The 72,089-nt window shown below is 36.4% G+C and overlaps 4 protein-coding genes across 10 annotated transcripts in view; 2 read left to right on the forward strand and 2 right to left on the reverse strand.

Moving 5' to 3' along the window:
• The first annotated feature begins 439 nt into the window (after positions 1-439).
• Positions 440-25,906, forward strand: LOC141497363 (acyl-coenzyme A synthetase ACSM4, mitochondrial-like). The gene is made up of 13 exons (XM_074200007.1): positions 440-640; positions 2,447-2,657; positions 5,104-5,311; positions 8,487-8,630; positions 8,780-8,936; positions 13,347-13,426; positions 15,776-15,899; positions 17,257-17,337; positions 18,089-18,190; positions 18,340-18,467; positions 20,224-20,323; positions 22,634-22,753; positions 25,784-25,906. The coding sequence occupies exons 1-13, from the start codon at positions 440-442 to the stop codon at positions 25,868-25,870; spliced, it is 1,743 nt and encodes a 580-aa protein (XP_074056108.1). The 3' UTR covers positions 25,871-25,906.
• THUMPD1 (THUMP domain 1 NAT10 acetyltransferase adaptor) lies at positions 16,414-34,018 on the reverse strand. 2 transcript variants are annotated; one of them, XM_074200008.1, is made up of 5 exons: positions 33,679-34,018; positions 30,499-30,676; positions 29,734-29,982; positions 28,606-28,904; positions 16,414-17,201 (listed from the first exon to the last, which is right to left on the reverse strand). In XM_074200008.1, the coding sequence occupies exons 1-5, from the start codon at positions 33,904-33,906 to the stop codon at positions 17,037-17,039; spliced, it is 1,119 nt and encodes a 372-aa protein (XP_074056109.1). In that variant the 5' UTR covers positions 33,907-34,018; the 3' UTR covers positions 16,414-17,036. The 2 variants fall into 2 exon arrangements, with proteins under 2 accessions (XP_074056109.1, XP_074056110.1); XM_074200009.1 differs by lacking the exon at positions 16,414-17,201 and having other exon boundaries at positions 27,254-28,904; positions 33,679-34,016.
• Positions 34,019-38,715: 4,697 nt separating this feature from the next.
• On the forward strand, positions 38,716-67,267 carry ACSM3 (acyl-CoA synthetase medium chain family member 3). Of its 6 annotated transcripts, none has more exons than XM_074208658.1 (15): positions 38,716-38,803; positions 39,235-39,352; positions 46,984-47,292; positions 50,742-50,952; positions 53,936-54,143; positions 58,821-58,964; positions 59,082-59,238; positions 59,925-60,004; positions 60,560-60,683; positions 61,428-61,508; positions 62,730-62,831; positions 65,722-65,849; positions 65,966-66,065; positions 66,293-66,412; positions 67,004-67,267. In XM_074208658.1, exons 3-15 carry the CDS (start codon positions 47,089-47,091, stop codon positions 67,088-67,090), a joined length of 1,746 nt encoding a protein of 581 aa, XP_074064759.1. In that variant the 5' UTR covers positions 38,716-38,803; positions 39,235-39,352; positions 46,984-47,088; the 3' UTR covers positions 67,091-67,267. The 6 variants fall into 6 exon arrangements, with proteins under 6 accessions (XP_074064759.1, XP_074064760.1, XP_074064765.1 ...); XM_074208659.1 differs by having other exon boundaries at positions 47,020-47,292; XM_074208661.1 differs by having other exon boundaries at positions 38,767-38,803; positions 39,215-39,352.
• Positions 67,268-68,295: 1,028 nt separating this feature from the next.
• The window catches only part of ERI2 (ERI1 exoribonuclease family member 2), an 18,294-nt gene continuing 14,500 nt past the window's right edge, over positions 68,296-72,089 (reverse strand). The window contains exons 7-9 of the mRNA XM_074201342.1: positions 71,090-71,171; positions 70,483-70,571; positions 68,296-70,271 (exon numbers count right to left, since the gene is read on the reverse strand). Of these exons, the coding sequence (XP_074057443.1) occupies positions 68,922-70,271; positions 70,483-70,571; positions 71,090-71,171 (1,521 nt within the window). The 3' untranslated portion in view covers positions 68,296-68,921. The remainder of the gene's footprint in view (positions 70,272-70,482; positions 70,572-71,089; positions 71,172-72,089) is intronic.

Consider the following 72,089-nt stretch of genomic DNA (forward strand, 5'->3'; position numbering starts at 1 on the left):
GTTATTTATTGCCTATTCATCCTGAATGTAGCTATGTAGCTTGACATAGATATATAGATATAGATATATCTGTTTGCATGCTGTTACATACACCCTCATTAAGACTATAAGCTCCTTGAGACCAGGTACTGGTTTTTGAATCTTTTTGTATCCCCAGAGCTAGCGCATACTTAAGTACTTAATAAATGTTGATTGATTAATTGATTGATCCTTATACAACATAGTCTCAATGTCCATCATTAATTTGCTGGACAAATTCCAAGTCCTCCAAACTCAGATAAGAAAAGGTTACACTTGGTATTCAACACTTGTAGGAACCAAAAGACACCTCTGAACACATTGCATGAGATAAAAAGAGGACCTGATATTCTTCCCATTCTTGTTCTTGCAGGATAGTCTACTGCTAAGGTTCAATTGTCAAAAATTCCATCTTGCCATCATGAAGATTTTATTCCGGTTACAGATGCCCAGGTTCATCTGGAGTCCTAAGTTTCCTGGGAGGTATTTTCATCAAGGCTATCAGGTTTTGGCTCCTCTAAGTCTTTCTGATTTTGAAGCTATAAATCGCTGTGAACAGGACTTGCCAGAGAATTTTAATTTTGCTGGAGATATATTGGATAAATGGGCTCAGTTGGAAAAGGTACGAGGTGCTGTACTTTATAAAAACATAACCCTGTGTCCGCTTCAGCATTGACTTCAAGGGGAAGAGCCCTGACTCAGGAGTCCAAGAATCCAGGTTAAAATTTCACCTCTAAAATAGATTATGTATTATCCTGGGGAAGTCATTTAACTTCAATTGGACTCATTGTCCTCATAAATAAAATAAGTAGATTGAACTAGATGGCTCCTGAGGGCCCTTCCAACTCAAGATCTGTCATTCTATGAATTCATTCTTCACAACTGGAAATATTTTAATTTAAAGGAGCAAAAAGTCAATGGAAATGGAAAAGAGAAGAGGGCAGTATGATCATTGGTGTAGTCTATTCTGGAAGAGGAGGCAATCTGAAGCTTGGGAGGAAGATGGATTGTAAGAAAGAAATGGATTGTAAGAAAGAAATGCCATGGAGACAGAACCCTAGGGGTCATCTAAAGGGATTGTTCCACATGGTGACCAAGGACTACAAAGTGAGATAAAGATGGCAGTCACCAAGGGAGAAAGCAAAGCTCCTACTTGTCCCATACTAGTTACAGCTCTGTTCATCTGTTCTCTATCTTTCCAAGTCTTTCACACTTCAGCTTTCTTTTCTCCACTAAGGAAAGAAATTTGCTTCTCAAATAAAAGCAGCTTCCTTCCACCTATCTCTGTCTAGGGTCTTCTCTTTTCTCACATTAATTAGGACTTCATTTGTTATGTTTGACTAATTCTAATTTTTGAAGGATCTCCTTGTCACAGGTTTTTCCAAAAAGTACTATTGGTAGTACTGCTTAAAATAATAAAAAATAAAGCCAATGAACAGTCATTGTTATTCTTTTATGAATATTATTAGCTCAACTTCATCTTATTCCTTCCAGTTTTAAATTCTTTTTTTTAAGGTTTTTGTAAGGTAATGGGGTGTTAAGTGACTTGCCCAAGGTCACACAGTTAAGTAATTATTAAGTGTCTGAGTGCAGATTTGAACTCAGGACCTCCTGATTCCAGAGCCAGTGCTCTAGTCACTGTGCCACCTAGCTGCCCCCTATTCCTTCCAGTTTTGGAGATGGACTTAGGAGCATGTGGAAAAAGGGAGGGAGTGGCAGGTAATACATGTGAGCACTGAATCATAATTCAGAAGTATTCCTTGGTATTTTAGTGTCTTCATAAATCTCAACTCTTCCAAAACCATAATAACTTAATAAATGTAAATATGATTTTTAAAAATTATCGTAGGATGAGCCCTTCAGAGGTTGATTGAAGGTAAATACAATGCTGTCAGTTTAAACCAAGCCTCTCCTTTCAAGTTCTGTGGATGAGCATTCACCTCAAGAAAGAACTGAGCGGCAACCTATCAAAGATATTATAAAAGGTTTTATTGTATCTTGTGTAGTACATGGGTCCAGAGAGTCTAGGATCCTTTTCATCTAAAAGATTCTAAGGTTCTTTTTGATATTAGAGCTTTAGATTGGTCATTTCATAGATTCACAGTTACCTCTACTCCCAGGGTTCATTAAACCCCCCTCCCTACTTCTCTACAAGACTAAGCTGCTTCAGCACAGATGGCTGTCCCCTTCATTCAGGAGGTTGCTGGTAAATATTTACCATTTACATTCTCTAGAAGAAGGGGAAAAAAGCATTCATGAAACATTTTAAATTTAATCTGTGTTATTAAAATCTCCATCATTTTCTTAAGTCTAGACAATCAACAAAATAATAAACCAATTCCTGATTTGCTATTCCTACTATTAAAGATTCCATCATGGATCCCAAACATTTAGTCTTCACGTTCCTTTCTTTTGTTTCGCTTGTCAGAAAGGAGAGCGTTCCGCGAATCCAGCACTATGGTGGATTAATGGCAAAGGAGCTGAAGTGAAATGGAATTTCAGGGACCTGGGCCTCTTATCCCGCAAAGTGGCTAATGTCCTCTCCAAGTCATGTGGCCTCAAGAGAGGAGAGAGAATTGCTGTGATTCTACCCCGAGTCCCAGAGTGGTGGTTGGTCAATGTGGCTTGTATGCGAACAGGTCAGTGATATTAACCTTCTTAAGTCAAGGGGTCAACCAGAAAGATAGGAACAAAGGGAAGGTGATGTTTCAAATAACCAAATAGCTTATTATTTTTTTAAAAAAGTATTCCAGGTAAGGAAATATAAAAAAAATTAACTGAATAAATTGCCAACATTCTTTTTATATAACTGAGAAATTATCCATGAATACCCTTTTATAAAATCTATAAACTTAAGTCTCAATTCTGCTATTAGGTGTGTGATCTTGAATAAACCACTCAACTCCTATGAACCTTAGTTTCTCTCTCAATAAAATGTGGAGATAGAATTTGCATGACTTATAATATTGTTGTGAGAAAAGTGCTTCATAAAATATTATTACTTTTATATATTTGAAGTATATAAATATCATTTATTCTTAGTAAATAGAGTTTCAAGCTAAAATAAAAAAATCTAATAATATTTTCAATTGAAAGTTTTAGAAGGGTGGCTAGGTGGCACAGTGGATAGAGCACCGGCCTTGGAGTCAGGAGTACCTGGGTTCAAATCCGACCTCAGACACTTAATAAGTACCTAGCCATGTGACCTTGGGCAAGCCACTTAACCCATTGCCTTGCAAAATCTAAAAAAAAAAAGTTTTAGAGTTGGGAGGATAGGTGGCATAATGGATAGAGGGTCTAATCTGGAGTCAGGAAGATCTGAGTTCAAATTTGATTTTGGACACTTATTAGCTGTGTGAACTTGAGCAAGTCACTTAATTCAGTTTGCCCTCATTTCTTTATCTGTAAAATAAGTTAGAGAAGAAAATGGCAAACCACTCCAGTGTCTGCCAAGAAAATAGGGTCACAAAGAGTCAGACATGACTGAAATGACTGAAAAACAGAGTTGGAAGGAACTAGGAACAGACCTAGGTTTGGATCCTAGCTTGACAAATTACCACCTTGGGCAAGTAACTTAGGCTCTTTAAGCCTTGGTTTTCTCATCTGTAAAGTGAAGAACCTTAAAATTGTCTTCTAACACTAAATATATAATACTCTTCCAGTTTAACTCTCATGTTTTACAATGATGAAAGTAAAGTTTAAGTGACTTGTTCACTGTCTCAGAGGTTGATAAACATTTATTAAACTAGGTTCTGTATTACATGCTGGGAATACAAAGATTCCAGAGAGTCTGCCTTCAAGGAGCTTACAGTCTAATGGAAGAGATAGCATGCAAACAAATATCTACACATAAGCTATATTCAAGATAAATAGGTCTTCAGATTGGAAATTTTATTCTTTTCACTCTATCACACCATTTCAGTTAGGGTTGCACTATCATAGTCACACACTGACCAATGTCACTGAAAAAGAGCATGTATATAGTTGGATGTGTGTTGTCTCTTGTATCATAGGCCTTCAATTACGATCTTGGCTCTTTCTCTTACTACCTACATGACCTTGGACAAGTCATTAGTCTCTTTGGGTCTCATTTTCTTCATCTGTAAATTGAAAGTCCTTTTTAGCTCTGTAATCTTATGGTCTTATAATAAGAATCATTTCTATAATAATTGATTATTGTCATTTTTGACTAATAAGGCTAGTTCTTTTATATACAAATCAGTTTGAGTAATAATTAATTTTATATTTTTCCAAACTGATGTTCCCTGAGGCATTTTTAAATTTATTTTGAGATCTATTTTTGTTTTTATATTGTCTATATTTGCCTCCTCCTACTCTTCCTCCTCACTTTCAAAAGAGCCAACCCTTATAATTAAAAAAAATTAATTTAAAAAAAAGAAAAAATTCAGAAAAGCCAATCAACACATTAAGAAAATCTGATATGTGCAATGCTCCACATCTATGGATCCCAACCTCTGCAAAACAAGGGAGATATATCTTCTCCAAGATGTTTTCTCACTCCATTTTCATGTTCAAGAATATATTGATTCTACAATAACTATTTGGTATTATAATTATTTTAATTCCATTCCAAGAAAATATAAGAATCTTCTGAGCAATTAAGTTCTCGTATCCAGTTCATTTCAAGGATCCTAGGGCAGCTAGATGGAAGTACCTAGCTGTGTGACCTTGGGCAAGTCACTTAACACCATTACCTTGCCCAAAAAACTCCAACATTTCAAGGATCCTAACTAGTAGTGTTTTGCCATTCAGTTTTTGATATTTTTGGTCCAGTTTAGTGGCTATTTCCTTTCCCAAAGCTCAACAATTCACTTCTAACATTTTTCATCTTGTCTTATAATGGTGCTCATAAGGACTACATAAGGACCACAAAAATCTGGTCTATCTTGAACTAGAGAGTAGAAAGATAAGGCACTGTTCTCCCCACTCAGAAAAAAAAGATGCAGAATACCCTTCTTAGAATGATATAATGCCCTCTGAAACTGTCCAAATTAGTCAAATGCTTAGGAGAAAGTTAAGATGATTCTGATTATGTATTTGCATGTGAATTCTCTGTTTTTCCAGGAATTGTATTCATGCCTGGGACAATCCAGCTGACAGCTAAAGACATTCTCTACAGGCTATCAGCATCCAAGGCCAGGTGCATTGTGGCTAGTGATGAGGTAGTTGCAGCTGTGGATTCTATTGTGTCCAACTGTCCTGCTTTGAAAACCAAGATCCTAGTATCAGAAAATAGCTGCAGCGGATGGCTAAACTTCAATGAGTTATTTAAGTGAGTACTCTCTGACTCTGGCTTATATCACCCACAAATATCCAAGCAAGAATGAATTTAAAAGATTTCCTTTTGTATAGAATGATATTTTGATTCTCTAAGTTGTGACTTACCTGAGTCATATAATTAAATCCATTGAACCACAAATAAAGGAGGAAGCTCAAAAAATCTTAACAAACCAAGTGAATATATAAACTATCCAGGACAGATAGTTTGGTTTATTTTCTTAATATAGTGCCTTCCACTTAGGATCTATTTTATTTTATTGAATTGAAAAGGAATGAAGTGACATATATAAGAACTGTAAATAGGATCAGGTTTGTAATGGTACTCTTTCAAAGGGTCATTGTGTGAGAGACCAATTAGACTTTCTCTAACCAAAGTTCCATAGCACAGAATCAGGAGCAAGGGTGAGAACTTGGAAAGAGGTAAATTTAGGTTTAAGGTAAAGAGAAATGGGGGCAGCTAGGTGGTGCAGTGGATAGAGCACAGGCCCTGGAATCAGTAGTACCTGAGTTCAAATCCCACCTCAGACACTTAATAATTACCTAGTTGTGTTGCCTTGGAGAAGCCACTTAACCCCATTGCCTTGTAAAAACTAAAAAAAAAAAAAGGTAAAGGGAAATGCCCTAGTTAGCTCTCTTCATATATAGAATGCACTGCTTTGGGAGGGAATGATTTTTTCCTTCATTGTATGTTTGGCCAATTGAATGCGATGTGGGGGGATTTCTTCATAATATATAGACTGGACTAGTTAACTGTTGAGATTCCAGCAGCTCTAAAATTCTATGATTCTTTGAACTCTAGGTTGGAGATTCCATTCCTTTCTAATCCAATCTAATCTACAAAGTATTTTTAGGGGCTTACAATTGATTAATCAAGAAATGAGCATATGGGGCAGCTAGGTGGTGCAAAAGATTGAGCACGGGCCCTGGAGTCAGTTGAACCTGAGTTCAAATCTGGACTTAGACACTTAATAATTGCCTAGCTGTGTGACCTTGGGCAAATCACTCTTAACCCCATTGCCTTTAAAAAACAAATTAAAAAAATTAAAATAAAATAAATGAGCATTTATCAAAATCTTACTATGTACTAGACACTATCTCAGGAGCTAGAAAAACAAAAACAAAATAAATTGTTGCTGACCCTAAAAAATTACATTGAAACAGGGGAGATAATATAAGTATATGCAAGCATGTATGCATATGACAATATACTTATACACAGTGAACATGTGTATATATATATGTGTAATCACATAATTATATTACAACTGTACATATGCATATATGTGACAAATACAAGATAATTTAGCTTGAAGGAAATCACTAACCACTATGAAGGAAACTAAGAGTTCCCAGTTTACTGTTTACAAGTAAATAGACAAGTATCCACCTGATAATTTGAGGAAAAATATTGCTAAAACTATTGGTAACAGAAAAGATTTTTAAATGAGTTGGCACAGGAGAAGAGGCTGAAGGATCAGAATTTAAGAATACCTTCAATGACCAAGTTATATTAATTAATGTAGTATTCCTTTTTATCCTAAGAAAGACAGTAGGATTTAAAAAATTGTATTTAAAAGTAAAGCTATAAAATCATGATATATAATTATTATGCATTTGCAGAGATAGGAAAAATTATGATAGCTCTGTAGTAAAGTGGAAAGAATACTGGGATTGGAGGCAGGAAGCCCTGAATTCAAAACCAACCACAAGATGTGTGACCCCGGGAAAGTCACTTAACCTGTTGACCTCAGTTTCTTCATCTGTAAGATGGGGATAATAACCCCTAGGGAAGCACTGTACCTTCATAAGAAACCCTTCACAATCTGGCAGTAGCTTACCTATCTAGATTTCTACTGACCTCATTCTCTGTTCTCATTTTAAACTGATATGCTTGCAATTCCTCAAATTTGGAATTCTGTGCTTTGCATAGGCTGGTTCCCATTCCTGGAAGGCACCCCTTCACCTCTGCTTCTTAAGTTCAGTTCTGCTATCACCTCCTTCAGAAAATTGTTCTCAACCTCCTGAATTATTAGTGATTTCTGGACAAGTCACTTACACCTGAGTTGTCTTATCTGCAAAAAAAAAGAGGATTCCTATATAAATTCCTTTTGTTTAAAAGAAACTTTTATAAATGTACACACTGAAAACAAGAGATGTTAAACAATAAGTTATTATTATTCAATTATTTTAATATATTGTAAACCCAAGTAGAATGTTAATTCCTTGAGGGCAAGGACTATTTTTTCATTTTTTTTTTTACTTTGTGTCCTCAAAGGCCATTACAGCCCTGTACTAAGAAGCAGAAAACCTAGGTCTAAGTGCTATTTCAATCAATCAATCAATATTTATTAAGTGCCAGGCACTTTGCTAAGCTCTGTGGAGGAACTTAGAATCTAATGTACCACTTCACTTATGACCTCTATGACCCTGGACAAGCCACTTAGACCTGAGTTGTCTTGTCTGCAAAAAAAAGAAACCCTATATAAATTCCTTTTGTTTAATAGAAACTTTTATAAGAAAACAATTGAAAAGGACATTAAGCAATGTTATTATTTTGTTGCAATTTTTATCATTGGGACTGTCAAATGGAAGAAGTCTGCAGCTGTTTTTTGATTTGTTTCATTTTTAGATGAAATTTCTCATTTTGTTTATTTGCTTAATTTTTATTAAATTTATAATATAAATTATTTTTGAGGAGAAAAAGAAATGACATGACTTTAACATTTCAAGTCTTTGACCACCTGGGTCCCCAACCTACTTCTTCAATAGGGTGACACAGCTAGTAAGTTCCTGAGGCAAGATTCAATTTCAGGTCTTTGTGAGTCCAAATCTAAACTATTTGTCATACCTTTCACACCAGCAATGCTAATGTTAATATAATTATTATTTCCTGAGCAAGAGACAGGAGGAAGGTGCACTAGAAGCAACAGGAGCTTTTTCCTGCCTAAGAATCAAAGGCTCCAATCAAACCCTCCAATAATCAGCCAAGTCAGCTCTGCCCCAGAGCCCCCTCCAACGTCAAGCAGGTGCCAGATTGTGAAAAATCAATTATGGGAAATTATGGGAAAATGTTTCATAAACTGTCCAATCTATCACAATTTATTGAGCAGAGTCTCAGCATTAAACAGATCCCTCTTCTTTGGCCAATGTCTGGCTACATTTTACAGGTCAGCTTCTGAAGAACATGATTGCGTGAAAACAGCAAGCCAGGAACCGATGGCCATCTACTTTACCAGCGGGACCACAGGCTCTCCTAAAATGGCCCAGCACTCCCAGAGTAGCCTCGGTATTGGATACACTCTTTGTGGAAGGTATAGTTTGAAATTATACCACAGTTTCTAACACAGATCTGGATTGATAATGTTAGAGCCACTCAGGAGACATTTTTTACTAACAGGGATGCTCTTTATGGTTATTGTTGGTTTTTTCCTCCTCCTTCTTCTTCTTTGATCTTGTTCAGGTACTGGCTGGACCTGAAACCTTCAGATATCATGTGGAACATGTCTGATACTGGATGGGTGAAGGCTGCCATTGGTAGTGTCTTTTCCACCTGGCTTCAAGGAGCCTGTGTCTTCGTGCATCGAATGAGCCAGTTTGACACCGATATCTTCTTAGATGTATGTTACAGTTTTATTCACCAGCTTCTTGGAACCAGTCCTTTGAGCCCTCCCATGTCACCCACATAATTACAAATAAGTGATCAGTCAGTAAACAAAGACTTTTGGATTTATAGAGTTTACTCTTGTTTGTGGCATGAAGTCTCTAGGGGATTCACTGTTGAATATATTTATTGAATATCCTAACAAGAGAACACCCACGGCTCTCTCAAGTATAAAGTCTGGCCTCCTTTAATTGTTTAGAATTTATTACTATCACTATAATCTATGGAAGCTTAAGGGCCTAATTTAAGCAATCAACCAAGGAGTCTTAAGAGTAAACAAATATTTTGAATATGCTCCAGAGCAGCCCTTTCTCCACCCCTTCTCTGTTTTCTCTGTGCTAATCCATGAATTTGATACTGCTTTGCAAACACCAGGCTTATTCCTCCTTCTCAGGCAAGTAGGGCTTGACTAAGGTATCAGATGGCTGAGATTTCAATAACCTTTAGAAAAATTTGATTAAGGGCAGTTATTTTCCCTTGTGGAACATTTTTTAAAAAACAGAATGCACCATATGTCATTAAATACATGAGAACTCTATGTGACCCAAAGGTCATTTTGCCCTATAATTGAGGTGGAGTGGTTTGGGAATCTGAATAGAAGCCTAAGCTCAGGAAAAGCAGGGACCTTTTCTCCTACTCCCCCAACCTTAATTATTATATGTCCTCAGGTAGACTCAGGTCTACTAATTTTATTTGCTATGGTTTATCACCAAGGGAAAGATCACTGGTGTTGGATGACCTTGATCCAAATTCTACCCCTTACTACCTTTATAACTTTGGGCTACATGCAAAGGGCAGCTAGATGGTACAGTACTGGACCTGATCAGGAAGACTCATCTCCTGGAGTTCAAATTCAAACTCAGATGCTTACTAGCTGTTGATCTGGGCAAGTCACTTAATCCAATCTGCCTCAGTTTTTCTCATCTGTAAAATGAATTGGAGAAAGAAAAGGCAAACCACTCCAATATCTCTGCCAAGAAAATCCCAAATAGGGTCACAAAGGTACTGTGGAGAAAAGACAAAAAAAGGCAAAAAACAGTCCCCATTCTCACAGAGTTCAAAGGCTATTGGCGAAGACAACTGCATCCAAACTAAGCTAACCACATACAAGCAAGATAAATACAGGGTACATTATCAACACATGAGGCACTAAATTAAGGGAGAAAAGGAAAGGTTTCTAATAAAAGATGGTGTTTTAACTGTAACTTCAGGAAAGCCAGGAGGTGGAAACAAGGAGGAAAAATATTCCAGGTATGGGGGGGACAACTGGAGATAATACCTGTTGTCTGTCTTTGGAAGGAACATCAGGAAGGTTAGCAACCACCTAATCTCTTTAAGCCTCAGGTCCTCACTGGAAAAATGAAGGATTTTGATAATGACCTCTTAGGTCCTTTTGCTGTTATCATGTATGACACCTGTGACTCCTTTTGAGGTTTTCTTGGCAAAGATACTGGAGTGGTTTGCCATTTCCTTCTCCAGCTCATTTTACAGAAGAGGAAACTGAGACAAATTGGGTTAAGTGATTTGTCCAGGGTTGTATAACTAGTAAATGTCTGGGGACACATTTGAATTGATGGAGATGATTGTAGATTGAGGAGTCTATTCACTGTGCCACCTAGTTGCCCCTGAGGTCTCTATCCATCCTAAATGGATGATATTATGACTCTCCTCACTAGGATGATATGTAGGATGATCTTAATGAGTACATACCTATTGAAAGAGACAGCAGCGGCAACAAATACTAAGCAATTAGAACTATCTATCTACAGGGTGAGATCTTACCTGTAAACCAAAGGAGATGAAACATAAACCTAAGGACAAATTAGGCGAGAAAAATAAAGGAAAGAGTTAAGTAAAACAAAGAAAAGAAGGGGAATTTAGGGTCAGGAAACCCGGGTTAGTGTGATATAGGTAAAGTGAAAAGAATACTGGATTTGGAATCAGGAACCTGGGCTCAAATCCCAGCTTTGCCACCTGTGTGAGTTTGAGTAAAGTATTTAATTTCCCTGGGTTCATTCCAGTTCTAAATCTATGAGGCTGTCATCCTATATTCTAGCTCTTCAAACAATAAATTGTGTGACCTTCAAAAAATTATTTTGCCCCTTCAAATCTGTTTTTATCATCTGCAAAATGAAAGTTTGTATTAGGTGAATCTAGGGATTCTACTCCTGATCTAATGCTCTATGAATCTATATTTCAGAAGTTGTTTTCTCTCTCTTGTGTTTTTACACAGGACAAAATATTACTGACATAGTAAGACCTCTTCAGAAAAAAAAAATTGCTTCAAATGTAAATATATTTCCTTAGATTTAAAACACAACTTTCAAGAAGATGAAAAAATAAAAGGTCTCATTCTTTTAATACCCCTTCAAAACAATAATAGGAATACCAAATGAAGCAAATCTACTACACACTCTCAAAAGAAAATTATTTTTAGGGGAAAATGTAAGCCAATAGATAATAGAAGAGTTCTAATACAATGAAAAAAATTATCGACTGAGAAAAATGAAAGAAGTGCCTGAATAAAACCACATTCAAATATGACCAAAAAAAAATGGAACAAGAATTTCCTCGAGACAAAAAGTAGGTAATGGATATAGTAAAAGAATTAGAGGAAGAAATATATATATGTTCACAAATTCTGAGTGTTCATTTGCACCAGAGTAGATACTTAACTGAACCATAGGGATATGAAGAAACAGGGACATTATTTCACTGCTGGAACAACCAGGAATGGTTGCAATCTTTTTGGAAAGCAATGTAGTATTATGCAATAATCTTTGACCCAGTGATCTTACTATCTGTATTATATCCTAAGGACAAAAAGACATCCTTTTATAAAAATATCCCAGGCAACATTGTATGTAATTGCATAAAACCAGATTCTGACAATCTGTCCAAAGATTAGTAAATAGGCTAAACAAAGTGTGGAATATGAATGCAATAAATTATTTTGTGCCATCAGAAACGACAAACATGAATGCTACAAAGTCTTAAAGTGATTCAGGATGAAGGAAAGCAAGGCCAAAATAACAAAATTTGAAAATTATGATAACCACATACATTTCAGGTGTATATGATAATAACAACAACAGCAACAAAGTCTAGAAAAATATGTAGCAGGAAAAAAATTTTGCAATAAATGGTCTAGTCGTTATTTTGTTAAAGTTAACACCTTTCCTGTACAGCTGCTATCTTAGGGACTGTTTGTACATTTGAATAATAATATGTATTGATAGTTTTTAAGTTTATAATAAAAATTTTAAATATATTTTTAAATATTTTAAATGTTTTATCCTTTAGTGAGCTAGAAATTCCTGGATTTCTTTGAGTCATGGCTTAACTTATCACCTAGCCTGCCATACTCTGTCAACATTAAATTTTTAATTAATTTTATCACTTTATTGGTTTTATCAGAATTGTTGGTATCAGAAGTGTTTGCAGTAGTATTAACAGATTAGATTCTGATCCAATAGAAGCAGATCTGAGAAACCTGAAGGTGCAATATTCTTACATTTTATAAATTCATTTAAAAGAATCCTACTTTGTAAAGGAATGAGAAGAGTTCCTATTATGTCAGTTCACATATACAAAATGATGATCTGTATATTTGCATAGAAATTATATATATATATATACATATATATATATATATATATATGAGGGGCTAATGAGGTCTCGCTAAGGAAGCTAGATTTCAAGCAAAATGTGCTAGATGATGTTATTTCTGTAGTAAAGTATAATTAGTTGGAACTTTATGTGTGGGGTATCTATAATATAAAATGTATCCTTTGAGGATATTAAAGTATATCAATGCACTGTCAATGAATAAGCTTCCTTAGTCTTGTGATGTTCAATAAATATACCTTTTTAAAAGAATTAGAAAAGATGAGGAAGCAGTACTTTTCACTGAAAAGAAACATCGAATTTAGAGTTGACAGATGACCTGAGTTTGAATGATTTAAGGATGATAAAGGAAGTAGACATTTAAGTGCCAGTTACTATGTGTTTTATAAACATGATCTTTTTTGATCCTCACAACCCTGGGAAGTAGGTGCTGTTATTATCCCCATTTTAATAGATGAGGAAACTGAGGCAAACAGAGATGTAGTGACTTGCCTAGGGTCAAACAGCTAGTGTCTGACTCCTGATCCAGCATCCTAGCCATTAAACCATTGCCACTTACATTGAGATAAGTCAGTTTTCGCCTCTGGGCCTAGGTTTCGTCATTTGTCAAAAGAGGAGTTTGGACTAAGAGGACCTCTGGGTATTTTCAATTTCTAAATCTATGATTGCATTTAGAAGCTTAAAACATCTTACTGATTTCTTGATCTTTAACTTCTGATGTCTCTTATAATTTCTCTAGACTCTCAGCAACTATCCCATAACTACTCTCTGCAGTGCTCCAACTGTTTACCGGATGCTTGTACAGAAAGATCTTAAGAGGTATCTCAGAAAAAAAAATCATTTCTTTTTATTTTCTATGGATGTTTTCCCTTGGATGCAGAAAACTGATAGCTTTTTGTTTGACAAAATTACTTTTTTTAACTTTATTTTCCAATTGCATGCAAAGTTAGTCTTCAGCATTCAATTCTTTTGCAAGCTTTTGATCTCCACATTTTTCTACCACCCTCCCTTCCTTCTCCCCTCCCCATAGGTTATACAGGTACAATCATGTTTAACATATTTCTACTTTAGTCATTTTGTGAAACAGGAATCGAACTATAGGAACTAAGGGAAAAAAACTGGGATAGAAAGAAAAAAATGTAAAAGACATTTTAAAAAATGAATATAAGAGGAGGCTAGGGACACAGTGGATAGAGCACCCTCCCTGGAGTCAGGAATAACAGAGTTCAAATCCAGCCTCAGACATTTAATAATTACCTAGTTGTGTGGCCTTGGGCAAGCCACTTAACCCCATTGCCTTGCAAAAAAAAAAAGTGAATATAGTATGCTGTGTTCTGCATTTAGACTCCATAGTAATTCTCTGGATGTAGATGGCATTGCCTATAGCAGGTATCTCAGGATTGTCTTTTATCTCTGAACTGCTGAGAAGAGCAGTATCCATCTGAGAGGAGCAATATCCATCATAGTTGATCAACTCAGTGCTGTTATTAATGTGTACAATGTTCTCTTGGTCTGCTCACTTCACTCAACATCAGCTCATTCAAGTTTTTCTAGGCTTTTCTGAAGTCTGCCAATGCATGATTTTTTACAGAACTATAGTGTTTCATAATACTCATATACCATACCTTGTTCAGTCATTCCTCAATTGATGAGCATCCCCTCAATTTCCAATTCTTTGCCACTACAAAAAGAGGTGCTAGAAATACTTTTTGTACATGTGGGCATTCCAGCTTTTTGTGATCTCTTTGGGATACAGACCTAATAGTAGTATTCCACAGTTCTATTGCCCTTTGGACATAGTTCCAAATTGTTCTTCAGAATGGTTGAATCAGTTCACAACTCCATCAACAGTGCATTAATATCCCAATTTTCCCACATCCCCTCCAACATTGATCATTTTCCTTTTTTTGTCATTTTAGTCAATCTGCAAAATCACTTATCTTGATGCTTAATAGTTATACTATTTCCTAAGGCAATGCTCTAAAACAAACTCTAGGATAGACATCCCTAGCTATACTCCAGTCATTTCTTCTCAGGTAGGAAATTTGTATTTTCTTCTTTCAAAAAAATTTTAAATGTTTTATTTTTTACATCAATGTCACTTCCTAATATTACCCTAACCCTAGCACAGACTCCACCCCACCCCCACTACTATATAAGAAAGAAAAACAGTTAAGCAAAACAGGACTTATAGGCTATAAAGAATTTCACTTCTATAGGCCATCATCTCTCTACTGAGAGGAGAGAGGCATGGTTCAACTTTGGACCTCAGGAGTCAAGATTGGGGATTACATTACTCTGAATTCTGATGTCTCTTGGAGCTGTTTTCCTTTGTATTTGAGAGGCATCATAGCTTAGTGGAAGGAGAGCTGGCCAGGTAGACCTGGGTTCTAGTCCTTCTGGAACATATTGGCCTTGTGAAGCTAAGCAACTCACTTAACCTCTGTGCTCAAGGCAACACTTGACACAGGAAGTACAAAGAAAGTGTTAACCTGCTTTGGCAGAAGTAGTCCCCTCATCTGAAAATTCTCTTTAACAGTGAAATCTCAGGGCTTATCCCCATCCTTTCTTTAAATTATGGTGGTCATTATTTACATCATTCTCTTATTCTCCTTTCTTTGTCCTACTTTAGTCCTTTAGTCTTAACAGGTTTTTCAATATTCATATTTTCTTACTGTGTGGCAATAATTTATTACATTTATTTACCATGATTTTTTCAAGTATTCTTCAATCATTAGGTCCTCACTTTGCCTCCACTTTTTTGAAACTATAAAAGATGCTGTTGCTAGTATTTTGATATATATTCCCTCTTTCTTTGTCCTTCCATGCCTGGTGGAGGTAATGCTGTATCACATATATAAATCTTTTAGCAATTTGCCTCACACAATCTCAAATCATTTTGGGAAATTTTCCCTAAACTCTCTCTTTCTCTCCAACTTTCTATGTCTCTCTTTCCTTCCCTTCCTTTCTTGCTCTCTCTTCATCATCCCATCTCTCCTTCCCTTCCTCCTCCCTTTCTCTTTCTCTCCCTTTATCTCTTCTTCCCTTCCTCTCTTCCTCTCTTTATCTTCTCTCCTCTCCTTCCTTCTCTTTGCTCCCTCTCTCTCAAAAGTCAACTAATTAAAATCATTTTCCAGATGAATCCATAAAATTTCTCTGTCTTTTAAGCTATAACTTCAAAACCTTGAGACATTGCTTGACTGGAGGGGAGCCACTGAACCCAGAGGTGAGGGAACAGTGGAAGAATCAGACAGGCCTGGAGCTGTATGAGGGGTATGGACAAACTGAAGTGGTAGGTACAAATGTCTAAGGTCACTTTAAGAGCTTCTCTATGTGCAGAAAAAAATGTTGCTAGTGCCCTTGAAATTTCACATGGTATGGGAGGTTCCAAGTCCACCTCTGACTCTGGGCAGATCTTGTAAATAATCATTTAAATTATCTGGTGCTCCCTCTGTGTACTCTTGGCAACTCTTTCTGACCATAAGTTTCAGAAAAAAGTAATAAATGGCAACAGAAGGGGGAGTTCACCTGGCTATTTTCTATGATGTACTGGTAAATGTTTAACAACCAGCTCTCACAAGTATGATGTATGCATGTATAAGACTTTTATGTCTAATCTGACTTTTCAACATTTCTCCATCATTTTCTCAAGTCTAGACAATAAAAAGTAATAATAATCCAAGTTTTTGCCAATTTCTGATTTATAAACGATCACCCTGAAAATTTAACAATCAATTATAACGAGCCCTTTAAGCTGGCTCCAGTTCAGCCCTGTCTATACCAGTCAAAACACAAATTCAGTGCCTACCCCTCCTCTCCAGGCCTTTTTTCCTCTAGTTATGAAACAGATGGCTTTAGCTTCCATGCAAAAAAAAAAAAAAAAATCTGGCCTTGTTTCTGTGGCTATATATGTGCGTGTTTATGTGTGTGTGTGTATAAAATCATTCCTGTAGTCGCCCTTTTCTAATCTAATATTGCCCTGATTGGAGGGAAGTCTACAAGGCTCCATTTGTTTTTTGACACTTAAGTATGATTTGGTCAGCCAGGTGGTTGCAGAGGATAGAGTGCCAGGCCTGAAGAAGACAGGAAAATGCATCTTCCTGAACTCAAGTCATTCTTATTAGCTGTGTAACCCTGGGCAATTCACATAAACCTGTTTGCCTCAGTTTCCTCATCTGTAAAATGAGCTGGAAAAGGAAACAGCAAACCACTCCAATATATTTGCCAAGAAATGAGATCTCAAAGAGTTAACCTTGACTGAAATGACTCAACAACAATGAAGTTTAATTTATTTAACTGTCCTAAGCTGCAAGCTTGATCATTAGGAGGGATCTCATAAAATGAGTTAGGAGATTGCTGAGAAAGTCTGTGGACACAATATCTGAAATTTGTTTCACTATGTAAGGATGCAAAAAGGAGTGGGGGAGCTCTACCAAGGCAAAGCAACAGCTGTTCTGCAATTTACAATCTTAGAGAGTTCCCTGGGATAAGTGATTTTTCCAGGGTCACACAGGTAATATATCTTTAATCCAGGTCTTCTTGGCTTTGAGGCCAATCTTCTAGCTTCCCCTTGAATCTCTTCCCCTGGAGAGGACTAAAAAAAGAAAAAATATCTTAGCATGCCACTGAAAAAGATGTCCTCTTGACAGGGAATAATCTGTGCCAATCAAAAAGGAAACGAAATTAAGCCTGGATCAATGGGAAAGGGAGTACCACCTTATGATGTCCAGGTAGGTCAAGGACATATAACTGGTTAGGTTCCTTCCATTTTTAACACTTCATAATTACCATACTTCAGAGAATTTAGTATCTCTTCTAGAAATGTAACCCATTTGTGCCTCTTCATCCTGTATGATTCTTGTTCAATTCCCCCAGAAATTTTCCCCAATGGGAAGTTGAAAATGCTTGGGCAGAGTGGCTAGGTGGTACAGTGGAAGAGCACCAGCCCTGGAGTCAGGAGTACCTGAGTTCAAATCCGGCCTCAAACACTTAATAATTCCCTAGCTGTGTGGCCTTGGGCAAGCCACTTAATCCCATTGCCTTACAAAAACCTTTTAAAAAAAAAGAAAAGAAAAATGCTTGGGTAACACAGCCTGCAGATCCTATGCTTTTACATGAAAAGCCTACATACTTTTCCTATCCTCTATTTCCTGAATAATATCCCTTAAACAGCATCCTATATGACAGTCTGAATAGAAATATTTTCTGAGGTCAAATAATGCTTAGCAAGTGCTTTTCTCTCTCTCCCCCCTCCCTCCCTTCCCCCCCCCCCCCATTTATCTCTCTCTCTCTCTTGCTGTTGGGTCATACACATGTTTTATTCTTCAGAGATTGGGATGTTTCATGATTTTAAATGATGTAATATCTCTGAGGAAAAACAGGTATTATAATGATGGGTTTGCCTCAAGGAGAATCTTTATCTTCATTCCAATGAGAATACAATCTTAATGGTCAGACAAAAAGTGTTTTTCTCATTTTCAGATCATAGATGAAAACTGTAATATTATGCCACCTGGTAAAGAAGGGGAAATTGCCCTTAGATTGAAGTCTACAAGACCATTCTGTTTCTTCTCAGAATATGTGGTAAGAAAATTTGGAATCTGATATGCTGCTTTTGAAAAGACATTTAAAGTGCTTTGAAATTTGGAACTTATCCCTATTTATCCCTAGTATCACCAGTATCCCTAATATCAAAATCATCTTAGAATTGCTTCCTTCTCCTCTCTTCCTAGGACAACCCAACGAAAACAGCTGCCACCATGAGGGGGAATTTTTATGTCACTGGAGATCGAGGGATAATGGATAGTGATGGCTATTTTTGGTTTGTTGGGAGAGCTGATGATGTCATCATATCATCTGGGTTAGCACTTTTCCTATACAGAACTCAATAACTTTGATTCAGAAGATAATCTATTAAGCTGCTAATAATAAGTATAAGTATTATAGAAAAAAAAAGGAAATCTCTAAAGACAGGGATAAGGACTGGATTTCATTACTGTAGGGAATTTTTGGAAGAGGAAGAGGAAGAGGAAGAGGAAAATTCCTCTACCAATGTAGGTCTGTACTTTCTCTGAAACTATAACCTTAGAGAATTTCTGAGTGCTTGGGCAACTTGTCCAGAGTTATACAAAGTTAGCATATATAAGCAGCAGGACAAAGGAGGAGATACAAATAGAAAAACAGACCCTGTCTCCAGGAGTTTTCATTCTACTAAATATATAAATACAAGCTTATTTTGAGGAGAAAGCACAAACATTGGGAGGCTCACAGGGTGGCATGTGAACTGAGCTTTAAAGAATGCTAGTGATACTAAAAAGGGAAAGGAAAAGAAATAGGCATGGGGGGAGGGAGTTGGGGGGGTTGTACAAAGACACAATAGCATAAGATGGAATACCAACTTTGGAGAATAGCTAAGTAGACCAGTTTGGCTAGAACAAAGAGTGTATAAAGGGGAATAATGTCAAATAAATATGAAAAAGTAGACTGGTGTCAGATTGTGAAGGATTTTAAATGCTGAGGGGAACAGTTTATATTTTATATTCAAGGCAACAGAAAGCCACTCCAGAATATTAAGCAAGGGAGAAAGTGATATGATCAGACTTATGCTTAGGAAGATTATTTTGGCAACTGAATGGAGAAGGTATTAGAGGTGAGAGGCTAATTTTGAAATAGTCCAGGTGAGAAATGTTAATCTAGGACGGTATAGGTGTGAGTCACAAGAAAGGGGGGGGGGGGGACGACAGGAGAGATATAGCCATGGTACAATTAACAAAACAGTGACTCATCAACTTCCACAGATTCCATGAGGGCATTTGGACATAGATTTGGACATCATATGCCATCATGGAATCCATGGAAGTTGATGAGATTGCCAAGAGAAGGATGGCAGGGTTCTTAGACTTTTTTTTTTTTGGTATGGACGATGTCTGGAAGTCTGATGAAGCCTATAATGCCTTCTCAGAATAATGAGAAGGCTCATTTTCCTGAGTTCAAATCTGGTCTCTTTTACTAGCTGAACGAACCTTGGGCATGTCACGTAATCTTGTCTGATTCAGTTTTCTCAACTGCAAAATGAGCTAGAGAAGGAAATGGTAAACCACTCCAAAATCTCTGCCAAGGAAAAACCTAGAAAGTCGAACACAACTGAAACAACTCAAGAACAACAATATTACAAAGGAAATCAAATATATTGCAATACAATTATCATTTTTTTAAGCTCACAGATCTTATGCTAAATAGACTTGATATAGAGAGAAGTGGAGGGTCCAGGGCAGAAGCTTGGAAGAGACACACTTTAAAGAATAAAACATAGATGTTGATCTAGCACCAGAAACTAAGAAGGAGTAATCAAAATAGGTAGAAGGAAAAAAATAGAAACTAACATTTTACAAAATAAAAATGAAGTTCCTAAAAGTTAATATGATATTAAAATGGCTCTTTGGATTGGGATTTCGAGTTAGAGGTATTGGGATCAATTCCTGACTCTGCTATATACTGTCTGCATAGCTTTGGGTGAGTTACTTAAGCTCTCTAGGCCTCAGTTTCCCCATGTGTAAAATGGAGGAATGGGATTAAATGATGCTATTTCTAAAGGGCTCTTTGATTTTTTTTTCCAGGTACCGAATTGGACCATTTGAAGTTGAAAGTGCCTTAATCGAACACCCAGCTGTTGTAGAATCTGCTGTTGTCAGCAGTCCAGATCCTATCAGAGGAGAGGTAGGTAAAATGGTTATAATTAGAATAACAACTTGATGAAAAATGCCTCAACATAATTATCTTTTAAAAGAGGGAATTGACAGAGCAGTCTCTTCTTTCAAGAAGCAAAACATGTGAATGAATATTAGATACTAATTTATAAATAGTTCACATTCCAAAGTTCATTGATAATTGGTGGTATAGAAGTCAGAATAAAAAGAATATTGTAAATTGTGATTTACTGATTATTGCAAAGTAAAAATACTAGACAAATATATAGATGAAGATATGGATAAAGTTGTCAATAGATCAATATTAGTGGTGTGATTTTGGGAAATACTTTTCATAGCTCATAACCTATACAACATTTTAAATATTATAAAGCTATCTCCAGATAAGAATGCATACTATTGTGCATAAACAGAATACATTAACATATACATTTCTATTATATGGGGTAGTGGACAGAGTTCTGGGCCTTGAATCAGGAAGTTCAGATGTGACCCCAGAAACTTCCTATCTGTATGACCCTAGGTAAGTCACTTAACCCTGTTTGCCTCAGTTTCTTCATCTGTAATATTAACTGGAGGGAAATGGCAAACCACCTCGATATCTCTGCCAAGAAAACCCTAAATGAATTCACAAAAATTGGATATGACTGAACAAATGTGTGTGTGTGTGTGTGTGTGTGTGTGTATACACACACATATATATAAAACATTAATGTATATGCATACATTCTTATATACATATACATTCATAGCACATTAAACATGGAACAGAATTGGATGCAATGTAAATAGTTTAACATTCACTAGGAATTATTTTTGGTTTATTTTACACATTGACTATGCTTATCATTTGATCTTTTATGTTTGTTCTCAAGTATATAATATTTCATATGTATATTACTTCAGTGTGCATATTATATATGAAGACATACATATATTCACACAAACATAAACATAATAAAAGGTGCTAAGGTTCTCAAGCAATCCCCCAAAAGCTTATCTAATATATAATGCAACTAAAATACTATTGATACTTCTAGCCTTAGTTCTTCCAACTGGGAGTCAATCACTAGGTATAAAAAAGATAAAGAGCAGATTACAAAAATTTCTCCTGGCTTAGTACAAAAGCACCTTAGAAGTAAGATGAACATAATAGTCTTTGGATAAAGCTGCTAGTGCGTTCCTTTAGCTACCAAGGACCCACATATTGATCATTGATCTAAGTTCCCCTATTACAGCATGCCTACTCTGATTTTTGCAATTTCCCAAAATGCCAGCCTTACCCCCATCTTAACTAAAATTCCTGGATCCTCCACTTCTCTCTACATCAAGCATTCTTAGTTTGTCTGTGAAATTAATATTTACGAAAAAATGAGAGTCCTTAACCTTCCTATAGGGATATACATCTTTTAAGGCATTAATTGTTGATTCAATTCAATCCTTAATTGGCAGATAGAATAGTGAGTGACCTTGGAGTCAAGAGATCTTGGACTGAATCTTAACTGTGTGAATGAAAAAGTAATTTTACTTTTTGAAGTTCACATCTATTTTGTTTTGTTCTTATTTCAGTCATGCCCAACTCTTGTGACCCCATTTGGGGTTTTCTTGGCAAAGATACTGGAGTGGATTGCCATTTCCCTTTGCAGTTCAATTTATACATGAGGAAATTGAAGCAGACAAGGTTAAGTGATTTGCCCAGGGTCATACAGCTAGGAAGTCAGGTTTTCCTGATTTAAGGCCCAGCACTCTATCTATCCACTGTGCCATCTAGTTGCCTTGACTTCAGAATAAAAATAATATATACAAAGTAGCTCAATTCAAGGTAGTTTGGAAGGGAAGGCACTAGCAGGTGAGGATGGGGCTGGAGGAAGAGGGGTTGTGGGGGGAGGAGAGTGATCAGGAAAGACTTCATGCTCAAGTTGCTTCTTGAAGGGAAAGATTGCCTCAAGGCAAAGATGAGGAGGGAGTGTATCCCACACCACCTTCCTCCACAGGACTGTTTATTAAAGAAATGCTTGGTAAAGCTTAAAGAACTATATAACTAGTAAGGAACCCAAGGCCTAAGGAGGCCAGTGTGGCCTAAGAATCTAACCTTGGGGTTTGCTTCCCTGATGGAGTCTGACTTTAGACAGGAGATTCTTTGAAAGCTTCAATCACAAAACAATTTGTGGCAGGTAAGCTGAAGCAGTCAAAGATGCTTGGCTGGGAACTCTACTCTAAAATTCTTCTAAATGAAGAGTCCTCTTTCCAAATTGGGGTTATTCTTTGTTGTAGTTTGAAAACCACTGTAACAGGGAAATGTGGATTTGAATTCCTACAGGTGGTGAAAGCTTTTATCGTCCTAGCTGCCCCCTTTAAATCTGCTAATACAGAAACATTGACTCAAGAGCTTCAGAATCACGTGAAAAAAGTAACTGCACCCTACAAATATCCCAGAAAGGCAAGTACCTAAAAATAAAAGGACTGTGTTAAATTTGGATTTTGAAAAAAAGGATAGTTTTTGTAACTGAAAGTTAATTTTCATTGATGTTTGTCACTTTCATAATTTTTTTTGGAGGGGGGGGTTGCAAGGCAGATGGGGTTAAGTGGCTTGCCCAAGGCCACACAGCTAGGTAATTATTAAGTGTCTGAGACTGGATTTGAACCCAGGTACTCCTGACTCCAGGGCCAGTGCTTTCTCCACTGCACCACCTAGCTGCCCCCACTTTCATAATTTTTTAAAAGGAAAATTTGAAAGAGCACCCTCATCTAATTAAAGTAGTCCAATCTTATTGATCTTTTTTTAAAAAAATTATTTCAGGGGGCAGCTAGATGGCACAGTGGACAGAGCACTGGGCCTAGAGTCAGGAGGACCTGAGTTCAAATGTGACCTCAGGCACTTAATAATTACCTAACTGTGTGACCTTGGGCAAGCCACTTAATCCCATTGCCTTGCAAAAACAAAAAACAAAAACAATTTATTTCCAAATATATCGCTCCTAACCATTCTCTATTTAAGAAACAGCTAGGTGATACACTGGATAAAGTGCAGGGCTTAGAACCTGGAAGACCTCAGCTCAGATCCAGCCTCAGACACTTACTAGTGCTATGACCCTGGACCTAGGCAAGTTACTTGACTACTTTTTTTCCTAACTATAAAAGGAGGATAATAACAGCCACTATTGCAAGGATCAAATTAGATAATATTTATAAACCACCTGGCCTGGCCTATGGTAGACATTATATAAATGCTTTTCTCACTGAGAAAGAGAAAGAGAGAGAGAGAGAGAGAGAGAGAGAGAGAGAGAGAGTCATTATTGGTAACAAAGTGAAGGAAAAGAAGCAATTTAGTAAAACTAACAAATATCTACCAAATCTGACAGCACATGCTATATTAAACATTCGTAGTCTCCTAACTCTACAAAGAAGGTATATTTTCTTAGGTCTTCTCCAGGGCTAAGATAGGTCAATAAAATTGAATAACATTCAGGTTTTGTTCTATTCATTTACAATGTTGTTGTCATTTATTTAATAAGGTGATGTCCTAGACATTTCAAAATCATAGCTAACTGATATTCTATTTTTTTTGTTTTAGTTTTAGCAAGGTAATGGGACTAAGTGACTTGCCCAAGGTCACATATCCACCTAGTTGTCCCTGGCTGATACTCTTTAAAAAGGTCCAGTGATAATGCAATTCTAAAAAGGTCTTAGTTGACAAGGTCCCTGGAAGGTCATGTATGTCCCAGTTTAACTTTTATCATTAGGAGAGACACCTTTTAAGAAATATATCTGAAGAGTCAGGAAAGTAATGCAGAAGCTGGAGTATTAGACTAGACACTAGAAGATCTGAGTTGAAATCCATCCTCAGATCCTTACCAGCTGTATGACACTCAATAAGTCACTTAAATATTTGCCTGAGTTTATCTGTAAAAGAGAAATAAATAAATAATAGTAACTACCTCTCAGGGTGGCTGTGAGTATAAAATGAGATTTATGTTAACTATTCTTATTATTGCTCCTTATTCAACTTATCAAGCCTCATATTGTATAAAACTTTCTAATAAGAGGTTCCTAATTGCTTCATGTATACAATGTTCCTTTTGAAAACTGTCTTGCAGAAATTACCTTCCCTCTAAGGATTTGCTGATTAGTAAAATATAGGTTTGGTATAGTTCTCAAGTATGAAATAGTACCTCATTTTGCAATGAGAATTTTTTCAAATGCAGACTGCCATTTTTACAAATGACCAAAACTGAAGCACAGAAGATAAAGGTAATTTGCTTTTGAGGACATATTGCCATAGAATCTCTTAGTTCCTAAACTCTCACTATAACAAATGTGTCAAGAAAATTTCCCAAATTTTAAGGGTTACAAGCAATAATATACAGTATTATAATACAAAGACTGGAATCTTTTTGTGGAGATGCTTATGACATAGAAGCTTTCCTCCATCAGTGCAACAATCAGGCACAATTTGGGGGTATCTGCGATGGAGAATACCATCTGTATCCAGAGAAATAATTATGGAGTTTGAACAAAGACCAAGGACTATTACCTTCAATTTAAAAAAATGTTATTGGGGCGGCTAGGTGATGCAGTGGATAGAGCAATGGCCCTGGAGTCAGGAGTACCCGAGTTCAAATCTGGTCTCAGACACTTAATAATTACCTAGCTGTGTGGCCTTGGGCAAGTCACTTAACCCCATTTGCCTTGAAAAAACCTAAAAAACAAAAGTTAATTACCTGGAACCTCACAGACCCTTCCAGGATTCAATATTCTATGATTAATATTCATTTACTATCTCTCCTAGTACATAAGATTTTCGTTGATAGGAAACAATTGGTCAATTCAATTCATCCACCAGCTTGGCATTTTTTTTTCCAATTACACTTGATCAGTCACTACTCTGGTGTCCGATAGATATTGCTTATAAAGACAATCCTCCAAGTCTAGGAAAAAGCTTTAGTCTAAATTCATTAGCACAACAGAACTCCTAGTCTCTAAGAAATGCAGGGGAACTTAACTGTGCCTTCTTTCTACGTGGATTGCCCATCCCACCACTCACCAATACTTAAATTTATCCTACTGTCCATAAATTTTGCTTCATTCTACGTGAATTAAGAAATCACTTCCTTCTATTAGGCTAGTTGCACAACTGAAAATGACAGGGCTGGACTAGATCAAAGCTTCTCACCCTTTTCTGTGAAAATTGGGGATGACAGCTGAAGCCTACTATGGGCTTCTTCTCAGGATATTTTAAGTGCATAAAATACAATGGATTATTATGGAAACATTATATTAAAAGTTATCAAAACATAAAAAGTTTATAGAACCAAGGTTAAGAACACCTAGTGTTGATAGACTCTCAAGTCTTAAATTCTATGAATCTAAAATAGAAACTGGTATATTTTAGAGTAATAGATATTACATATCACACAGGGTCAAGGAAAAGATTCTATTAATGGTTTTGTGGTATGCTTCTCTCTACTAGGTTGAATTTGTTCAAGAGCTACCAAAGACCATCACTGGGAAAATAAAACGAAATGTACTAAGGGACCAAGAGTGGGGACGAGCTTAACCTGACCAAAATACAGAAATGCTCCTTATGTACTCACATGGCATTCTTTTATCAGTTTTTACCTTTGCTAATCTTAATCATAATCTAGTCACTGGCTACTATCAAATCACAGTACTATACAATGTTGGGGGGGGGTTTCCGGTTGAAAAACTCAAATATTAAATTCTTGTTTTTCCTATCTTTTTTAAAGCTCTAAGACAGTCCAAAAATATTTGGGAAATGATCTTTTTGTCTTTAGAGATGAAAACATGAAACTGTACTTCAACGATCTTGTGCCTTATTAGCTAAAAATAAATGTTTCAGGGAGAAAAACCATGTCCTTCCATTCTTTTTATATTTTATTTGGTTAGGCTTATTTTTTTAAATTGGCAAAATAATACGTTTTAAAAGATCATTAGTTTCAAAGAATAGATTTTAGCAAGCTTTAAAAAATATGAACCCTTGATAGCTTTTATTTTACACCAATTAATCAAAACCAACAGATACAGCAACCATATGACCACAGTTCCCCTACCCATACTCCTCAGGAGAGAGGTCTGTTTTATTATCTATTCGCCATAAGCAATACTTGTCACTCTACCTAATCTGAATTCAGCTCCCTTTTAAGTACGATTTTCATCAAAATTATTTTAGCTTTGTTACATTGTTCTGTTAGTTTATTTTATGGTTTGTAAAAGAACTTCAAGAAAAGATATTTTGATTTAAAGAAAATTCACTATTAAAATATCCCTATTTACAAAATAGATTAGGGATGATTAACTTTGTTGAAGATTCATGGCTTTATAAAAGGAACACTACACTTAATTTTTATAGAGTGATTAAGTTTCCATACAATTTCATATCTATTTCAAGAATTTTTGATTTCCTTGGAGTAGGGAAAGACATTCCATTACATGGTACAGATGATTAACTACATCATCCTTGGAGGTTGTTATAGCTAAAAAAAACAAATTATTCTTCCAGTAACATGTCCACACATGGGGTAGGCTAGTCTGCCAATCCTAGATCACTGCTGGGTCTATTCACCCTGGTAAGACCTAACAACATTTATGATCTATGAGTATAGCCTTTAAGAATCAAAGATGACCATCACATTCAAATGAGGAAGGTCCCAGTTTTGTTGACAGTTATATTTATTCTAAGAGCCCATGCTCTTTGTTATTATCATTGAGTTGTTCAGTTGTGTCTGAACGTGATCTTCACAACCAGGTGTATTTTGTCCATGGGGTTTTCTTGGCAAAGATATGGAGTTTGCTGGATTTTAACTCAGATCTTTCCAACTCCAGGCCCAATGCTCTATACACTGCACCTATGCCCCTCTCTCATGTTCTAAATCTATCCCCTTCCCATAAGGAGCCACCCCCCCCAAAAAGCAGATGAAACTTTGGTTTTTATAGGGGAAATTTACTTTTACACTTCTGAAAAAGTATCAATGAAAAGCAAACAGTATCTTATGGATTACAGTCAAGAATTTAAACAAAATGATAAGGAAAAGAATTGTGCCTTGAAGACATTTAAAAATGATAGTTAACATTAACAAAACATTACCTTAAGACACACAGAGTTTACCTTCTTTCTACATGGTAAGATAATCAGAGCTTATCAGAGGTTAAAGAACCAATCAATTTGCAACATAAAATTTTGACATTTAAAAGTGAAATGTCAGTGTGAGAAAATAGTTTATACAATTGAAAACAAACCTTTAAATGAACTAACTCAGTTTAGCACAAAGTTTGATACAGTACCAATGACTAATTGGGGAAGAGTTGCTTATGAAAAATATGTCACATTCAGATAGTACCAAAACCAAAAATAAATATGAAAGAAGATCTAAGACTCTTGAAAATTGGGGGGGGGGGGGAGTCTTTCTAGAGAAGCTCTCAAAAATTAGCATATAAAGAGGACCCAACTTCATTGCAACATATAATAGATAAAGGACATTCTAGCTGGATGTGGCTAACTTTCTATGCTCATCTGTCTTTAAGTCCTAAGGGATCCTGAAACCCATGCTTTCTACATCATTAAAGTACCTTCTTCCTTGAAGCTGGGCATCAGCTGGAACTTTATATAAAAAGCATTTTCCCCCTATTTCCCCAAGTGATACTGCTAATAATGTGCATAAATTTTTCCTTCAAATTATTTCACCAAAATCCTGAAAAAGCAGATAGTCTAAGAAACTAACAACTTCTAAGTTAAAATTTGTTCATACATGAAAAGTTCTAACTTGTTTAAACGTCCTGTCTTTAAACAGTGATATAAAAACTAAAATCCTGTGATCTTTTAGGGATTTTAGGATGCTCTCCCCAAGCTATTTCCAGTCTAGAAGATGAAGAAAAATGACTTTGGAAGTAAATAAGTAATTTAACCAATTAATCACTCCCTGTGGGGAAGATGACCACACTATTCTGTCCACCAGTGGAGCTGCCAGTGAAATATGGCATTGTATTTCTAATACTTCCATAACTTTGAAAAACTTTAAACTTGCCTCCAGAGCAAGTTTCATTATGCAATAACATTCTCAACTTGGGATAGCTACTTTGTGCCCATCTTTGGAATATGCCTCTTGAGTTACTGCTTCCTGTGTCAACTGACTAATTTTTTTCCAAGATGGGGTCACTTTCATTTGATTTAGAACCTTCTATAATTTGGTTTCCATTTTCAGATTTGGCTCCTTTCTCACTTTCCACCTGGGACTCAGAAAGCAGCCCCTCCTCTTTTTTACCCTCTATCATCACCTGGGGATTATTTTTTTCTTTTGCGGAGTCACTTTCATTTGACTTGAGATTCTCCTTGTCTGTGTTTCCAAATTCCAGTTTTGCATTGTTTCCATTTCTTACAGATGCATCCTGGCTAGGGTTTGGTTGAGACCCCTCTCTGTTACTCTTGACCACTTCTTGAAGGTTGTATTTTCGGAACAACATGTAATCTTTGACAACACTCAGGCAGCAGACAGCCTTAATGATCTCAACCATGATGGTGTACTGGGGATTACTAAGATCCACCTTATTTTCAGGATTGAGGCAACCCACTATGCCTGTAAGAAAAAAAGAGATGAACAAAGTACTTAGGCTGAGAAGGATAATCATTATCTTTGTGAACATAACAGGCTTAAGCTGTTCCATCTACCCCCTTTTGTATTTCTGGTTTGTTGGAATAAAAATTCAAATTAAACTCTCTTTTAACTTTGAAAAAGTTCATCTAAGTAACCTAGAAAAAGTAAACCTGATATAGTGTACACAATTTTTTTTAAATCAGAATTTCCAGGATTATTACAATATATTTTAAATATGTCTAAATAGATTTATTAAAGAATCAGTCTGGTATGGTGGGCACAAGTGTTGGACTTGCAATGAAAGACCTGGGTTTGAATCCCACCTTGGAATGATACCAGCCATGTGACTGACCCTGGATAAGTCAGTCACTGAACCTCAGGTTCCTGAGTCTGGAGTTTTGTTTCCCAAAACCACCTGTAAAATAAAGGAGCTTGTCTCCATGAATTCTAGGGTCTCATCCAGCTCTAAATCTGTCATCCAATGAACACCTAATTGAGTAAGTAAAAGCTTTCATGGGAGGGAAGGGGGTGAGGGGGTGGGGGAGAATGCTTCAGATCTTGAAAATGTGACCAGTTGTCATAGATTCATATTGTAGTATTATAGATTTAGAAGAGATCTTATGAAATATCTAGTCCATCTCATCAAGTTGAAGAAACAGACTCAAAGTGTGTTAAATGTCTTGCCCAAGGTTAAAAAAAAAAAAACTGGCAGAACTGGGACTGAAACCCAGCTCCTCAACTTCAGACCTCTTTCCAAAGCACCTTATTATACCACAGCTGTTATTATGTCTCCATGTAACCTGAAACATACCTGCTAGCTCTTTAATAACTTCTTCTCTGCTCATGTGACTATTATTTCGTGCTTTGTAAATAATCTGGAATGTCCCTTTATTTGGTGCTTTAAACCAAGGTTCCAAGAAGGTTTCAGCATATTTTTTCATATCTTCTAAGAAAGCTTTACATGAGCCAGATATGGGCAACATGCGTAAAATAACCCGCGTTTTCTTCTTCTTGGTTGTGTACATATCCTTTAGAATATGGTGTACAAGTTTCTCAGGTTCTTCACAGAGAAAAGAAAAAAAATTATGAAAAAACAATGAATTTTTATATATTTTAGAAATTTTACCTAAACCATCTTGATTTTTCCTTTTTTAACTCAACCACATAATTTAGCACAGACCTTAAGGTTTGAGTATTTTAGATACTATCCTAAGAAATGTTACTTTTCTATATCACTACAGCTATTCTGGTGAAAACTTTTGTGAAAGCCAGGAAAACTTTTATATCTATCCTGGTAAATATTTTTATGTTTATGTAGATACATATCATCCACTAGTATTATCACATAATTACACTGCCATAGTATCATTGAGTAAAAAAAAAAAAATAAATCACTCGTTTGTGATATAAACTTTTCTTTAAAAAAAATGATGTGTTCATATCATTGGTCAAGTCATCATATTCAAGTTATGGAGTTATTTTAGGTGTTAACATTGAAGCACTTATATTCTGTATGCAAGTCAATATAGTGAACTAATGTAAATCTGCTACACTGAGGATTCTGAGATTTACATACCTATGCCAAGCGTTCTAATGAAGACCACATTATTTGCTCCACTTTCCAATGACTGGAATCGTCTTAATCTCAATTCTGTGGAGGCCTGAATCTCACTGACTTCCTTCTTCAAGGCAGCTTCTGCATCATCTTCCTCTTCCTCCTCACTTCCAGATGGTTGCTTTTCTTTGTCTACAAACTGTCAATAAGTTGAAAAGCTTAAATAAAGGTATCAGCACAGATGTAAAAGGAGTAATTAAATATGCACAGAAAATCCTGGATAGTATATAGTAAGTTGCCCACAATAAAATTTTTATTGCTGGTGTGAGGAATTCTACTTAGCCTATGTAGAGACTTAACATATTGCCTGTCCTACTCTTTCAACTGTAGAATACATACCTACACACTGCCCCAACCATTGTCATTTCCCTCAAAATTTCAAAGATTTTTACAGTCATGGAGTTTTATTTTACCAGGACATATGTACTCCCTTTTATAAAATATATATATATATATATATATATATATATATATATATATATATATATATATATATATATACATACTGTTTAGGATCCTATTTTCTTTTGTAAAAAGTAGGTGTTCTAGGGTTCCAGAAGTTAATTTAACCTCCTAAAAACAACTATTTATAGCATTCACTAATGGAGAAACTAAAAACAGGATCTGGGTACTACTGGGGATACCCCTGTAGGTGAAGACATGTCTAGATAATCAGCTAAGTAAATTACTCCAAGAGTATTTATTGGTTAAGTCACTTTCCTCTCTTTAAGGCCTTCAGATCCAGGAAAGGTAATGATCCTGAAAAAAACACCTTATCTGCTCAACAATGGAAAAGTGACTTGTTCTAGAGAGATAGATGCATGTATGGATATAGATACACATGTACGTATACATATATATAAAAACAGAGAAAAGAAATATACGTGTAAGGGGCGGCTAGGTGGCGTAGTGGATAAAGCACAGGTCCTGGAGTCAGGAGTACCTGGGTTCAAATCCGGTCTCAGACACTTAATAATTACCTAGCTGTGTGGCCTTGGGCAAGCCACTTAACCCCATTTGCCTTGCAAAAAACCTAAAAAAAAAAAAGAAAAAAGAAATATACGTGTATACCATATGACTTACAATATATACCTAAGATATCTATGTATGTTTGTACATATATACTGATACCTTATTACATGGTCCTCTTTTCCTTCACTCACAATGTCACAACAGTCAGCACAGCTTAAAGCTTAATATATAGGTAGATAGGTGGCACCATAATGGATAGAGTGTCAGATTCAGACTAGGAAGATCTAAATTTAAATACAACCTTAGACACTTAATAGCTGTGTGACTCTGGAGGAGTCACTTTACCCTCTTTGCCTCAGTTTTCTCATCTGTAAAATGATCTGAAGATCTCCAGTAACTTTGCCAAGAAAACTGCAAATGGGATCATGAAGAGATTGAATAGTGCCAGATACTATGCTAAGCATTTTTTACAGATATTTACTCATTTGATCCTTACAAAAACTAAGACACAAATTCTATTATCATCATCATCATCATCATCATCATCATTGTTGAGAAAACATAAGCTAAATGACTTGCCTAGTATCTCAAGCCCCATTTGAACTCAGATCTTCCTGACTATAGACTCAGTGCTCTATCCACTGCCCCACTTTGCTGCCCCCTTAGCATATACACATATGCTAAGACTTCGGAACAAGATGTACTTATATGTGCATGTGTTGCAATATGTATGTAAATACTTACTAAAACTTTGAAGCATGACACATATGTATGCTGAGCCTTTTTAGCAGTCTGTACATACATGAATGTACATGCTGACATTTATTTACATACACATAGGCACAAATATTAAAACACTAAGAATTTTGGATTACCATACATGTACATGTATGTACACCCATATATATCCACTAAGACTTTTGAAACATCTCATAGATATGTAGATTTAGAAATATACTCACAAGACTTTTGGAAAACACTCTATAGCTGGTTAAATAAATATACATGTACACTATGACTTTAACACTCTGCAGATACATATGTGTATAAATACATGTATACATATATATACACATGCCAAGCACACTTTTGAATACAATACATATAAGGTTTTCTGAAAACTCCATATGGGGGCAGCTAAATGGTACAGTGAGTAGAACACTGGCCCTGGAGGCAGGAAAATATGAGTTCAAATCCAGTCTCAGACACTTAATTATTACCTAGCTATGTGACCCTGGGCAAGTCACTTAACCCCACTGCCTTGCAAAAAAAGACCCCACAAATATGTACAATATACACTAGGGTTATTGCTTTTTTATTATTATTACTATATCTTGTTATTTTACAGAATTAATATTTATTTGGAGTATACTTTATAACCTACAACTTTACTAAAGCAATTTACTGTCTCAATCAATATCTGATGATTTTCTAAGTAAACCATTATGTCACAATATCTCCTCTTTACCTCCCTTTATGCTTTTAATTTCTTTCTTGTCTGATGGACCTAATCAGTGTTTGCTTAGGCAAAGAGAGACCTGCTAGAAGGCCAAGGTCTTCCACTACATCCAGGCCCTGAATCATCTCTAGTCACTGGTCCCACATGGCTCCAGAGAACATAATACCTCACTCAAATCCAATTCACGTCCATGTCACAGCATCACCATCCTGATGGTCTTATTCAAGAACAAAGGCCCAACAACCACCTTAAACAACCCTGATACACGTACATATATGTACAAAAATTCACATGTAGTACATCCACACACGCTAGGAGGTGAAAACCTTAGCACCAGCAGTAGGCACACACATGTATGAATGTAAAAGAGAACTTTTGGCCCCTCCCACAGGTGTACAGCCATGCTCCTTCACTAGGCCTTTGGAAAGCCTCACATGTGTCTCCACATAAATACAAGCACACTCCGGCTGTTTGGATACTTGTCACTGGTGTGTAGAAGCACACCGCGACTTTTGGAACACCTTTACCTTTGTCTATAGGCATCCGCCACACTCTACGCTAATTTTTGTTGCTTTAAAAGATGCTTCAAATATCGCGGGGGGGGGGGGGCGGAGCGGGGCCAGGGCCCCGCTCCGCCTCGGCTGCCCCGTAGGGCGGGGGTCCCCGGGGAAGGAGGCGGGGCTCCGGGGGCGCCTTCCACAGCCCTTTACCTTCTCGGGCCCGTACAGGTCGTCCCCGTACTCGTTGAGCAGGCTGTAGGCCTCCTCCACGCACTTGCGCTCGTTCATGTTGCAGGTGATGAGGATGCCCTGCAGCCCGGGCTCCAGCTGCCTCGGGCCGCCGCCCCCTCGCCGGGCCCTCTTGGCCTGGATGTACTGAGCCTTTCCCCGTCGTTTCACGCCGCCCGTCTGCGGGGGCTGCTCCGCTGTTGCGGCCATCGTGAAGAAGGGGGGGGGGGACGTTGGAGAAGAGGACTGTGAGGGACGGGAAGGAAGAAAAGCACGCGGGACCAATTCCAAACCACGTGTTCGCCCCCTAGGTCGGGGCGCAGGATTATGACGTCGACCCCACGCAAACGCCCCTTTCCGGTCCTCCCTCCCCCTCCCCCTCCCCCGCCTCGACACTCTCCGAGTGCAGGTGGAAGAATCCAGTTTGCGGGAAGACCCTGGTTGGCAAAGGAGGAGGATGGGGCGGGGCTAGACTTTTACGACACAGAGTTCGACTGTTTTATTGGATCATATGTCCCTAAACCCTCCCTTGTCCCCTTTTGATTTGCCCTTCATTCTATCCTTTACCAGGCGTGACTCGGGGCTCCTTGCAGGACTTGGTGATCTCTGGCTCACCAGGAAGAAGGGATTTTTATTTTTATTTTTATTTTTATTTTTATTTTTATTTTTATTTTTATTTTTATTTTTATTTTTATTTTTATTTTTATTTTTATTTTTACAGAGGACCTTCAATGAAATAAAATACTTCCAAACAATCCTATTGAAAAGACCAGAGAAGCAAATTATAATTGGGAGACTAGTTAAGAAAAACAAAAAAAAAAAAGACGAAGGAATAATAATAAGATAAACTGCATTGAAAAGGATAAATTGCATTCAGACTCGTAGAAATGAGGCAGGTGTCCCTCTGAGTCATTACATCAACAGGGGTCAGAGAGGGAATTTGATTAAAAAAGGAAATTTGGAAATGCTTCTGTTATGTCTCTTTTTTTAATTATAAAGATTTTGTTTATTTTGAGTTTTACAATTTTTCCCCTAATCTTACTCCCCCCCCCCCCCCCCGCCACCCCCGACAGAAGGCAATTTGCCAGTCTTTACATTGTTTCCACGGTGTACATTGATCCAAATCGAATGTGATGAGAGACGAAATCATATCCTTAAGGAAGAAACATAAAAGTATAAGAGATAGCAAGATCAGACAATAAGATATCTGGGTTTTTTTCCCCTAAATTAAAGGTACTAGTCCTTGGTCTTTGCTCAAATTTCAATTGTTTCTCTGGATACAGGTGGCACTCTCCATTGCAGACAGCCTTAAATTGTCCCTGATTGTTGCACTGATGGAATGAGTGAGTCGATCAAGGTTAAGTATCACCCCCATGTTGCTGTTAGGGTGTACAGTGTTTTTCTGGTTCTGCTCATCTTGCTCAGCATCAATTCATGCAAATCCCTCCCAGTCTTCCCTGAAATCCTGTCCCTCCTGGTTTCTAACAGAACAATAGTATTCCATGACATAAATACACCACAGTTGGCTAAGCCATTCCCCAATTTAAGGACATTTGCTTCATTTCCAATTCTTTGCTACTACAAACAGGGCTGCTATGAATATTTTTGTGCAAGTGATGTTTTTGCCCTTTTTTATCATCTCTTCAGGGTATAGACCCAGTAGTGGTATTGCTGGATCAAAGAGTATGCACATTTTTGTTGCCCTTTGGGTATAGTTTCAAATTACTCTCCAGAAAGGCTGGATAAGTTCACAGCTCCAGCAACCATGAAATAGTGTTCCAGATTTCCCACAACCCAAAAATGGCTTTTTAAAAGCTCACTATCCTCTCATTGGTCCCCCACTGTGGTCAAACCTGCCCACTTCCTTCTTTCCTCACTGAAATGATGCACAAACCAACCCACTTCCCATTCCTTGCAGCTCCAGAGGAGAGATTCCTGAGAAATGGAAACCTTGGATTTCACTACTGACTCAGTCACTTTTAACTTATCTGTGATCTTGATAACTTTAGGGCTGAAAGAGATCTGAGAAGTCTTTTGGTCCAACTCCCTTTCATTTGTGTGGCTGTTAGTAATGAACAGCACTTTCTGAATGAGAAATAGGTTACCAGGTCCAGTGGTCCCAAATTGTGAAGCTGGGGCAGGTAGAAAACGACTTTTAGGTGGTATGTATATAAATGTTCTGGCTATTCAAGACTCCCACTACTGTTTATCCGTGAAGAATTAATATGAAGAATCAGGTAGAGAACTCATGATATATTGATTAGATTGATAGCTTAGATAGAGCCAGTGTGGTTTTAGAAAGGGTTCAAGAAAGATTGATATGCTGTTTGCTGCCCAAAAATTTCAGGTGAAATACCAGGAGCAGAATACAACATTCTTCAATCGAGGAAAGGCTTTTGATACTATCAGTCATGAGGACATGTGAAAGATCAAGATAAAATTTGGTTTTCTGAAGAAGTTCATCAGTATTGCATGTCAGTGAAATGGCATGCTTGCATGGGTTCTGGATAATGGCCAATTCTTTCCACAAATGGATGATGTATTGTTGGCTAGTAGAGAACTTTTATTTTCTTGGAGTTAATTGTGTAGCAAAAATTACTAAAGAGAATTGATCCATATTTTGTTGTATCTCAGCCTCAGAGGCTGATTTGAGTGTTCAATCAACTGCAAATAAAAAATCATGCATCAATTCTCCCTCCACTTCAGTCTTGGCTTGTTGACTTTGCAGGTTAAATAATTTGTCATCATTGGCCTTGATGCCATTTTTATTCTTGTTGAAGACATCTGACAACATTGTTGAAAATATCATGCCAAAAAAGCATGGGAGCCAACAACACTGCCCTGATTCATGGTATGCATTGATCTAAGTTGAATGTGATGAGAGAGAAATCATATCCTTAAGGAAGAAACATACAGTATGAGATACAGCAAAATTACATAAGATAACATTTTTTTTTAAATTAAAAGTAATAGCCTGGTCTTTATTCAAACTCCAGAATTCTTTCTTATGAAATAGATGGTATTCTCCATCACAGATATCCCAAAATTGTGCCTGATTGTTGCCCTGTTGGTAATAGCAAGTCCATTAAGGTTGACCATCACTCCCATGTTGCTGTTAGGGTATACAATGTTCTTCTGGTTCTGCTCATCTCACTCAGCATCAGTTCACATTCTCTAGATTTCTCTGAAGAGTTTTAGAATCAATTGGGTGTTGGGAGAGGCTGACACAGGACATGGTGTATACATCAAAAAAATTTCTGTGCTCTTTGAGCAAAGCAGAATTGCACTAACTCAAAAGAAACATGAGATGAACAAATTTAGAGACATGTTCAATAAGGACTGTTTGTGCCTAACCTGTGGTTGAACCTTCCAAATTGTATTGGTCTGATCCTTACCTTGACCCCAACATAGTGATGCCACTTTGGGTCTCTTTGAGGACAAAGGACAAGAACCATAACCAATTTAGTGTCAGGAAGACATGAATTCAAATCCCATCTCTGACACTTATTATTTGTAACCTTGTGTACTTCAGGCAGATCCCCAGCAGACCCCCATAATATGGTGTCTGATGCTCAGGGAACATGAGGGATTTCTGTTTCCTCTAGGATAAAATATAAACTCTTCAGGCATTTCTTGTTGTTTTTCAGTTGTTTCAGTGTGTGACTCTTTGGTGGCATTGGGATTACTGGCAGAGATACTGAAATGGTTCACCATTTCCTTCTTCAGCTCATTGTACAAATGAAGAAACTGAGGCAAATAGGGTTAAATGGAATGCCCAGGCTCACAAAGCTAATAAGTGTCTGAGGCTGTATTAGAACTTAGAAGAGGAGTGTTCCTGATTCCAAGCCCAGTGCTCTCTTCCCAGTACCAGCTAGATTCCCTCCGCAGGCACTTAAAGTCCTTTAATATCTGGTTCCTTCAATCAGGTTGATTACACAATATTCCTCCTTGCACACTCCATGATCATTACATGTCCCACCTCTGTAGTTTTTCACACATTCTCCTTTGGTTCTGTCTCTGAGAACCCTGAGCTTCCTCCCAAGCTCAGCCTGTGTGCCAGTACTGGACCCCCTTCAAGAGGCATCTCACTTGCTAGCTGCTCCTGGCCTCCAAAATCACTGTATTTATTTTTGTATTTACTATTTGTGAATATGCTATATCCTCCTAATAGAATGTAAGCCCTTGGAAGGGTATGGCTTTCTTCTGTGTTAGTATTCCTGGTGTCTCCCACAGTGCCTAACAACATTCAGTATGCTTTTTCATAAATGCTTGTGGATTGACTAATACTACATCTTATAAAATTGGGCTCAAATACTTAGACCTGGAAGAGATTCTAGAGGTCCTCTTATCTCCCTGGATGGGAGAATTTGCTGTGACAAAATCACAGATCTTTGGCATTTTTTAACAATATAGAATCACAGCATTGAGATAAAGGCTGAAAATATGTTGAGGCATTTTCATTAATAGAATGAAAAATAATCTTAACCATTGTTCCATGAAATGTCTATATTTCCCAATATTTTCTCACATGTCCCTAAAACCCTCTACATTCAACAAACATTTATTAAGTTCTTCTTATATTCAAACCAACATTCTAGGCATTTCTTGGAGATTAGGGTAGAGGAAGGTCTGGATCTGCTTCTCTTTTGGTATAAGGAATTCCCCCCGAGGAAGCTCCCTCTACTAGGGCAGAGCCTAAGTTTTAGAGTGTTATTTGGGGAGCACTGAACACAGCCAGCCTAGTTAAGAACCAAGACTTGAACCTAGATCTTCCCAACTTCAAGACATACTCTTTATTATTCCTGAGGTAGATACCCACTTCAAAGAAGAGAGTTTAGTTGAAACAAAAAATGTTCTCAAATAACTGTAATTTGTAGAACAGTGTCTGAAACCAAGCAAGGTACTCAGATGAGCTTATTATTGACTTAATGCTCCTGGACAGTTATTAAAGTTCTGCTTTCACAACACCTTTTATGAGAGTGTTACATAAGAATTACACAATCCATTTATATCTGCTAAAGTTTAGAGAAAGGAAAGGTCATTTCCAACTAGGAGAATTGAGAAAAGTTTCCAGGAAGGAGGTGGCATTTGAACTAAATCCTGAAAGGTGGGTAGTGATCAATAAGTTTGTATTTGGTGATATAGGAGCAATGAAATTAATATGAGCAAAGAGATGAGAAAAGTCTTATAAATAGTTATAGAAGATAGTGGTCCAATTAGCTAGATTGATTGATTTATAAATTATATAACTAATGATTATATGCATTATGTCTTACATAAATTTTAAAAGGATGAGAAACTAAAAAAATAATAATATTTGATCCTAAATTCATTAAGTGTTCTTGTAGTCTCTGAATTTTTTTTATGTTTTAATAAATATTTTAGAATAATTGGTTTCCACTGTAATCTTCTGTATTTTATTTCATGCACCTGAAAACATTAGCCTGAGGAGAGGGTCTATAGTTTTCACCAGACCTTGAAAGTGGATCATGGTAATAGAGACAGATTTATGCTTTAGGAAAATCGTTTTGTCAACAGTTTGGAGTGAGAAGAGACTTCAAGAAAGCTCCATTAGGTGATCATTGCAATAGACCAGCTAAAAGATGATAAGAATCTGAACTGCAGTGGCCATGTGAGCAAAGAGAAGAGGACAAATGTAAGTGTTGTGGGAGCAGCAATGATAAGACTGGGCAACTGACAGGATGTGTGGTGAGACTGAGGAATCCTGGTTGAAGGCAAGGTTTTGACGCTGGGTGATTGGAAGGATGGTGATGGCCTATATAAAAATGAAGTAATTTATGAGAAGAATGATTTGGGGAAAAGATAATACAATGAATTCTGCAATACAGATAGAAACCCATCCACTCCTGCTCACCTGGTATGACTCACTCTTATCCCCCCCCCCCTCAAATTAAAGGAAAGTGGCATTCTTACTGACCACTGCTCTAAATGCAGAGCCTGGCCTGTTGAGGGGCACCAGGAACTGATCTGGGTATCAGATGTGGATTGCTTGGGAAGGGAGTGAATTTGATGGGATCCTAGCTGATACTCTAAACCTAATCTCCTAACTCCTTCATGGGGACCCACTAGAATTAAAAGGTTCACCTTTAACCTAACTCATGTTTGGGCTAGCCAATCCACAGTCTCAATTCCCTAACATCCCCATAGTGTCCTTCTGAAAAGAATAGCAAGCACACCTGAACTAATTTCTATTTAGATTAGTCAATAATAAAACAGTACCATGGGGATGTGGACCAGGAAATCTGACCCAAAAAACAAAGAAGGGACTTTCCCTAGAGCAACATATGCCCACTGCCTTTCTTTGCTATCCTTTAGGTGAACGCATGATGATGTTAATTGTAATATCATTATCATACATTAATACCCCCTAAGAGGGATTTTCTATATGCATTCTGGATAACAACATGTGCAGTTCCACCACAGCTATAAGGTCCCCTCATAGCAACAAACTCCTCCCAGTACTGCAAAATGAACATATCTGTTAGAAACACTGTCCTTCTTGCCTTATAAAAGCCCCTAGTTTCACCCAGTTCAGCACCCTATCTCCCCTGGGGAGCAGAATCCCCTGGGAAGTATGTCATTCCTCCCATAAATCAATGCCCTTTGCTTAATGTGGAGTCTTTGAGTTGTAATTTTTTGAGATGGCTTGTCATAATTCTTTATAGATGACACCGTACAACACTCCCATTCCTCATCAAATTGGCTACAGATGCCCAAGCTGAGGTTATTATCACCCTAAAGAGCACAATGGAGCAGGAGATGCTGGGAGCTTGCCCAGCCACAGGACACTATCAGCAGAAGGGACTCAAATGTGTGAGTGTCAGGCCATGATGTGTGAAAGGAGTAATATAGTTGTGTGGTAGATGAGCTCTGCAATTGGCTATCATAGAGACTTTGAGAAAAGCAGTGGTGTAGTGAATGTTTAGCAGCCTGCTCTTTGTGGGGAAAAGAAGACATTCAATCTTCATTATTAATACTTTTTTTAAAAGTCTAGACAATCAACTAAAAAATAAATCAAGTAACTGATTGGAAATGCCTTGATTATACCTCCTTACCTCCTGAATTTGTAATACAAGATATAAATGCTGACATTGAATATTTAACATGTCTTGCAATCAAGTCCACAACCCTGAATATGACCTCTCTTACGATCCTCCAGTTGGGTCACCTTTAGATGTTAAAGCCACAGGCTCCCACTTTGGAGACCACTAGATTATATTTCAGAGGAAAAAAAGGTAAAGGATGGTGAAATAAGAGAAGATTGAACCCAAATTGTGGAAAGTCATGAATGCTAGGCTAAGAAATTTGGATTCTATTAAGAAGACCATGAAAAGTTTAATTAATGGAATAGCATTATCAGATTGCTAAATAAATAAGATTAAAGTACTAATGATATCGATACCTTAAGATACTGGCAATAAAAATGAAAAGGAGAAGATTGATATAAAATATGTTAGCAAGAGTAGAATAGATAGTACTAAGCAACTAATTGGACTTGCATCAAATGTATTTCCTTCTTACCTCCACCCATCTACCTACAAAGATTCAGAAAGAGGACTTGGAATTGAATGTGGGACTATGAAGACTGGACCAATGTGTGTGAAGAGAAACAGTGTGAAATAAGACTGTAAGGAGTGGTTTCAAACCTGGTTGTAAAGAGCATTAAATGACAAACAGAGGAGTTAACAATTGATACTAGAGGTAATGAGTCACCATAACTTGTGAAGGGTAGTGACATGTTTTATAGAAGAATCACTGTGGAATGATAAGAAATCTGAGACAGGAAGAGCAATTAGGAAGCTATTTCAATAGTTCAATCAAGAAGTGATGAAGACCTGAATTAGAGTGGTAGCTGAGTGAACAGAGGAAAAGGGAGATATAGAGGTAGAAGTGATAAGATTTGATAACTGCTTGTGGAGTGAGGAAGAGTGAAAATTTTAAACCTAGGTAGGAAGAACAGTGACAACTTGAACATAATTAGACATAAATAGGGTCTTCCTGCCTCAGATTTCTCCTCACATCAACCCACCCTCCATTCAGTTCCCAGTGATTTTCCTAAAAGTGCAGGTCCAACCATGTCCTACTTAATAAACTTCAGTGACTCCCAGTTTACTTCCAAGATCAAATTCAAAATCATCTTTTGATTTTCAAAGACCTTCATAACATTCTCCACTCCATTTCAGTCTTCTTACACATTACATCTCCCCACATACTCTTCAACCTACTGATACCAACCTCCCTGCTGTTCCACCAAAAAAAGGATAATCTGTCTCTTATTTCCAGGCATTTTCACTGATTGTCCTCTTGGACAACCTGGAATGCTCTCCCTCCTTATTTATACCTCCTGGTTTCCATGTCTTCTTTCAAATCCCAACTAAAATACCATCTTTTACAGGAAGCCTTTCCTAACCTCTCTTAATTCTAATACTTTCTGTCTGTTATTTATTTATCCTGGATATAGATTGTTGATATATTTGTTTGTTTATTGTCTCCCCCAATAGTCAGTGAGTGCAGGTATTGTCTTTTATTTTTTTTTGTATACCTATATTTAGCAGGGTCCCTTGAACTTAGTAGTCACTTAATCAGTGCTTATCAACTGACTGAAGTTCAGAAGAAAGATGAGGTGTGGAGAGGGCAAGATAATTAGCTCTATTTTAGACATGCTGCATCTGAGATGTCTACAGGAACTGAATACAGACATCCCTTCCTAGAATCCCTCTTCCTAGGGAAGGATGATACTGATAGACTATTTGAGCTCAGGAATTTTGAACGGCAGTGAACCAAAACCAATTATTTGTCCAAACTAAGTGGATACCAATATAGTGAGCCTCTAAGAGCAGGGTCCAAGTAGGAAAAGGAGCAGGTCAAAACTCCTGTGCTGATAAGTAAAGGGAAGGGGCCCATGTGGGTCTGCAATAGCCACTGCACCTTCCACCTGGTGAAATATGGAGATTCAATTTCAAAAACAAGCAAAACAAAAACAGATACCTCCAGGAGAGGAGTTTAAAATAGTTAATAAGCAGCTGGGAGAGAGACCAGGACTTTGGATCTCTGAGTCAACTGCATAGTGCATTTGAAAATTGAACCCATCCAAACAGATGAGCTCACCAAAAGAGAGAGGTTATATAGCTGATAGAGAGTAATGTCACAAAAACTCAGAGAGGGAAGAATGTCTGGGAGGAGAGAAATAATCAACCATGTTGGGTCTGCAGAGGAGTCAAGAGGGTCAAAGATAAAAAAAAAGACCATCAGATTTTATTATTCAGATATCGTGAGTAATTTGGGAAAGAAGATTTTCTGTTGTAATGAGTTTGGAAGTTATACTGCAAAAGATTGAGAGGAGAGGAAATAAAGACAAGGAAGATAGATAACTTCTCCCATGATTTTTTACTTCTCCCTTCTATCCTTTCCAAGTTCCAGCCAAGTTGTACTAGATGACTTTTCCTAGATTTTATACTGCCTTTTCTTGTCTCCAGGGTTTTCTTCTATAGAAATGATGGCTAAAGTCTCCTTCAATTCAAAATCCCATAATCATTTAGGATTTTTTTCCAAGTTTGTGAGCATTTGAAAATGTTAACTTATATTTTAACACTAACCCTCTGAGGGGCCGCTAGGTGGCACAGTGGATAGAGCACCAGCCCTGGAGTCAGGAGTACCTGAGTTCAAATCTGGCCTCAGATACTTAATAATTACCTAGCTGGTGGCCTTGGGCAAGCCATTTAACCCCATTGCCTTGCAAAAAAACCAAAAAAACCAAAAAAAAAAAAACCACTAACCCTCCGAGCCATTGCTATTATACCATGTCATCTAGAGAGAAAAATTCAAAGAAAGGTTGTAGGCACTATCAAGGAAACTGATGAAATATCAACTTGACTTTTTTATAACATCTTAACACCAAAAAAAAAAAAAATCCCAAAGAAGAGAATTGATTATCATGAGCAATAGATAGAGAGGCCAGCTCTTAAGTCAGGAGGACCTGAGTTTACATCTTGCCTCAGACACTTACAAGCTTGTGTGACCCTGAACAAGTTATTTAACCCTGTTGGCCTCAATTTTTTCATTTGTGAAATGAGGTGGAGAAGGAAATGGCAAACTACTCTAGTATTTTTACTAAGAAAACCCCAAATGAGGTCAAAAAGACACAGACACGATTGAAACAACTGAATAACAACCAGTTATACAGTATTGATATCTTGGGGACAACCAAGTGGCATGGAACTGTGGCAAGTAAAAGGAAACAAGGGGAGATTAAGGTATATTTCTCCAAGAATAATCAGTTTATTAATAGTGATGCACATAACTGTTAGCACATTGGTTCAGACTGGTTCCCTCCTTAAGGCCAGGAAGCAGGAAGGGAAGGGTTAGGAGCTTATGATTAACTACAGCTGGGGAAAGTAGATTGGCCTTCATATGTGGCTGATCATGCCCCTCTCTTGTAATCTTGGCTAGAAAAATCAGAACCATCCAGCACAAAAATGGGCAAGGACAGATGAATGGGTTGGGGGGAGGTGGCTGAGTGTTTAAACTAACTAGTGTTTACTGACAACAAACAAAACTCAAAGGTTAAAATTGGTGAGCATACATGTCCCAGGGTCTAGTTGCATGAACTATAGCAACACTCCTTTTCAATTACATTTTTACACCAATTGTGCCTGGGAGAGATTGTATCTTTGCAATGGATTGAGTTCAGGAACATGCTAACCACTATAAAAATCAATATAGCATAAAATCAATTACAGTGTAAAGTTGATGTAAGTAAACAGCAGAGGTAATATACATTTCTATTTTTTCACAGAACTAGGAAGTTGGAATTATAAAGACCTGAATTTGAATTCTGCCTCATATACTTCCCAGCTGAGTGTAGCTGAACAAGCCCCCTAATTTTTGCTTACCTCAGTTTCCTCATCTGTAAAATGAGGATTAATAATCTACCTCCTTTGTTGTTGTTAGGATCAAATTATTTAGCACCCAGAAAGTCCTTTGCAGACCTTAAAGTGCCATGTAAATGCTAGCTATTATTTTTTTAATCAAACCTTCATTTTCCCTTGGGAGAACCAATGGCTCATTGATTTATCAGACTACTCAGAAAATTAATAAGGGAAGCAAGAATAGAACTTTGGTCTTCAGTCACACCCTTTTTTTTTTCTCACACAGTTACAGATCAAAAACTAAAAAGGACCTGAAAAGATATCTAGTGCAACCCTTTCATTTTATAGATAAGACCAAGGGAGTTTAAATGCCTTGGAACTTATCCTGGGATATAGGTAGTAGCCACAGAGACAGAATTTGAATCCAGGTCCTCTGATTCCAGAGTTGGTCCTATTTCCATTCTACTGTGCTCTTTCTATGGTATCTAAACATCTAGAATAGTGAGAAATAAAACAATGAATTTATTTCATGGTTATTTTTGACATTATGCAAGTACTAGCTTTGATATAGTACAGAGCAGTTATAGGAAATTTGTTGTTGTTTAGTTGTTTCAGCCATGTCCAACTCTTCCTGTCTCTATTTAGGGTTTTTTGGGTAAAGATAATTGGTGTGACTTGTCATTTCCTTCTCCAGCTCATTTTATTGATGAGGAAACTGAAGCAAATAGGGTTCCATGGGTTACCCAGGATCTCACACAGTTATTCAGTATCTGAGAACAGATTTGAACTAGGTCTTTCCTGACTCCAAGTTCAGTGCTCTATCCACTGTGCCACCTAGCTGCCCATGGCTATATGAAAATTGCATTATGAATCTTACCAACCTATGTAAGCATGAACTGACATTGTTAATTAGCAACTATGTCACAGAATTGTGAGGCTCAAATGAAACAACATGCACAAAACATTTGTAATTCTATTTTTATGATTACTATTATTAGTCTTACCAATCTAGTCTCTCATTGAAGGCTTTCAAAATTCCATTTTTAGGGTTATATTTAAGACTCCAGCAAAATAAGTGACAAATCATTTCTTATGTTTTCTTTTTAAATAGTATTTTTTTCCAGTTACATGTATAGACAAACTGTAACATTCATTTTAAAAAATATTTTTGTTCCAAATTTTCCCCTTTACTCTCTCACCTTCCCACTCACTAAGATGGTAAGTAATTTGATATGTTGTATGTACAGTTATGTGAAATATATTTCCATATTAATCATGTTGTGAAAGAAGAAACAGGACAAAAGGAAAAAAGCATGAAAAAATAAAGGAAAAATAGTATACTTTTATCTACATTCAGATTCTCAGTTTTTTCTCTGGATACGGATAGCATTTTCTATCATGAGTCCTTTGGAATTGCCTTGGATCATTGTATTTGCTAGGGACTGCTAAGTCCTTCATAGTTGATTGTCACACAAGTGTTGTTGATACTAAGTGTACAGTGGTTTCTTGATTCTGCTCACTTCAGTTTGCATCAGTTTATGTAAGTCTCAGATTTTTTTCTGAAATTCATCTGCTCATCATTTCTGTACAAAGTATTCCATAACAATCATATATACCACTTGTTTATCCATTCCCCAATTGAAAGGCATTCCCATAGTTTCCAGCAACCACAAAATATGTCTGTGTGTGTGTGTGTGTGTGTGTGTGTGTGTGTGTGTGTGTGTGTATTTGTAGGTCCCTTTCCCTTTTTTCATGATCTTTTTGGAATATAGACCTAGTAATAACACTGAGTCAAAGATAATTTGACAGATAATTTCTACCTTCCCCCTGAACCATTAAGGATCTAATCCTCCTTTGGGGATTTTCCTATAAAGTTCTTAAGAGTTTAAGTATAGTTTCACAGCTCTATCATTAATGCTAAGATAAATTCAGTCAAAGATGAACATGTCCAAACCTGGCCTGGAAAGTAGTATAGGATACTAATCTGAATGTGAAAACCTTGAGATATATTCTTATGATGTTGCTTATGAAGCTATAAAATCTTTATCATTATTTGCAGCTACTTATAAATACTTAATAACAGTCATAATTATATGTTGTGTCATTCTCAGTTTCTTTTTTAAGGTATCTATCACTGAAAGTTTTCATTATATTGGAAAATTGTTTTTGAAACTCACACGGGAAAGCTGCCATGATTATATGACAGCTAGTCTCAGGCATTTCTTCAGATTGAAAGTAAAAGTTATGGCAGAATGTTTTTGTTGTTGAGTCATTTCAGTGTATCTGACTTTGTGACCCTATTTGGGGTTATCTTGGCAAAGATACTGGAGTGGTTTGCCATTGCCTTCTCTAGTTATTTGTCAAAGCTGTAGCAGCTGCTTTGGGTGTCTGTCCTCAGGAAGGAAGTGAATGTGGATGACATCTGACTTTTCAGATCGATGGTTCACCAGAGACATCCTGAATACGAAATCACCCAATTGGACTAATACCATCTCTTGTTGTCATGAACATTTTGCTCAGAATACAGTGCTCCCAATTGCTGAGGATCCCCAAGGTGTCTGGGAGAGCATTCCACAAAGATTACAGATTACCAGCTCCTCAGAACTTTTCAGATTATGAATCTATTAAACAAGATTTCAAAATAGAGGTGCCGGAGTATTTCAACTTTGCCAAAGATGTTCTGGATCATTGGGCCAAGATGGAGAAGGTATGGGGTCTCTGGGATGGAGGGAAGGGTGTGAATAATTATGTTAAAATGGTTCTTATGTGAATTGCATAAATTTCCAGTCCTGAGATTGTTTCAACTGCTGATAGGCTAAATAATTTGGATGATAAGTATTAACAATTCAAACGATTATGTATTGGGTATCTTTTGCACTCAACTGGTCTGTGTTATTGGAGAGTATAAGATGTGCCTCAGGTTTTTTAATAGATTGGTAATCCAGTTGAGAAGACAAGACTAAGGCACATGAAACAATATGAGAACTAGAAAAGATTTAACCAAATATTAAGTAGTGTGTTATCATAGGATCTCAGAGAAAGACCAGATCCTAAATTCAGAGTGGTGCACATCAGTTTCACAGAAGATGTGACACTAAAGCTTTGTCTTGTAGTTAGGAAAGACCTGAGTTTGAATCCTACCTTGGAAACTTAACTAATTGTAGAGCTATGTGCAACCTCTCTATGCCTCAGTTTCTTTATCTACAAAATGAAGATAATTATAACAGCATGCCTACCTCCTAGGATTAGTTTGATCAGATGAGATCATGTATATAAAGTGCTTTGTGAACTTTAAAAAGCAACATAAATGTCAAGTATTTTTATTAGAAAAATTCTATTGCATAATGGATAGAAAGCTTACTTCAGAGTTAGGATGACTTGGGTTCAAATCCTCATTCTGAATCTGGGTCCCTAGACAAGTCATTTAATCTCTTAATGTTTTAGGCAATTCTCTAAGACTATATATTACAGAACAGTTGCCTCTGAAATAAATAAATCATAGGTCTGAACTCCCCCCCAAAAAAAAGTTATAATCAACTTTATATAGAAAATAATCTAACAAATGCCTAAATTATACTTTAAACAAAGAACTGAAGAGAACTATTTCTATTCCTTTTGTATTGCTATTGTGATCCCATTTGGAGTTTTCTTAGCAAAGATACTGGAGTGGTTTGTCATTTCCTTCTCCAGATCATTTTACAGAAGAGGAAACTGAGGCAAAGAGGGTTAAGGAATTTACTGAGGGTCACACAGCTTCTAAGTATCTGAGGCCAGGTATTCTTCCTGACTCCAGGCCCAGCACTATCCACCTATGCATCTATTCCCATTTCAAACATCTGAACCATCTGTAAAACACAAATCCCCACTGTAATCTGTAAAACACAAATCAGCTCCCAAAGATTCAGAGAAAGTCCCCCAAAGATTCAGAGGAGGGAAACAAAGGAAAAGGTGAACAAGAAAGTTCATTTACTGAGAGTGGGTTCTAGTTCATCTCTGGATTGAGAATGAGACTTTCAATAATGTATCTACTACATTAAATTCCTTTACAACAAAACAATTTGGTTTTTGCCTTTAAGTTCTCTTGTATTAGAAACATTCTCTTTTAAACACATATATCCCTGTGCCTGATTTATTATCTTCAAGTTCAGCTTTATATAATTAGCATTACATTAAACATTTTTAATGCAGTATGTAGTAGAAAGACAGAAGAAAAGAAGTTAATCAGGGATGAATTCAACAGAAATTCTACACATTAATAGGAGCAGAACAAACCCATCATAAGAACACATGGGAGACTTCTCTAGTAGCAAGGGTGTAAGTTGCCTTGGCCACAAGTATTCTCTATGCATGCCTCTCCACTAATGAACTTTGTTTGTTCATCTTTCCACTAACTTTGGATATAGTTGTAGGAAATCATACCCCAGTTTTATAGAAGAAATATTTGACATTACAGAAAATGCCTTTGTTTTGAAATAATTGTCTTTTGGTGAATCAAAAGGTAAGTACAGTATGGTCTTCTTTGAGAATGAAGGATAAACATTGGTAGGGACTTAATGTAGTTTTAGGATAGTAGACTCAAAGAGTAGTTTGAATTTAGCTAGTGGTCTCTCAGGGAACCTTTGAGTGAGAATTTGGGGAAGAGAGTGTTCTAGAGTGCCACTAAAATATAAATAATCACTTAAAAGCCACAGGGGTATAATACATAGTCTAAGGATATGAATATATAATTTTTATAGATAACTGAAAATCTGAACTATGAATAGCTGGTCTTTCTCATTAAACATATAAACAATTTAACATTTTAGTCTTAAAGCTGACCTGCTTGTATGTGTTTTCTACCAGCATTCCCTCTACTCTCATCTATGCATTTTTTAAAAGGATTTAACTTTTTTTTTCATTTTGGTAACCCCCAAACTAATCCTCCTTTCTCTCCCAATTCTTCCTGCCTTCCCTTAATTGAATAAAATAGAAATAAATCCTTGTAACAGAAATACAGTCAGTCAAAATTCACCTATTGATCATGTTCAGGGGAAGCTAGGTAGCATAGTGGATAAAGCACCGGCCTTGGAGTCAGGAGTACCTGGGCTCAAATCCAGTCTCAGACACTTAATAATTACCTAGCCATGTGGCCTTGGGCAAGCCACTTAACCCCATTTGCCTTGCAAAATATAACCTAAAAAAAAAAAAGAGATCGTGTTCAAAAATGTATGTCTTATTCCACACCTTGAGTTTATCATCTCTGTCAAGATTCTTCACTGGTCTTTTGTTGCAATGATTAGTCTTTCAACATTTGATTACAATATTTTCAAAAGAGGAAATAAAAATTATAAATAATTACTTGAAAAAATGGTTGACCTCCCTAATAACCAAAGGGTCAAAAATTAAAACAATTTTATGCTATTACTTCCCACCCATGCCACGGGCAAATCATCAAGAGCAATGAAACCAGTGTTGAAGAGCAGAGAGGTGGTACAATGGAAAAAGCACCAGACCTGAAGAATGGAAGGAGCACCTGAATGAAACACTTACTGTGTGACCCTGAGCAAGTCACTTAACCTTAGTTGCCTCAAAAGGAAAAGAAAAAAAAGAAACTCAGTGGCGTTTTTTTTGAGGAATTTGGTTGTTTTTTTTTTAGTTTGGTTGATGACATCTTTCATTGAAATTGTGGTAAAGGAACAAGTACATTTTGATAGGTCCATATATTGATCAATATATTGCAATTGAGATGAACAAATATGAGAATAGAAATAAGTTTAGAAAGATCTTTTTGAAATAATGCAAAAATCAAAAAAAAAAAGCAGAACCAAAATGAACCATGAGCCATATGAACATAAGTGAATGAGATTGAATGGACAGAGTCCTGATGGGGACTTCATGGGATTGAAAAATTCCTATGATACTTTTATGCATTGAAATGAATTTAATTAAAGAAGTCATCAGACAAGTTCAGCTTTTCTGTGGATGTTTAGTTTTAAATTTTGAAAACATTTAATTTAAAAATACATAGTATATATAATATATCATATAATATATATGCATATACATACATATATACATACACAAATATCTCTCTCTCTCTCTCTCTCTCTCTCTCTCTCTCTCTCTCTCTCTCTCTCTCTCTCTCTCTGCATATATACAATCTTTTGTGTCTGCCAGACTGGAAAGAGACCATCAAATCCAGCCTTCTGGTGGGTAAATGATACCGGAGAGGAAGTGAAATGGAACTTTCAGGAGCTGGGATCTTTGTCTAAAAAAGTGGCAAATATACTTATTGAATCCTGTGATCTGAGAAAGGGAGACAGAGTAATTGTAATTTTACCTGCAATTCCAGAATGGTGGCTAATAAATGTGGCATGTCTACGGACAGGTTGGTAATGCATTCATTTAGTCCCTAACTTTTATGATCTAAATTAATGTATATTTGATTTTTTAAAAAATAAAATATACTGTCAATCAAGAGCTACTTTTAGAGTACATGCTATATTAAGAGCAACAATTGTTATTTGGTCATTTTTTTCAGTTGTATTCAACTCTTTGTCACCTCATTTGGGGTTTTCTTGACAACAATAGTGAAGTGGTTTTCCATTTCCCTATCTAGCCCATTTTACAGATGAGCAAACTGAGGCTAACAGGGTTAAGTGACTTGCCCAGAGTCACATAGCTAGTAAGTGTCTGAGGCCAGATTTAAACTCAGTAAGATAAACCTCTGGGTCTAACATTCTGTCCACTGTACCACCTAACTATCCTGGGGTAACAATGCAAATATACAATCTCTGCCCCTACCCCCTGGAGGTTATAAACTTATGGGGAAGATACTACTAAATATGTGAATTTTAACATTTTAAACTTATTGCTAACATTGGTCCACTGCCTAGAAATAGGGAATAACTACTAGCAAATTAATATATACATTTCTGTAGTCAGTTGTAACCTTTTGCTTATTAGAATGGAATTTTTGATTTATTATATATAATAACATGTAAAGTACTCAAATTTTACATATATGTGTGTGTGTGTGTGTGTGTGCATGTGTATTTTGTGAAATCGTATTATCTTATATTTGAATAGAAATTCTCATCAAGGTCTAATCATAATCAAATTGTTCTTCACAACAGAACCACAACTGAGACTAATGAAAGAAGACTGAGTTAGCTTTGTGTCTGAGGGCCTTGGTTTCCCTCTGTGTTCAATGAAAGAATGAAGCTAAGCTATTTTTTAATTTTTAATCTGCTTTGTTCTTTGATTCATTAATTTCCTGGTAGTTATTCACTATACGTAGATTTTTATGTATCTTTAGCAGTAACATGAAATATCCACAGGGATTTTTGGTCTTAATAGAAAATGTATTTGGAAAGTCTTCACTTAAGTGAAAGACTCTTAAAATGGTTGGAAATACATATATTAAATGAGTGAAGGTCAAGATCAAGTGTTGACCTACAAACAGATCTGTGTTTTAGTATTTGAACTTATAAACTCCTTGGTGTTTATAGGTAAAATTCCATTACAATAAGACTCAACTTCCTCAAATCATGACAAAATTGGTCCCTTATTTTGAGTAATATTTACCAGTTTTTTAAAAAATTTTCATTTGGGGTGGCTAAGGTGGCGCAGTGTATAGAGTACCAGCCCGAGAGTCAGCAGTACCTGAATTCAAATCCAGCCTCAAACACTTAATAATTACCTAGCTGTGTGGCCTTAGGCAACCACTTAACCCCATTGCCTTGCAAAAACCTAAAAAAAAATTTCAAGTTCATTCAGTTGGTAATTATTGAGCAGCAATGTCCAAAGGCACCTCACAATCTGTTAAAATAGAAAAATAGAAGCCAGGCCTCTAAACTAACTAACTAACTGACTGACTAACTAACTAACTAACTAACTATATATATTATATATATTATTCTTACCCCTAGATTACAGGGCTTTATTGAAAAACTTCATAGAATGAATGTTACACGTGAATTGAGGGTTAAAGATCCTGTAATGAAAGGGCTTTTACCTTTTTGAGTGCCATGGACCTCTTTGATAGTCTGGTGAAGCTAATGGACCCCTTCTCAGAAGAAATTTTTAAAATAATTCCAAGAAATGCTAAATTTTAGTTTGAGGCTAATGAAAATAGATATGATTTTTTTTTCCATTCAAGTTTATGGACCCATTGAAGTGTATCCCTTGGCCTCTTGAGGGTTTCTGGTCCCCTAGATTAAGATTCCTGATTTATTTTTTTTAATTTATTTTTATTAAAGATATTGAGTTTTATAATTTTCCTCCAATCTTGCTTCCCTCCCCCCCCCAGATAGCACTCTTTCAGTCTTTATTTTGTTTCCATGTTGTACCTTGATCCAAATTGGGTGTGATGTGAGAGAAATCATATCCTTAAAGAGAAGAGAAGTCTAAGAGGTAACAAGATTAGACAATAAGATATCTGGTTTTTTTCTAAATTAAAGGGAATAGTCCTTGAACTTTGTTCAAACTCCAAAGCTCCTTATCTGGATACAGATGGTACTCTCCTTTGCAGACAGCCCAAAATTGTTGCCGGTTGTTGCACTGATGGAATAAGTGAGTCCTTCAAGGTTGAACATCACTCCCATGTTGCTGTTAGGGTGTACAGTGTTTTTCTGGTTCTGCTCATCTCACTCAGCATCAGTTCATGCAAATCCCTCCAGATTTCCCTGAAATCCCGTCCCTCCTGGTTTCTAATAGAACAATAGTGCCTGATTTATTTTGCAGATGATAAAAGCAAGTGAAGTGATGTGACTAAGGTCACCCAGCTGAGTTGTTTGGAAGAACTAGGAATATAACCCAAACCTCTTGATTTTTAGTATAACTCTCTTTTCTGTAAACCACCCTATTTCTACTCCCTTGACTAAATCCTTCATGACCATTCACCAATTCCTAAAACTTTTTGGCTATATGAAGAAAACTCTACCAATGACAAAACAGTTAAGTGTCTATTTTATCACATTTAGCAAGATTTTGTTAATAATTATAATCTAGTGGGACCTGAACTTTAAGACTGAAATCCTTTTAAGTTCTTAATAAAAGCAGTAGTCCACAAGTGTAGGCTCCTTTCTCACTCAATACCCTTCTCTGGACCTCAGTTTTCTCATTTTTAAAATGAGGGACTAAAATCAATAGGTCCCTTTCAGTTCTAAATCCTGTGATTGTATGATGACAAGAGGGTCTAAGTCTTTGGACTCACATTTGATACAATAGCAAAATAATCAAGTAAGAGAGCCTTGTTGTTAGAACTTGATAAAAACAATCAACCCAATGCAGTTAAGAAAGGGGTATGTAATCTATGTAATCTTTACAAATATGGAAAGGTAAAAGTTAAATATTTCCCTTTTCTTTAGGCACTGTCTTAATTCCTGGAACCATTCAGCTGACTGAAAATGACCTGTTATATAGGCTGCAAACTTCGATGGCAAAATGCATTATTACCAATGATACTTGTGCTGTAACAGTGGATTCCATTGCCCATAAGTGTTCAATTCTGAAGTCCAAGTTAATTGTTTCTGAGAAGCCTAGGGAGGGGTGGGGAAACCTCAGAGAAATGATGAAGTGAGTATCTATGGCTTTTACAAAACTAACTTGTACAACTTAAGCAAAATACCCAAAAGAATACATCAAGATCTAAAGGGAAGATAGTACTCTACTTATCTTAACAGGTAACAAGACAGCCATCTAGTGGCAAGAGAATGGAAACATCAAATCATCCTTTTAATTTAAGATGTAGGACTCCATTCATTCAAAGGCCAGATATATTTCTGGTGAACCAGTTGTTAGAGGAGGGGTTCTTAACTTTTTTTCTGTATCATGGACCCCTTTGTCAGTCTGGTGAAACTTTGGAACTTTTTCTCAGAAGAATGTTTTTTAAAGGCATAAAACATCCAGTACCCCAACTCTATGCCATCAGTCGCTAACTCTAATACTAAATCTGATAGATCTTCCAGCTCTAGCTCTAAGTTACTATTATCCCTTTAACTGTTCTAGTTTCTATGCTGATTCTCTGGGGTTTTCTAAATAAATCATGATATCATGAAAAATGAATTTGTTCTCCCTCTTTTTTGCCAACATTTATGCTTTAAATTCTTATATTATTGATATTACTAACTCTTAGAATTATGTGAAATAATAGTGAGCAAAGGGGGATTACTTGTTTCACTCTGTATGTAATAGATGAATTTCTAGTATTTTTTCATAGCGTTTTTGGTTCTAAAATACTTATTTTTATTTAAACTGCCCTATTATAATCCGTGCTTTTTAGAGTTTTTAATTTACATTTGTACTTTGTCAAAAGCTATTTCTGAATCTGTTGACACAATATAACTTTTAGGGTCTTTTATTTTTTGACATTAGGTTGATGGGTTTCCTAATTGTGATTCATCCTTAGATCCCTGATAAAAATTCAGTTTGTAAGGAATAATTTTATGCATATATATTTTTGTAGCTTTTTTGCTACTTTTTAAAAAATTATATTAGTATTAATTAATGATATTGGCCTTTAATTCTTTTTCAAATTTTATTTCTGCCTGTTTTAAGTATTAGTACATAATCTTTGTCTTTCAAAAAATTAATAGTGTGTTTCTGAGAATAATTTGCATAGCAAAAGATTTAATTGCTCTTTGAGTTTTGGTATGTTGTTTTATTAATTTTCTTTTACATGTTTATTCAATCAGTAGTTCCCCTATATTTTTCACCTCCTTTCTCTCTACTTTCTAATTTCCCCTGTCATACTTCTCATACAGATGAGTTCTTATGAGTTTCTCTTGATGCTTTAAGCTCCTCTTGAATCTTTAGTTCTTCAGAGTCTTCTTGACCCCTGATCTTTATTCTTTTTTTTTAGGTTTGGTTTTTTTTTTTTTGCAAGGCAAATGGGGTTAAGTGGCTTGCCCCAGGCCATACAGCTAGGTAATTATTAAGGGTCTGAGACCGGATTTGAACCCAGGTACTCCTGACTCCAGTGCCTGTGCTTTATCCACTGAGCCATCTAGCCACCCCTCCATGATCTTTATTCTTTATCAGTAAGTTAATTTTTTTCTTTAAACGGTTAAATATTCTGCCCATCCATTGTTTAATTTTTTTAAAATGCTATTTCATCAAAAGTTCAACTTTTTTCATTTATAAGGATGGTTATCATGGGGTGTTTAAAATTAATGATCCCTTACTGAAGGTCTTCCTCCTAGTTGCTTTATTGTTAAAATTATGAAATTTAATCACTACATGCCTTAGAATTTTGAGTGTGGGTTTTTTCTTTGACAGTAATCTATGAATTCAATCTGTTGTCACTATATTATCTCTATTCAAAGGTTCTGGGCAATTTATTTACATTATTTCTGCCATACGGTTTTGAGGTCATGATTTTCTTCTGAGACCTTTATCTCTGCATATTATTTTCAAAATCAATAAATTTGGTTTTTATAGGATTCATTTGTTCTTTTAAAATAATTTTCTTGGGCGGCTAGGTGGCGCAGTGGATAGAGCACCAGCCCAGGAGTACCTGAGTTCAAATACGGCCTCAGACTCTTAATAATTACCTAGCTGTGTGGCCTTGGGCAAGCCACTTATCGAAAAAAAATAATAATTTTCTTTTATTTTTCTTTCAATAAATTATGTTCTACTTCTGTATTTTTGTTTCAAAACTGTCATTCTCTTTTTTAGATATTCTTTTTCTTTGGAAAGATTAACCATTATGGCTTAAATTTTTTTCCCTTTTCTGTTGGTTGTTTTTTAATAGATTATGCTGAGTTGTGTTGAAAGAACTGATTTTAATCTTAATATCTTTTTTAAAAGTGCTATTTCCCTGTTGAACTATTCTAGAGTTTCTTACTGTTGTTCTTTGATGCCTGGGGAATCCATAGGACTTTTCCCCCCCACTAGAGAATTTTAGTTCATTTTCCTTTATAGTATATTTGTTTATGGTGCTTTGATGTCTTTTAGTTTTTTTCTTATTCTTCCTTTCATCTCATAAGAACTATATTTTCTTCTTGTGAACTAGGCTTTTTACTCAGACTTTTCTCACAGTCACTGTTCTCTGGTTTCTCTCCTCATTCTTTGACTTTCCACTCCCTTCTCCACTAAGCACCCTTCTCCTCCTTGGCAGGGAATTTGGATCTATCTTAGTTCTTTGCCATAAGAAACTCTTGAGGATATGAGAGTAACTGGGCTTTGTGCAGGTTTGCTCACATCTTTTTTATATGATTGGGCAGAGTTGATGTCTGATAGTTCTGTGTGTGTGTGTCTGTGTGTGTGTGTGTGTGTGTGTGTGTGTGTGAGAGAGAGAGAGAGAGAGAGAGAGGGAGGGAGGGAGGGAGAGAGAGATAAGAAGGATCTAGTAAGGTATCCCCACATTTGAACTCTGCAATATGTGCCTTTGAGATTGCATTTGTTGCTTATTCCTAATCAGGAGTTTTGAACTTTGTGGTATGTTCTAGATCCCTTTGACAGTTTGGTGAAGCTTATGATACCTTCTCAGAATGTTTTTTTAAGTACATGGTATTACACAGGAAATCAATTATGTTGAAATATAGTTTTTTTTTTAGTATAGTTATTATTTTTAAAAACAATGGGGTAGCTAGGTGGTGTAGTGGATAGAGCACTGGCCCTGGAGTCAGGAGGACCTGAGTTCAAATATGGCCTCAGACACTTAATAATTATCTAGTTGTGTGATCTTGGGCAAATCACTTAACCCCATTGCCTTGCAAAAACAAACAAAAAAAAAAGCAAACAAATAAAAAACCAAGTTCATGAATCTCAAGTTTAAAACTCCTGTCTCTAGTCTGTAGAAGGGCTTGAGGGATTGGGATACTGATTGGGACAATCAAGTATTTATAGATAGCATGTTTTTGATGAGGTTTCTCTACTTTGCAAGTTATTTTTATCATTTGTTTTATAACCTCAACTTTAAATATTCTATATATGGCATATAATTCCTTTGGGGGGGAGTGGAGGTTTTGACTGTGAATTATTTGACAAAAAATGATATCATTTTATCAGTTCCATGCTTCTAACATACTTTTCCCCTATCAACCCTTATATATACCTTCATATAAAAGCTATTGAGCATCAATACATATTGGATTGCTTAGAGGATCTTACACAATTCTTTTTAGAATTTTCTATCTACAACCAGGTATGATAGCATATGCCCATAATCCTTGCTTCTGGAGAGTTGAATGTTGGTAAATCAGTTGAGCTTAGGACTTCTGAGCTACAATGGACAAAATTGATTGGGTTGTCTTCACTGAGTTTAGCACCATTTTTGGTTGAGTCCTCAAGACCCGGGGAATCACCTAGCTATCTAAGAATGGAAGGACCAGACCAGGTCAAAACTGTACTACCAGCCTGAGTAAGATAGAGAGACCAAGTATAAAACTAATAATGATAATAATAACAACAACACTATAATAACAACTTCTCTATCTTTATATCCTTTCAAAGCCTTTTAGCATAGTAGGATTTACAGGAACTTACATTCTATTAATATAGCCTTCATGAATCCAGGGTCACCTCCATGTTATGATGATTTATTAAAGTGTGATTTTGAGGAGGTCCTTACTCCAAAGATGTTCTAGACCCTCAATAGTGGGGAGAGGAGAGGGGCAGGGGCAAGCAATTTATTATGGAGTCAGATGGGCAGCTAGGATAGAGCACTGGCCTTGGATTCAGGAGGATGGAGTTTGAATCCAGACTCAGACACTTGCCACTTACTAACCGTGTGACTTTGGGCAAGTCACATAATCCTCACTGCCCTGCATCAGGGCCATCTCCAGTCATCCTGATTCATATCTGGCCACTGAATCCAAATGATTCTGGAGGAGAAAGTGAGGCTGGTGACTTAGCATAGCACCCCCTCACTCAAATCCAATTCATGTGCTTATCATGGCATCACCTCCCAGATGTTATGGTCTTCTTTGAAAATGAAGGACAGACATTATTATAAGGTCAGAGAGTGGTTAGAAGATATGGAAAAGGCCAGTAGGCTCAAAGAAAAAAGGACAGAACATTTGTGTTTGATTTTTATTTAATTAATATTTAAGATTTCAAGCACATATAAAACCATTCCCTTGTATGATACAAAGCTAAAGAGTTCAGTCCTTGAGATATTAACCCAAGTCAGTTAGATGAGAAAAGATGAGAAAAGATAGCTTAAAAATATGGAATGGGGGAGTTTTCATCTTGATTAAATAAAGATTTCCCAAACTGAAGCTACAGACTTATTTTCACTATTCTTTTCAGGAATGCAAGTGATGACCATAGCTGTGTGAAGACCAGACACAATGAAACAATGACCATCTTCTTTACTAGTGGGACCACTGGCTCTCCTAAAATGACAAAACATACTCACAGCAGTTATGGTTTAGGATTATCTACAAATGGAAGGTACTTCATTCTTCTGTGGATTGGAGCATTATCTAAACAACAAAAACAGATGACATCATTTTGTTCACTTTTCTGGCCTTCCCCTCAAAGTACAAAATGCTCTTTTTATTTTCTCAGGTACTGGCTGGATTTGACAACATCTGACATAATGTGGAATACATCAGACACAGGCTGGGCAAAATCAGCTTGGAGTAGCGTTTTTTCTCCATGGAGTTTAGGAGCTTGTGTGTTTGTACGATATATGCCCCGTTTTGAGCCAGCCTCCGTTTTAAAAGTAAGGTTAATGAAAAAAGAAAGACTTGGAGCATGCCAGGGATGCAAGGTGCCTCAGAGATCAGCTGCCTGGCTTTGTTCTATGAGAGCTAGGCAATTCAGATTTGTGAAGTAAATGCCCCAGGGATGTTCAGAATCCCCAGGGTATTTCCCTCCTGCTGTTGGCATTCGTACAACACATCTCATCTCTTAAATAAGCTTACAACCTAGAATCATAGACTAGTAGGACTGAAAAGGAATCTTAGGGATCATCAAGTCCAAGTCCCTCCTTTTGAAGATGAAGAAACAAAAGTCCACCTGTCTTGACTAGGATTGTCTAACTTGTTTTTTGGGAAGCAGATGGCACCAAAACTCAGATCTTCTGAAGACCTGAATTGAAATTTGATCTCAGATGCTTAATATCTGTGTGAACACAGGCCAAGTCATATAACCTCTTTCTGCCTTGGTTTCCTTAACTGTAAAATGGAAATGAAAATATCTCACAGGATTGTTGTGAGAATGAAATAAATAATATTTGTAAATTCTTATTTCTTTTCCTTCTAATTCCCTGGGTTCTTCTTTTCAATACATCAGACTATGATCTGCCTTTAAACAAGCTTTTGAGCTGTCCCATGTCATGCATAAAACAACTACTTAAATATTTATAAAAGTTGAAGTTTTATGGTTCTTTCTCATTCTGTATTCTAGACCCTATCCAGATTTCCCATTACAGTCTTCTGTTCAGCTCCAACTGCTTATCGGATGCTTGTGCTAAAATGGGATTCCAGGTAAGTGGTGAGCAAATACCCAACAAGGCTTAAACCATCAAATGGGTTGAGAAACAGGCCACTGAAATAATGGTCCCCATTTTTCCTAAAAGAGACATAGCAGGGACCACAATGCATTTTATACAACTTACACTAAGATTATATAAGAAGGGGTTTTTGCCTGCCAAATAAATAGAAGATACTAGACCACTTGATTCAGAGAAACTAATGATTCCTATAGACAAGAATGGTGGTGTATACAATAAGGACCTAATCAATGTTGAATGCTTGGATTTATTTTACTAAAGGTTTCACTAAACAGAGTGGTTTGGTAAATGTTTTGTCCTGAATTTACAACCTCTATTTTTTTCTTTTATGACCTGCCATTTCTTTGTTAAGTAATTGTGATTTGTTATTTACTTCAAAGTCCTAAAAGTACTTAATTTGGCATTTGGGTTTTATTTTAAAGTTATTATTTGAGGGAGGGAGATGATATGCCTTGTTTTGAAAATGCATAAAAATAATTTTAATTCCATTTCCCCCCCTCCAATTCTCATCCATCTTCTTTTGATGAAGTTATAAATTCAAAAGTCTAAAGCACTGTGTGAGTGCAGGAGAGCCAATCAATCCTGAAGTGTCTGAACAGTGGAAAAACAAGACTGGGCTCGATATCTATGAGGGATATGGACAGACAGAGACGGTACCCAGATTTACATGGGATGGGGGGCCGGGGAGATGGTTACACACAACAGTACAAATTCTGGAGAAGATGCAGAGTTTAATAATAACAATAAATAATTATGGCTAACATTTATTAAGAGACTTCTATGTGCTAAAAGCTTTACAATCCTCACAACTGCCCTGGGAGGTAGATGCTATTATGATCTTCATTTTACAGATAAGGAATTTGAGGTGAAGAGATACCCAGGGTCACACAGCTGGCAAGTGGGGTTGGATTTGAACTTGGAACTTCCTGACTTGAGGCCCACTGCATTCTTCACAGAGGCACCTAGCTAATAGATGACCCTTGCCTTATAGAATTTAGACTTTACCAGACTATAAGTTCTCGAGGAAAAAAATGAGATCTAAATTTATCTATGAAATCTCTTAAAGGATAGGAAGAGAAATTGGTCTCAAAACTAAGGAAATTTAGCTTTTATAAGGCACTAGAAACATAAAAAAGTCTAAAGCAAAACATTATATAAAATATTGTAGTCAGAAATATTTTTGAATGAAAAACATCTATTTAAAATGTGAGAAAATTGTTTTTTTCTAATTTGCTTTAGAGAAAAACAAGCAGTTCATGTTTCTAGAAACCTCACATAATGATGAAATAGTGTATTTTTAAAAGGGACATGGAGTGGGAGTATCAAGACACACATAGGTTAAGTACCAATTAACATTGTGAAGATTGTCCCTTTTTTTTACTTTTTTAAAAATATAGGTGCTAATCTGTGGGACTTTCAAAGGAATGAAGATTAAATATGGTTCAATGGGAAAGCCTTCTCCAGCTTTTGATGTTAAGGTTGGCACATTTACTGAAGAATGCATAACAAAGCAGCACAGAAACTAAATTTAACCCTTCTTTTGTAATAATTCTTACTACTGAGTATCACAATCTCTATAATATGGTCGTTAAGGTGGGTGATCAAAACAGATTATTTTATTTTTGGTCAAAAAAAGGAGGTATAACAAATAGTGATAACTGGTTTTATGGGGTTTACAAATTAGTTTTGAAGAATGAATAGACTAATGGAGGGGAGAAGGAAAAGTATTAGTGAACTGAAATCTACAAAGACACGGGGATGAGAATATGAAATGTATGTTTGGGAATTGAGTCAGTTAATGCTGACTGAGCCTCTAGTTAATAGAATGTAAGTCATATAGCATGACGTAAATTTTGATATTTTGGAGTGAACATTACCGTCAAAAGGAACATAGCCTAGGCCAAACTTGTTTGCCTGGCATTTAAGCTTCTCCATCATTTGGGCCTAGCCTGCCTTTTCAACTTCACCTAATAAGTATCAATGAATAAGATGTCTTAGGAGATGTTGAGTTCCCCCTCATTGGAAGCCTTCACACAAAGGCTGGCTGACTACTTTATCAGGTATGTTAGAGAGGATTCTTGTTTGGGTATAAGTTGAACTGGGTGACCATTTAATTTCCTTCCAAATCTGAGATTCTGTTTTTATCTACTACTCCACCATGCATATCCTATATTCCTAACTCCCACTCAGTTCCAAACTGAATACTCAGTTTTCTTACAACATGCCCTTCACTTTTCCATTTTTTCCTCCAATTTTGTTATAATTCTAATCTTGTCTCGTCTGAATTAAATGATGGAGAACAGAATACATTCATTGCTCAGGCAGTTAAACTAAGGGATGAGAATGGGAAAGGGAAATTCTCTCCAAAGTCTTGGGAAATTTGGAGTGATATGTTATAAAGTATCAGGGTCATCTGTCATTGCTGTTCACTTTCCCCTGCCTATTCTCCCAGCAGGCACATCTCTCTCCCTCATCCCTTCCCTATCCACTCTCTTTCTCACAATCCCAGCAGCTGAAAATAGGTTTGAGGGAACCAGATGGAACCCAGCCTTCCTTCCTGTAGCACAGTTGAACACTTTGGGCCTCTGAAGGACTTTGTTCCCTAGTCCATAATATTCATAGGGTTTAAAGCAAAAGGGGCTTAAAATGTAATAATTTATATTACTATTAAACTAACAAACCATTCTATTTTGTTCAAGATTGTAGATGAAAATGGCAGCATCTTGCCCCCTAAAGAAGAAGGAACTATTGGCATCCGCATCCGACCTAATCAACCACTTGGTTTATTTGCTGGTTATGTTGTAAGGAATATTTTATTCAATGATTTTAATATTTTTCAATGTCTAATTACTTAAAACAATGTAAATATTAATAATGATATCTTATTAGTATAATGTGCATTTCACACTTGAGCCTGAGACATTTATAAAATGTTTTGCAAACCTAAAAGAACTATAGAAATGCTAACTATTATCATGTGGGCTATCTCAACTATTTGTAATATGCATCTCAATGTGTGTAGTGCAGTAATATGCACCACATAACCTAGGTTTCAGGAGACAGGGGTTCTAACCTCTGCTGTGCTGCCTACAAGTGACCTTGGGCAAATTACTTCTCCTCTTGGAACTTGATTGTTTTATAAAATGAAAGGATTAGAATAGGTAATTTCTAACATCCTGAATCTTCAAGTTTTGATATGGTATTGACAAGTGCTTTGATATCATTGGTATTTAAATGATCAATTTGTATTTTAATTTAATTGCCCTTGATTTATCCTTCCCCACTATTCCCAATATTCACTGCCTCTGCTGGGAATTAGTAGTATTTAGAAATTAGCTAAATCTGAGGGTAATTGATGTACTGCATTTTCATTTTAAAGTAACAAATATCTTTATGGGTTATATACAAGTAGTAAGAATATGACATGGGCTAAGTTAAAAAATTAAGAGGTTATTTGGAGAGTTGAGAATATTATTGATTGAATTTAATTAACATGATTACAATATATAGTCAAGTCTTCGGAGGTTAAAGATCTAGTTTGTGGATGATGGAGACTGTGGAGTGAAGAGCACAGGGCTAGGGTCTGATAGACCTGGGTTCTGACCCAGGTTCTGTCACTAAGTAGAACAAATTTTTTCCCCCTGTTTCTTCAGCAGCAAAATGAAGGAATTTTTGCTTCAACTTCAATGTTCTATAATTATGTGGGCCCATTTTTTTTTCTGTTGTTTGGCTAAGAAGCTATTAGAGGACACTCAAATTAGTTTTATTATTGTCTATTGATGATTCCAGTCACAGGATTGATGGGTAGAATTCACCATATTTCTGTCCTTTAATACTAAGAATGAGAGTTTTTTGGCATGTTTTAGCAGCTATGAATCATTAGATAAGATTTAAAGCTGGGAGGGACCTTAGAGGTCATCATATCCAATCTCATTTCATAGTCTAAAGACAATGAGCAATAGAGACACTGTGACTTGCTCAAGTGGTAATTAGCAGCAGAGCCATTATTTGATTCCAAGTCATCTGACTCAAATCCAATGAAATACTGCAGATGGCTACAAGATTTCACACTGCTGTCATAGTCTGAAAGTAATTTGAACAGAAAGGCTCTTAGAGAATACATATCACAATGACTCTGGAATTAATATCTCTGATAATTTTTCTTCTTAGTCAATAAGTCAATCAATAAGTATTATAAAGCACCAGGTACTGTGCTCAATGCTAGGGATACAAAAAGAAAAGGCAAGACAGTCCTTGCCCTCAGTAAGGTCACAAACTAATGAGGGGATAAGAAAACAAGCACACACAAATAAGCTACCTGCAGGATAAAGAGGAATTAAGAACAGTTAGGAAAGGCTTCCCAGGAGTTGGGGTTTTAGTTGGGACTAAAGAGATGGGAAGAAAAAATATGAAGATGAGGGAAGCATTCCAGGCATGGGGAACAGCCAGAGAAAATACCAGGAGTTGAGAATCTAGAGTTTGTGGACTAGCCAGGAAGTGGGTGTCACAGGATCAAAGTAAGGTCTAAGGAAGGGGAGGGCAGGGTTTGGGGTATGAAGGACTTGAAATGTCAAAAAGGAAGAATTTTGTATTTAATCCTAGAAGTCATAGGAAAGCAATGGGTTTTATTTGGTGGGAGTAGGTGCAAGGTGGGGGACAGGAGAGTGGTGGTACATAGTTGGACTAGTGCTTTAGGAAAAGTGGCTGGCTGGAGGAGGAATTAGCAGGCAGATCAACCAGCAGGAACCACAGTCCAGGCGGGAGATGCTGTCAGAGAAGGGGGAATATTGGAGAGATGTTGACAAGCCCTGATGACAAATTAGATAAAGAAGGTAAGAAGCTGACGAGTCAAGGATGACACCTAGGCTACCAGCATGGAGGACTTTTCTACATGCCTGGTTAACCGGGAACCCTCTTCTCTGCTAACCAGGATCTAGCCCAGTGCCTGGGATAAACAGACATAAAACAAATTACTGTTGGCTGATTTGATAGTGTTAGGGAACTTCATTTTGCTTATTGCAAAGCATAGTAAAGTGAAGTCTAGATGATGCATTCAACTACTAAAGCCAAGTTCACTGCATTAAAGCACATTTTGGTTAAGCTCTACTTCATTTATTAACATGACAAAATAGAGTAAGATTACTACCACTCAAGTATCCTTGCTGCTAACTTCCCTCTTATCAAATTGTTTAATGAACCTCTTTCTATAGGCCTTCCCTGACTGGGATTGCTTCCAATTAATGCTTACCTTCTGATCCTATTTCTAGCTGCTTTTTGCCTCCTTAATATCCTCTTAAGGCAGAAACTTGTTTCGACTTTCCCTGCCATGGTGAAAACCTTTTAAAATTTCTCCCAGTAAAGGCCTAATCTGACCTGTTGTACTAAGCATTTAGTCTTATTGATAATTAATCTTCCCAAATGCTTTAAAATGAAGATATGTTTATCAACAATCCTTGCATTTTTTTCAGAGTTCTCCCTTTTCCATTTCATTCTCTATAATTTGAGGTTGGAGTTAATATGCAGGGATTCATTTCTGTTTTACAAGCTAACTTTTGCCAATCATTTGTATTTTCTTGTCAGAGATATCTTGAATGGATCAAGCTCCCCACCTCCCCCACCTTTTGTGAATATTTTAAAACCCACCCAAACCCAACAGTTATATTAATACAATACCTATTTAATGTTTGCCAGGGAGAACCTTTTAAAACAGCCTCAGTGGTCTGTGGGGATTTCTACATTACTGGTGACAGAGGGTATATGGATGAAGATGGATATATCTGGTTTGTTGGAAGAGCAGATGATATTATCTTATCCTCTGGGTAATTTTCCTTTCTGTTCTATGTGTTCCACTTAGACCAAACATTTATTATCCAGAAATAAATCTACAACTCCCCTAGACAGTATATCAAGTGCTACCAAATACTTTGCTTTTCAGATATCGAATCGGTCCTTTTGAAGTAGAAAGTGCTCTGGCTGAGCACCCAGCTGTTCTGGAGTCAGCAGTGGTCAGTAGTCCAGACCAAATCAGAGGAGAGGTAAAAGAATAACATCACCTTAACTCTGCAGCTAATTGTCAAACAACACACTTTTCAATGAATTATAGCCGTTTAAGCAGAATTTACTAAAGGGAACTAGAAAATCACAATTCCTCTCCCATTTGATGGTTACATTTTGTGGTTAGACAATGAAAATATGATAAACTCAAGGCAGGTTCACAAATACCCAACAGATTACCTGGTTCTTAAAACTTTTTTTTTTTTAGGTAGTAAAGGCCTTTGTGATTCTCAAGTCTGACTTTAAGTCACATGATCCAGAAAAAATTAAAAATGAGCTTCAGGAACATGTTAAAAGAACTACAGCACCATACAAATATCCTAGAAAGGCAAGTATTTGAATTGAAGGCCTACTTGATGTTCTGTCTCATGGTCTTTGGAGAGAGGAGTTGTTTTTTATTTGTTTTTAAATAAGCTGTATGTTTAAATATTGGCCTAGTAGATAGAACACTAGGCCTGGAGTCAGGAAGACCTAATTCAAATTTAGCCTCGGATACTAACTAGCTTTGTGACCCTGGGCAAGTCATTTCACTCTGTTTGCCTCAGTTTCTTCATTTGTAAAATGAACTGGAGAAAGAAATGGCAAACCACTGCAATATCTTTGCTAAGAAAACCCCAAATGGGATGAGTAAAATGCTCTGAGAACTTTAAAGAACTACATAAATGGGAGTCAGTCTAATTTTCCTCATTTTTACAGATGAGGAAACCAAAGCTCAGTGAATCAAAATGGTCAGACAATATTAGAATTGGAATTTGAACCCAGGTTTCACTCCAAGTTATGTGTTCTTCTCCTCTAGAATTAAGCATTTAGGACCTTGATTCAACCATTCATACCATATATGAAAGTTTCTTAGTACAATTAATTTTAGTTATTGGGAACAAAACACTAGAATAATACTTTTCCACTTTGATATCAATAGGTGGAATTTGTTGATGAGTTGCCAAAGACCATCAGTGGAAAGATAAAAAGAAATGAATTACGGAAGAAAGAATGGGGAAAAGTCTAGTTTTATTTGTTTACATATTACTATATCATCTGTAAAACTTGGATATTTTCTGGAACTTAAATCCTAAAGAAGAAATAAATGCATAATAGATGTTCATGGATTCACGGTTTCATAAACCATGTGGTGGCAATGTTACATGGTAGAATTCTGAAGCAAAATAAAATATTCTATAATTGACTCTGTGATTTGTCAGTCTGTCAATAAGCATCTGTAAAGAGCTTACTATGTGCTTTAAGTCCTGGGAATCTGGGTAGTAATGAATTTTGGAATTTCAAGCATTTAAAATAACTATTCAATATTGAGTGTGTATAAGGAACCAGATCTAAGTAGCAGCATAAGCAAAGATGTATGAGGCATAATTCCTGTCCTTAAAGATCTTGTAGTATAGCTAAGAAGATAGGAAATAATCATGAAAATAATGATAAGGTGAAGAAAAAGAATGAATGGAATTGGTTTGATGTGAGAATTAAGAGAACTCTTTGAATTCCATCTCATAAAAAATTACTCCATCATGTGCTGCCAAATATATTATCCTCCATTTTGTTTTTCTGCAAATCACTCATGGGAAAATAGATATTTTAATCCATAATAAAATAGCTTACCATAAATGGAGGTGGTTGCAATTAATCTGCTACACTCAATTCTGGTAAAGGAAAAACCACAAAACCTAATCCCTCCCTCCCAACCTATCCAAAAGTCATTATTCCTTTCTTGGAAAATCTATCATCTTTCCTTCAATTAGAAATCAGATTACCTAATCTTGTATACTGGTTTATATCCTATTCTTTTCTTTTAATACACAGAAATATTTCTTTTCCTGTTTTGGGGCCCAGTGTCAAACTATAGAGTCCTGGTTCCAATTTGTTATTCAATTAGCTTCCATTGATTAGCAAATCAATATTCTTGGAAGCTCAAACCTTTGTTTCTTCAGTTATTTCTGATCACACCGACCAAAAATGTTTAATAGTAAGAAAATTGATCTGTCTCACACATACACACACCCCACACATGATTTGAATTGTAATTCAAATAAGATATATAGATTTATAAGTCAATTGGGTTCTTCAGACACTTATTCTTTTAAATACTAAATAGCTAGCTCATAGAACTTAAAAAAAAAACCAAATCAGTCATAGGATTATAAATGATTAAATGTAAAAAAAAAATCACTGAATGGAAACAAAATAAGCATTCTTTTATTCAATAATTTAAAAATTACTGTTTCAAGCTCTATTTCAATTTTAATAGGGTTTACAGTCCCAGCACATCATTTGTTAAATACATATAGGTGTATATATATATATACACACACACACACCTATATACATATATATATATATATACACTACAAAAATATTCTATAAAAAATTTCATTTAGGATTTTTCATGACAATGACATAATAATTAGCTGAAGAGTTGGTGCAAAAAAAAAAGCATAAAGAAGCATGTGTTTAGACATTATTCTACTTTAAATTTGAGAAATCTTATAGAAAAAAGAAATAGGTACAGTATTGAAGAACTAATGACCATAGGATAAAGTGGCAACTGAAGTCCAGTTAATGTTCATGACTAAAGTCCAGACTATCTGGAATAATATAAAATTAATTTTTTTCTTAAAAAAATAATCACAATGACAAACACTTATAGACTGTAGTTAGGTCTTCTAAGCACTTTCCAAGCAAATTTCTTCACAAATTTATTTCTTTAGTTTTAAACAGAATGTCCAGTGAGTTTCCTCATAATCTATAATACTAAATGTCCTTTATAAAACCCATTAAATTAAAAACCCATTTAAAGCAAAACAAGGCACACAAACAAAAAGAGATGATGTTCAACTTCTCATAGATGGCCTGAGTATCAAACATTTTTCAGGAGAAAAGATTGAATTTCTAGAGGAACTATTAGTTCCAGGAGATCTAAAATTGATCCCTATTGAGGGTAAAGAGCAATTCATGCCACTGTTTCTCTCCTTTTGAAATGTTTGCTCCCATTTAAAATAACCACAGTTCTTTCTATTCTTTTGGTATTTCCCAACAGGACAACTGTAGAAGGCTTTGCCATGATTTGGTCCATTATTGGAAACAATAAGTCTTTTAGACCTTCGGCCACACTTACATAAAGGAGGTGTCATTTTCCCATTCTTCCAAGGTTCTTGCAGGTTGACAGTGGATTTTAAGATAGAAGGTGACACCTTCTGAAATGAATTTTTCATTGGGGAGCAATGAGATGATATAGACTTTTCTTCATGTATGGTAAAAGACTGCTTTTTTGATGAGGGAAAAACCTGGGGACTAGAAGACTTCCTTTTCATGATTAGGGAGTAAGGAGTCTGTGGCTCCCCCAATGTCAAGGAAGGAGAGAAAGAAGTCTTGTATCTGCTCAATAAATTTGCTTTTAGATTAGGCAACTTAAAAGCATCCATATTTGAAGGCTGGTTTGGGGATTCCTTTACATTATAAATAGTAGTATGAGGGCTTCTGTAAACAACAGACCCTGATGTTTCAGGGGTTTGTGGTGCTTTTCCTAAACTTCCCAAGTCTGTGCAATTTATCATTGTTTGTTTTTTCAAAATCATTAACTTTTCCCCAGGGTTCAATGAAGAGCCTGAGTTTGAGTCATTAATGGGAGGTACAGAGTCTGTGTTTTGCTCAGGCCATGAAGCTGGCAATAAAGCTACATCCTCCCAATCAGCCAACATTGGCAAACAGTCAAGACTAGCACTGGTATCTGTATCAGAGATATTGTTAAAGGATGAAATGGTGGTAGAGACAAGCACTAATCCTGAACTCAGTGCTGAAGAATTATATTTAGGATTCTGGGTTAGGTCTTCACCTTTCATTTTGTTTTGGGGGTACAGTGATGAATTAGAATTGGGTGACTGCAATTTTCCAAGAGGAAGAGAAGATTCATTAACTGAAAAATAACTTTTAACCTCACTGAGATTTCTGGTGCTCTCTAATGGAAAGTAATCTTGATGTATCTTTATAAAAGAACTCATAGAAGTTGAATTTAGATGACTTTTTCCATTAATATTTGTGGTATTTTTACCATTAATTTCATCATCACAAAAATCATCCATGCTTGAAGTCTGAGCTTCATTCTTTTGTCCAGGATTATCTTCAGCCTGATTCAGATTTAAAGTTCTTGGAACCCAATTGGGGCTCTTCTTGGAAAGTGGTACCTATGAGTTTCACACACAAATCCAAGAGCATTGGAAACTAGGTGATCACAGTTCCTACATGTTATGTAGCATGTTATACTGCATGACAAATAAGAAGATTATTAATTGCCTTAAAATAACTAAATTTTAATTGTTTGCTTACTTAAATCTATATTTATCCCCCCCATATAATCTAAAATGATAGAAAAAAAGAAAGTAAGGTACTACTAACTTTATCTAAAGATTTAGTAATTTTCATTATGCAGCCATCCTTAATCATGCGCCAAGCCAGATGGGCAGTATTCCGAGAATCATCCAATCCTAAGGGAAAGAAATAGCCAAGTATTATATTTTTAATACTATAAAGAAATGCAAGAGAAATACAAATTCAAAACAAGAAGATATATTAACAGCATAAAAGTTTAATTATTTTTGTTACATAAACTTAGTGCTTGTGCAAAATTGCTGCAGTATTAAAAACTGGGATTTTTCAATGTTTTTTTATTAAAAGGGTCAATAGTAACTTAGTCAACAGACCAGAAAAATTCATCAAAATTTTTGAAATAATGTTTATTTGTATCCAAACCAACTTTCTTGACCAATTCTTCTTTTAAACACTACACTCTGAACATGTTTTACTTTACACAATCTCCAATGCATTATTCCCAAATTAGGGACCTAAAATAACCACTAGATGGCAGCAATTTACTTCCTATGACTTATGGACATGGAAGCATTAACATGTTAAAATCATTATCATTCTACTTACCCATTTGAAATCTTTTTTAGCATTTGAAACAATCAAATTGCAAATAAATCTGTTTTTAGATTTTTCTTACCAGAATGTTCTCGTCCTAAGAATTCTATTCCCAATTCTTGCAGTGCACCACTTAGCCCTTTTGGCTTTCTCCTATAAAAAAGCTAACCATACAAAAAGATATGTATTCATAAATACAGGACAGTTATTTTCAGTGATACAGATTACTAACCTTTATACCACAAAGACCAAAAGGATATCTAAATATGGAAGCCCATAGGATTCTTAAGTTCAACATGTCCAAAAGAGAACAATCTTTCACCTAAAATCCTGCCCCCCTTAACTATTACTATCAAGGGTAAGCAACCCTCTCCAATACAACAACCCCACCACACACACACACACACACACACACACACACACTTCCTCCCCTGACTAAAACCTGGGTGTCATCTTCAACGCCTCACTCCTTCCCCTAGTCCAATCTTTGACAGAGTTCTCTCAATTTCACTTCATCATATCTCTCATACATACTTCCTTTTCTATTCTGACACTGCCATCTCAAATCTAGACTACTGAAATAACTTCCTGAATGGCTCCCAGGTTCAAGTCTCCACCTTCCAGGCTATTCTTCACTCAGCTGTCAAAGTGACGAAAGTGCAAGTCTGATCATGTCATCTCCCTATTATCACCTCCAGAATCAAACAAGACCTGGTTTGGGTTTCAAAATTCTCCTTAGGCTGGCCTCTTCCTATCTTTATGTCTTAGCCCATTCATGTACTCTACAATTCAGTAATGCTGGTCTCTGCTCTTTCTTCTGAAAGGCATTCCATCTCTCAACATGCATTTTCCTTGGCTGTGTCCCTTTGACTTTTACCCTTTAATTCTATCTCCTCTCTTCCTTAAAGTGTCAGTTAAAACTCCTACTTCTGCAAAGGTCTTTTTCAAATATAGTTTAACATTAGCCCTTTAAGATCATCTTCATGTTTATCATGAATATATTTTATTGATATATAATTGTATGCATGCTTTGTCCCCCATTTAATTAAGAACTTGTTGGGGGCTTTATAATCTTCCTTTGT

This window comes from Macrotis lagotis, chromosome X, assembly GCF_037893015.1.
Source record: "Macrotis lagotis isolate mMagLag1 chromosome X, bilby.v1.9.chrom.fasta, whole genome shotgun sequence".
Taxonomy (NCBI): Eukaryota; Metazoa; Chordata; class Mammalia; order Peramelemorphia; family Peramelidae; genus Macrotis; species Macrotis lagotis.

Bases quoted from the DNA above. Each gene is read 5' to 3' on its own strand.
- ACSM3 (XM_074208658.1), top strand. From the start codon at position 47,089: ATGAACATTTTGCTCAGAATACAGTGCTCCCAATTGCTGAGGATCCCC. The intron at 54,144-58,820 runs GTGAGTATCTAT...TATTCTTTTCAG, and splicing joins AACCTCAGAGAAATGATGAA to GAATGCAAGTGATGACCATA. The intron at 65,850-65,965 runs GTAATTTTCCTT...TTTGCTTTTCAG, and splicing joins GATATTATCTTATCCTCTGG to ATATCGAATCGGTCCTTTTG.
- THUMPD1 (XM_074200008.1), bottom strand. From the start codon at position 33,906: ATGGCCGCAACAGCGGAGCAGCCCCCGCAGACGGGCGGCGTGAAACGA. The intron at 30,677-33,678 runs GTAAAGGGCTGT...ACTTATTGACAG, and splicing joins ACCTGTACGGGCCCGAGAAG to TTTGTAGACAAAGAAAAGCA. The intron at 17,202-28,605 runs GTGATGATAGAG...TTCTTTTTTTAG, and splicing joins AAGAAAAAAATAATCCCCAG to TCCTCTCCAGGGGAAGAGAT.
- LOC141497363 (XM_074200007.1), top strand. From the start codon at position 440: ATGAAGATTTTATTCCGGTTACAGATGCCCAGGTTCATCTGGAGTCCT. The intron at 8,631-8,779 runs GTATAGTTTGAA...GATCTTGTTCAG, and splicing joins GGATACACTCTTTGTGGAAG to GTACTGGCTGGACCTGAAAC. The intron at 17,338-18,088 runs GTAGGTCAAGGA...TCTCATTTTCAG, and splicing joins TACCACCTTATGATGTCCAG to ATCATAGATGAAAACTGTAA.